Below are 56,060 nucleotides of genomic sequence, written 5' to 3' on the forward strand. Positions count from 1 at the left end.
AATTTTGCCTAAAATAACAGTTGCTTGGAGACTTGACATGCTCAGGGCATCTGAGTGCTAAAGCACATTTGACAAAAGCCGCAAGACACCTTGTTTAGAACCTGTTCACTGATAGGCAACTCGAATAAAGAGAACTGGGTTCAAGACTCGTGTTGGGACAGTTGCAAGCCCAGTAACTTCAGAGTTAGGAGGGCTCTCCGTGTCTGTTCTAGAACCACTCATCTTTCTCAAAATGTGGTTTCCATTAGGCTACTCTCATCCTCAAGCGTTCCCTAAGGCATAATGATAAAGCCCAGCCCCTGCACGGTCCCATCTTAACAGCCAGACCTCCTGCTACTCCCTGAGAGAACCTGTCTGCTCTGGCTACCATTCTCTCACTGGAATGCTACCATTTTCATTCCCACCCCTTCGGTCATCGCAGGAGTGATTAGCTTCCTCTTTCTTCCTCTCCCAGAGCACTCATCACCCTCCTCCCTAGTTGTCTCAGATTACACAGCCTTCAAAATCCACTTGCACTTGCCCCCCCCCCTTCAAGAGCACCCATCATTCCACTGCCTAGAGCTCACTGCTTCCTTGGTTCCCCTCTGGAATTCTACTGTCTGCCCACTGACTCAGTACTGGACCACTGCTGCCTTTGATATGTCTTTATATTAATATTCTAACCTGGAGTGATGTATCTTACCTCCTCAACCAGGTCAAAATCTCTTTCAAAAGAAGGACCTGTCATGGCACTACACACACATCACTGGCCTCCAGTAAATATTTCAGGAATAAACAATTATTGGAGTATCTGCTTTTGGCTCCTGAACTCTGAATATGGAAGCTGGTAACAAAGAGAGTATCACCCCAGTCACAGAAGAGGCAAATTCCTGCACAAATTAACCAAGTACCTTTCTATGAATAATATCCTTCACGTCATATGCGCTATGTGTCTTATATGTTACACACATATATATGGTTAAATTCCATGAGAAAGGTGAAGATGATTCAAATGGGGAAAATGTTTCACCCTAAGATTCAAAAACAAATTTAAGAACTTCAGAAGGCAGTCAGTTTTTTTCAATCACCTATTAAAAGGAAAATGGTGATTTTTTTGAAAAAGGATCTTAGTACCCAAAATAAGTCACAGACAATAAACCCTAGTAACCTAATATTTTAGGGAGCTATATTCACAAGGGGGAAAAAACATGCCCTGTGGCATGCCCCCATGGCCCCACCTAAGGCCCCTGCAAGTCTTTTACCTACTTCTAAAATCACCCCCATCCACTCCAGTCATGGTCTTTAACAGCCTCAGGCAGGGCCATTATCATGGTATTGGTGCTTATTTCCGAAAGCAGGTTTCCCTTCTGCAGGTTGTTCAGATGCCAACCTCAGAGTTTCTTATACATGAAGAAATGAGGAAGCAGTGTAGCGGTGTACTTGCCTCCAGTTTTGTTTTGGTTTTGGTTTTTCATTTTGACTCTAATCCAGACACCCTCATCCGTGCAGAAATGCAGCCTAGTCATAGCCTGGCACGATGAGTAGACACAGGTGTGTGGGGACTGCCTGTGTGCGTGGGACAGGAATCCAGGGAGAGGAAGAAAACAGTGGGCAGCAGTGGCACTGGCTGATCCTGATGTGAGGCAGGAAGTGAACCTTCCTCTTCCCATTAGCACCTGGATCCCCTTTTCTTCTGTTGAATCTTCACACTCACACTGCCTGGAGCCAGCTGGCAGATGTCCCTTTACCCAGGATTCTGCAGCAGGAGCGGGGGGGGGGGGGGGGGGGGGGGGCTTCAGGGTAACAAACGTGATCCAGTAACACAAGGTCCAAACTCTGCCACTCTTTCTGCCTCCCTCCTACCTTTCACAGAGAGTGAAAAGGGACAGAAAAAAAAAACTGAATAATTAATTCGAAGAAATAAAAATCTTGGGGTACCTGGGTGGCTCAGTTGGTTAAGTGTCCGACTCCAGCTCAGGTCATGATCTTACAGTTTGTGGATTCGAGCCCCGCATCGGGCTCTGTGCTGACAGCTCAGAGCCTGAAGCCTGCTTGGGATTCTGTGTCTCCCTCACTCTCTCTCTCTGTCCCTCTCCCATTCACGTTCTCTCTCTCTCTCTCTCTCTCTCTCTCTCTCTCTCTCTCAAAATAAATAAACATTGAAAATTTTTAATTAAAAAAATTTAAAAATCTTGCCATCTCCTTCATCTTACCTTTAAGCTCTTAAAGTGCTTAGAATCAATGCAATTTACTGCTAAATTATTTTCTGCTTGGGTGTTTTACTATTGTCTGTTCGTTAATTTTGCCTCTCCAACTCAAGTGTAACTTTCTTGAGGGCAGAGAATGACACATTTTAGTACTAAATGGTACCCCCCCCCGCATGTCTGTTAAAGTTTCACATAAATTAAGTGCATTAATTGATTAAAATGAGCTAGGAGTAACTGCATATATTATGACAGCCTATCCCAAATATGTAATATTTATCAATGAGGACAGTCCTAAAAGAGCTTCTTGGCATGGATAGGCTTCCTTTGACAGACAGGAAAACCCAGCCTCAAGCAGAAGTTGCGACCATAGTATTTAGGCTGAGAAGGTGTCCTAAGTTGAACCCTGGCCTTTAGGGCCAACTCAAGAGAGGTCATTAGAATTGGGTGGAGTTCAGGGTACATTGCCCAGAATAGGATGCGTGATAATCCCTGGGGCCAGAAAGAGGGGAGTCTGTGTTTCTGAGGGGAAATCCAGACTACAGTTCTATCAGGTGAGGACTTCTCCGGGTGCCTGCCTCCCAGACGGACATTCTCCTCAAGAAATAATGGGATGTGTGGACTCTGGGGCAAGATGGCCAGCAACAGCAGAGCAGCAACAAGTCAGGGCGTGTGTGTGGAGTAGCCCTATTTGTCCTTTTTGGTAGAAGTCACACTCTAGGATACCTGATGGCATCAGTGTCACATGGGTCACAGCAGCAGTGGCTGAGACTGGCAGAAGCCAGGAACTCTGCAGGACCAGAGAGGTGCCAGAGAATCTGACAACGTTCTTTTTTGTCCAGTTTAGTAGTAACTAACACTTTCCCAAAATTGACACCAACAAGAGTAAACAGCAACCTTCTCTAGGAGGAATTGTCACAATTTGCTGATTTCTAAATCGATGCCATCACCTCTCTCTTAGCCTATTCCTCTCCCTACGTCCCTCCCTCTATCCCCCTAATCAAGTCAGAGTGAATCTGCATTTGCTTTGGAAGCTCGGATCACACTTGAGTTCAGGGGCATTTCTCCAGGCATCCTGCTTCTCTATTCCGTGTCTGTTCAAGAAGGTAGAGCAGGGGCTGGAAGAGGTGACGGTGAGCCAGCAGCCACTTGGGCCCGCAAAGTCCCTTTTCTTGCGTTCCCAGCAAACAGTGGGAATGTCAGCTGCACGAAAATTTTGCTTCTCCTGAGCCCTGTCTTCAAAGTTTTCCTTTGAAGAACATTCTCCATGAGAGAAGGAAAGAGGGACACCATACAGACTTACTCCAGGGCGCCACTGTTGCTTGAGTTGGGACTAGAATTTAATATCCCCTCCCACTTGAAAGAACCCGAAATGTGTATGTGCGAACCAGGTGTCACCCGGGATTTTCCTGTCCCTTACCATTTAGTTAAGGAGTGAGTCATTGGTGTTGCCCAGCTCCACAGGGGTGTGTTGGGGGAGGGCGTCGGACTTCTGCCATTTTGGAAAGAAAATAAGAAAGGAAGGGCGGTGGGGAGGAAGGCAGGCGGCAAGGAAGGGACTTGCGCGTGTAGCACTGGCGGAAGGGGGAGACGTCTGTGCCAGTCAGGGGGTGGGGGTGTTTGTCCGGCCTCAGCCCGCAGCTTCAGTTCTGCCCACGGGGCACAGCCAAGTCCCGGACTCTCCCGGCTGCGCGGCTTCCTCCCATCTCTCCTCTCCACGTCCTGCCTCCACATTGTTTCAGAACTCCAACTTCTCACCCGGATCCCCGAAGTCATTCAGCCACGCCTCACAGCTCTCTCGGTTATTCCCAAATTCACCCTGACAGCCACCTTCGCCTGTGCAAATCCGTTCTCCGGTAACAAGTCGACTCGTATGGCCAGACCTTCGAGAGCAGTTGCCGCCAGGAACTGCAATTCCCCCGTCTGCTTACACACTTTGGCCAATTCCTTTGTTGGGAAGCAAATTTTGAAAGCACAGCGGGTGAGGGTTTCCACCCCAGCTTGCACGAGGCCTCGTGAGCGTCCGGAGCTCGCTCGGCGGCGGGCCGCGTTGGGCCGACGGCGCTGCCCTTCAGGGCCCCGCGCCCCGGGCCAGGGTCCGCACCGCGCCCGGCTCCCGAGGTAGAGGGCCCGTCGTGGTTTTCCGCGCCGGGGCCCGCGCCTGCGGCTTTCCCGCCTCCCGGGGCGTCCCGAGGCTGGCGCGTGGGCGGGGCGGGCGGCATTTAAGGCGGGCACCGCCTCCCGGCGGCAGCGGCCGGCGCTCGGCCGCGGGAGGTGCGCCTCGGGACCGCGCCGCTGCCGCCAGAGCCCGACGGGACCCCCCCCGCCCTGCGCGCGCCGCCGCCGCTGCCGGAGCCCAGACCCCGCGCCCGCCCGCAGGCGGCCCCACTAGCGGCGCCATGGTCAAGGTGCGTGCGGCCCCCGGCGTCCGCCCGAGAGCAGTGCGGACCGGTGGAAGGCGAGGAGAAAGAGGGAGGGCGGGTCGTCTTTGTTCTGCCTTCCTTCTGGCCTCTGCGCGGCCCCTCTCCCCTCCTGCGGCTAGCTGGGGTGAAGACCCAAACCTCGGGGGAAGGGGCCCCAGGGGGCCCAGGCCGGCTCCGATTCGGAAGGTGGAGCGGGGCCGGGGGTTAAGACGGCCCTGCCCGCGACTGAGGTTCATGAGCTCGGTGGGCACGCCGCACCCGAGAAGCGGGACTGACGGCCGGTGTGTCCCGTGGGGAGCGAGACACTAGGGCGCCCCTGGGGCTTCTTGGAGGGGTCGTGTCTCCAGTGGGGGAAGTAACTTCCCACCTTCCCCACCCCCAAGAGGGGTACCCTGAGGAGATGCTGGCAGGGCTGTGTGGCCTAGCCTTCCCTCGACACTGGAGGAGAGGAAAAGAAAGGGGTCCAGGAGTTGCTATTTGAAGGCGGGGGAGAGAGAGCCTCTCCACAGTCTCGCCGGAGGAGAGAATGGAAGGTGCGAGGGAGGCTCCCTTCCCTGCCGGTCCCTGACCCACAGGGAGAAGAGCTTGGCGCCTCTTCAGAAAACCCATCTTGGACCAATATTGCACCTCTGCTTTCCTTTCAGAAAACACTAGAAGTTTACTCTGTGGAGCTCAGTGGAACGAAAGACATTGACCAAACGGACAAGGGGGACGGCAAGGAGAAGTACAGAGGCCTGAAGAACTGCTTTGAACCCAAAAAGAATCACCAGAAAGAGGAGCTTAAGAAAGAACTGGATCTGGTCAGTTGATTTGGTCCTTAAGCCCAATGGGTCCACCGAGTACTGCCCTTCCCCCTGAGAACTTGCCCCTCTAACCTGCCTCTTACAAAAGAAAGATCAGTCTCGACGATTCGAACATCTCCCTCCCCGCTCCGCCAGGAGATTTGTTTCCTTGTTTAAAATAAATGGCGTGATAATATCTACCCAGGGGTAGGTCCTGTGCAGGATTCCTGTATTCTGGTTGTAGGCACTCTGAGGGAAGAGCCTCTGATTCCAGTCCCCACAGGCACAGCCCAGACCTCTTTCCTTCCTGGCTGTTTCATTGAGACATAGGTGACCGACTGCCAGTTTTCGGCTGGTAAGGTAAAACTGTTGGAGCTGGAGCCATGCAGGAGAAAAACCAAAACCACGAAACCTTGCTAGGCTTCTGGCTATATATGCCCCACGAGAAAGAGTAATTTCACTGGTAAGAATATGGGGCTTGGATTCAGAGAACCTTAGGCTCAATTAAGTTCCACTTCACTGATTGACAACTGGGAGCAAACCACCTAGCTTCAGTGAAGCTCCATTTTCTTTGTGGAAAGTGGGAAATAAGCAATTTGCAGGGGTGAGGGGGGAAAGTGAGAAAAAAGTAAGAATATTGTGTAACTGATGCAATTTGTAGTTTAAAGTGTCATTTATAATTAGTCATTTTGTGATTTATGGAAGCCTGGTATTCCTGTTAAGGAGGGACTTTGGAATTATTAAAGCTGGCCACCATGGGAAAGACCTGCCTCAAAACTGAAATGTGACAGCTTACATCTTAGGAACGTCAAGGCGGAAACTTCCACACCGAGCCCGAAATTTGCTAGATTGCCCCTGCAGTTCACTGCAGACTTTAAAATTCTGTTATTGTTGGAGCAATAGTAGTGGTGCAAGTTCATGTGGGCTAGCGAACCACTTGTTAAATATTCAGGAATTTGGCAAGTTGGTTGACATTGGGTTAGCAGCTTGAAATTTGGCTATGGTGAGAAATCAGTGAATGCTATAAATCAGAGCTTTTAGTTTATTTTCCCTGGCAGGCTCGTTAAACATTCAGCAGCACACCACTAGGTATTTGTCCATGTATGTTCTGACAGTTAAGAACACAGCCCTGAAACTGGACTGACCCAAATTCAGATCCCAGTTTGATGGACATTCATTTCCTATTTTGAAAAACAGGAATTAAAAATGGTGCCTACCTGTTGAAGTCATTAAGAGGGTTAAATGAAGTAAAGGAGGAGAAGGGCTTAGCACAGCACCAGACGATAGATAGCCATTCTTATTTCCTATGTATCTCTAGCATTTAGGATTGAAGGCAAATCTAGTCTTCCTTGAAATTGCTACTTACGACATGAACGTATATCCATTATGCCTGTTTACTATGAAGATAATCTCCCTGTTTTGAGCATTTTGTGAAGATGTATAATATAGGAAAATAATTTTTATGGTGTTAGCCGGTGTTCCCCTGCTTCCCTGCTGAGAGAGGAACATCTTTCTTTCCCAACATTCTCACAAGAATCCTATAATTTCATTTGTGACAGCATACTTGGATGCCCTCTGGCACATTGGAACTTTGACAAGAACTAAAGTATCCCTGGCTTCTGAATAAACAGGCTGATTAATGACCCAAGCCTGAGCCACAGGATGATGCCCTGAGCTATTCTAGTTCCGGCCAGCAGGGTGCGCCAGAGGCACCCACCCCTTCTCCTCCTCCTCCCCCATGCTCTCATCCACAAAGTCAGGGGTAAAGGAAGAGGAAAGGTATTCTGCCTCACACTGTATATAGGCTCCTTAAAGTCTGAGTTCCACCCATGTGAACAATGGCTGTAATCACCTGTTACCTCTGTCTGCCCAGAACTTAGCACACTGTGCACAGAACTGTGTCTTAATCCTTTGAATCCCCAGCAATATCTTTCAATTATTAATATTAGTACAACGACTGAATGAGTAAAGCAGAATCTGGCTGAGGAAAGGGCAAAAAAATGTTGTAATTGGAAAATCTAATCTCTTACACAACATGTCACTTTTTTGCATGTACTTAAGAAAAGAGATGGTTCTTTTACCCATCACAGTATAAATCTTTGTTTCAGATGATCAGAGCTTAAAGAATCCTGAGTGCTGTTGCTAGGAATTTACCCAAGGGATACAGGAGTGCTGATGCATAGGGGCACATGTACTCCAATGTTTATAGCAGCACTTTCATCAATAGCCAAATTCTGGAAAGAGCCTAAATGTCCATCAACTGATGAATGGATAAAGAAGTTGTGGCTTATACATACAATGGAATATTACTTGGCAATGAGAAAGAATGAAATCTGGGCTTTTGTAGCAGCGTAGATGGAACTGGACACTGTTATGCTAAGTGAAATAAGTCAGTCAGAGAAAGAAAGATACCATATGTTTTCACTCATATGCGGATCCTGAGAAACTCAACAGAAGACCAGGTGGGGGGAGAAGGGGGAAAGAAAAGTTACAGAGAGGGAAGGAGGCAAACTATAAGAGACTCTTAAATACTGAGAATGAAGTGGATAATGGGCATTGACGAGGGCACCTGTTGGGATGAGCACTGGGTGTTGTATGGAAACCAATTTGACGATAAATTTCATATTAAAAAAAAAGAATCCTGAGTGCTAGATTTTCTAGGTAGGGTGCAGGAGAGTTACTTAACCCTGGGTTTTCCAAGACAGGAAGAGGCTTCTAATCCTGTAGCCCAGTGGGTCTCAAGGGAAGGGAGAGGAGGAATTTGCTCCCCAGGGGACATTTAGCAAGGTCTGGAGACATTTTTGGTAATCACAACTCCACGGAGGTTGCTAATAGGTGGCATAGTGGCATAGTGTGGCATAGTTCCATAGCAGGTGGAAGCCTCCCCCACCCCCCCGCAACAAAGAGTTATTGGCCCAAATGTCCGTAACGCCAAGGTTGAGAAACTCTGCTTTAGTCTGATGATTCTATAACAAAATTAGCAAGTGTGGACCATACTGGTATTTATTTGGCAGATCGTAAGTCTCAGGACTTCTCTAACAAGTGAACTCCCTGAGTCTCAAGTATTTGATTAAGGAAAGTCTTGCCTCTTCCTACCAGAGACTACCTGCCCAAAGAGGGCTGCACGGGTAATAAGTTGTGAGAATATATCAGATGGGTCTGGTTAGGTATAGCTCATCACCCTCAACTAATCCCAGAACTCAGGTCTGAACTACGTATCCAGATCACTAGTATCTGGACAACAGACAGGTGTGCTAGAATTTGCATGTGCTGGAGAACAGATTGAGGTGAAATGCATTGCTTTGTTCATAAAAACTAAAGACAATTATTATGTGGTAAATGGCAAATTAAGCCTGAACTCGAGGGATGGCCAGAAAACCCCCTGGCCGGTGAATCAGAAGAGCAAGCCTTTCTTGCAGCGAGACTCTCTCTTCCCTCACTGTAATAACCACCTGGCACAGAGGGTTTTTTCCTTTTCTCCCTCACTCCTGCCCCTCCCCCCCTTCTATCCTCAGTGCTACTCTCAGTTTTCAGGGGCTGGTCTAAACTTAGTTTAGCATTTGTGTCTTTTGGAATTATCTAATGCACTCTCTTCTTCTTTTCACGGACTTCAGGATGACCACAAACTCAGCATTAAGGAGTTGGAAAAGAAATATGGCACAGACATCATTACAGTAAGTCATCAGGGGACTGGGGATCAGGAAGACTGGGACGGAACTATACAAAGGACTGTACAAAGCTGTGTGCTTAGGGTGTGTGGAAAAGTGGATGGCATCTTTAGGATGAAGCAGCAACTTTGAGAATGCCATTCACCTACATACCCAGCATGTGAGAGGGGGCTGGTTAACCTGAAGAGCTGGCGGGGCTGAACCACGCCCCAAGTCAAGCCCCTCAGCTGAGCTGGATGCCTGGCTGTAAACAATCTTTTTTTTTTTTTTTTAATTTTTTTTTTTCAACGTTTATTTATTTCGGGACAGAGAGAGACAGAGCATGAATGGGGGAGGGGCAGAGAGAGAGGGAGACACAGAATCGGAAACAGGCTCCGGGCTCCGAGCCATCAGCCCAGAGCCCGACGTGGGGCTCAAACTCACGGACCGCGAGATCGTGACCTGGCTGAAGTCGGACGCTTAACCGACTGCGCCACCCAGGCGCCCCAACAATCTTTTGATTATAACTGCAGGAAAGCTGTGGTATCCCCACGAAGACTCAGACACGTCTTTATGGTCGTGGTCAGAGGCAGAGATTACTTTTAACCTCCGTGTCCAGGAAGTATAATGTTCTTATCAAAGAGTGGGGAAAACCAGTATTAAAAAGCAAGCATCCAGAGTGACAGTCTTAGAGCCCTGCTTGTCTGCCTCTTCCTCTGAGAAGAGCACACACTGGTGTGCTCCAAGGCATCTAGCAAATTCCCCCATCACAGAAGGACTGCTTCAAAGTCAAGTTAAATTTCAAAGGTTTTGGTGTCTTGACATCAGGAGATTTGGAAACATCTGTTGAAGGCAACAGAAAGAGCTATGTGCACCGCACAGGACGAGCAGTGAGAGGGGCAGAGGGACAGGTGATCCCTGGTCTCAAGGAGTTAGCAGTCCAGCAAGGGATGCAGATATATAGGGCAGTATCATAACATCCAGTCTGTTCCACTTAGATGGCAAAGATAGGTTTAAACAGTGTGCTGAGTGACCCATTCTGACCAGAGGAACCAGGCTCCCTGGATGGAGCAGCGCGTAAATCAGGATATAGGAGGATTCAGGTTTAAGTTAGCAGAGTACCCAGGAGGCTGGAGAAGACAGGGTATGTTCAGAAATCAGTCTGGGGTTTCTGGGAGCTAATGTGTGTGGAAAGGGGAGAAGAGGGATAAAAAATAAGGCTGGGGAGTGGTAATTTGGGTGAAACTATCAAACACTTCCATATTAAACTAAGGAATAAGGACTATATTAGTTGTACTTACACACAATTTCTAAACAGGGAAGTGATTTGAATAAGATTGGTTTTCAAAAAGCAATTCTGGTAGAAGATAGTAAGTAGAAGATATATATAGATATACATAGGTAGATTCTGGTAGAAGAGAGAGAGAAACAGACAAGCAATTCTGGTGGGAGATATATATAGGTATCGGTAGGTAGGTAGATAGATATTTTTTTTTAAGTGGGAGATGGAAGGACCTAGTAGAATGAGACAATCACTCAGGAATACAAAATGAGGAACCAAAACAGGGCGGTAGCAGTAAGATGGGAAAGGAAGGGGGCAGATTCAAGAGACATTTCAAAGAAATAACTGGTAGAACTTTGCTTTGCTGGAGTTTTTGAACAGATCCCTGATCCCAGTTACCAAGGTAGAGAAGCGGGAGGAGGAGGAGATTTGGTCAAGTGGTGGACAGGGCCATGACACGGAGCTGGGGGCCGAGAGATTAGAGAAAGCCATAAGAAGGAGAAGGTGGTAAATTTTATTTGAATTATACTACAAGTTGGTAGCTCCAAATCTAGTTATTCAGCAAATACATGAGCCTCTATTACAGAAGAAGCAGTACACCCTAAAAAAGACACAAAAATGAATAAGGATAGTCTTTAAACTATCTTTTAGGTAGCTTACAACGTATTAGAGAGAAAAAGTAATGACAAGACTTTCTCCACAAAGGATAGTTTGTGGGGGTGGGGGGGAAGCCTTATGAATCACAATACACGATTTCAAGGTGGTGGAGGGGCCTGTGTACACCTGTGGATGGCACGCTTACCAGGAAAGGCTTCTGGCAAGAAGTGACTGCTGCTGTGGGCCTCAGGGGTTGGTAGGATTTATAACACTTAAGATGAGCAAGAACTTAGAACTTGGGGTGGATATATAGAAAAGCAGAAAGACACCAGACTTAAGGATGAAAAACTAGCCCAATAGAGAATATTTTCTGGATAATTACTACATTGCCCTTAACCCTGGTGATTAGCTTTTATATTTCAAATCCTCCTTAGCCAAGTTGCTCCTATCTAGAGTGTAGTATAATGGCTCTGAAGCCAGGTTGCCTGGTTCAATCTGGTAGTACCATGTACTAGCTGGATGATTTAACCTCCATATGCCTCAAATTCTACATCTGTAAAATGAGGATAATAATGGTACCTTCTTCAGAGGGTTATTTGGAAGAGTATATGAGCAAATATATGGAGTACATCGCCTGGCTGATAGCACTAATATTAAATATTCTTTTTAAAAAGGTGAGGGTTGGGGGGGGGGGAGGCATCATCTATTTTTCCCGGGTCCTCCTTGCGCATGGTTAACTCCTACCCACAACCTGCAGAAAAAATGATGTCCAACCTCAGAGAAGAGAAATGTCTAATTCCTATTTGTTTTTGCTTGGCTTTCTCAGGGTCTTTCTAGCACCCAAGCTGCTGAGCTCCTGGCTCAGAATGGTCCCAATGCCCTCACTCCTCCCAAGGAAACACCGGAGATCATCAAGTTTCTCAAGCAGATGGTGGGAGGGTTCTCCATCCTTCTGTGGATAGGAGCCATCCTGTGCTGGATTGCATATGGGATCCAGTACTCCATGAATAAGTCCTCATCCCTAGACAACGTAAGGGGGCCTCTTTCTAGGGTTTGCCAAACTAGTAATGGGAAAACAATCATAAAGTAAGGCCTTTGGTGGGCAGAGCTGGAATCAGGAGTCTACACTGATCACTCACTGTGCGGGTTTGGGAAAATCAGGAATTTTACCAGCTATAAAACAGAAATTGTAGCTAACTTTCTGATGTCTCAGGGGCAGCATGAGGCGTGAATTTTAAAGAGAGAAAGAGGGACACTCTAAGTTCCTAAGGGAAAAAATATCTGTATCCATATGAAATATTTTGGGGTTCTCTCACCTCAGATCTAATTGTCTCCCTTTAACATGGGGACCATCTATGCCTGCTGATAACTGAGTACCAAAACCAAAAAACTGAATTGGCCAACATGATGCTAAGAGAAAGAAGCCGGATGCAAAAGGCCACACACTGTATGATTCTGTTGATATGAAATGTCTAGAATGGGTGCATCCTAGAGACAGAAAGCAGATCAGTGGTTGCCAGGGTCGGGGGGTGGGAGTGGGAAATGACTGCAACTGGGTAGTAGGGATCTTATTGGGGTGATGAAAATGTTCTAAAACTGTATTGTGGTGATTGTTGCAAAACTGTAAATTCATTAACAATCGCTGAATTATGCACATTAAATGGATAAATTTTGTGGCCTATAAATGACACCAGAATACCACTGCCATGTCTCTTGCCTTCCCATGGAGAGCTCTATCCCTAGGACCTGACTCACTCCTGATTCCTGTTCTTCTGATCGATGCTTCTCCTCCTTACCCAGGCGTACTTGGGCTGCGTGCTTGCCTTGGTTGTTATTTTAACGGGGATCTTCGCTTACTACCAAGAAGCAAAAAGCACCAACATCATGGCCACCTTCAATAAGATGATCCCACAGGTGGGTAGCAGCCATCCCTCTCTGGTCTCCACATGACTTCAGATGAGGAAGCACCAGATGAGGAGGAGAGTGGGGCCTCTGAGGCAGAGAGTCTGTGCTCCACCGTTTGCTGTCTAAGTCTTAGGCAGTCCCTCTGAAGCCCCACTTCTGCACAGAGTTTTGAGATGATCAGGGAAGTAGGACACAGGAAAATGCTTAGTCGAGAACAAACACAGAAGCATCAATCATCACACAACATCTTCTATTACTGCTCATGAGCTTTGGTGGACTGTTCAAACAAAAGTAATTCAGGGACTTCCAAGAGTGAGCTGTAGACGTTCAGGAGTATTCCCTGGTAGCCAAGGAGGCCAACCTGCAATTCTTCATCTGTGACCATTTTTGCACCCATTTTGGAGCCTCTCTGCACATTGTCCCAAACTGCTCTTGGTGAGGGAGGCCTGCTGCTGCTGTCTTCCCACAGGGTCCCGTGTTAGGTGTCCTCTAGGGAGACCACACACCACTGGCAGCACAGTAGGAAAACCATGCTGCCCCTGGCCCACGGAGCTGCCAGCTGGAGAGGGTTCTGGATGGGATCGTCTGTGCTAAGAAGTGGGAGATCTGCCTCCCACTCCATTAAAGTTTTCCTGATCTGGGCAAGATTACTAAACCCTTTGGCTCAGGCTTCAGGGCTCTCCCTGCACATCCCATCCAAGATCACTCAACATTAATTGTCCCTCTTACTGTCATGCCCAGGGCTGTCAGTTTGTTATATCTGCCCACAACAGCATGTTCTGGTTCCAAGAACTCTCTAAGAGTTCCTCCTCAGGAAACAAGAGATCTTAGTATGTTCAGTCCCTAGGTACAAGTCTTTGGCTTCCGAGAGCTGTGGCTTCCATGGCCTGCATTCCCGAGACGTGGGAAGGTGCGGATGGAGGAGCGCTGGCATCATTCCAGGATGAGTTGTCTGCCACTGTTTTCCTTTGCAGCAAGCTCTTGTCATTCGAGATTCCGAGAAGAAGACCATCCCTGCAGAGCAACTAGTGGTGGGAGACATAGTGGAGATTAAAGGAGGAGACCGGATCCCTGCAGACATCAGGTTGTTGTCTGTTCAGGGCTGTAAGGTAAGCATCACAGGGCACCCCAAAGATCACGCTCGTAGCTAGTTGCCGTTATGTTGTCTTTCCAGGTCTCAGTGTAACTGTGACAGGAACAAGATGCCTAGCCTTCAACTTTTTTCAAAATTTCTTCTAGGTAGATAATTCATCTCTCACTGGGGAATCGGAGCCCCAAGCCCGCTCCTCTGAGTTTACCCATGACAATGCCCTGGAAACAAAGAACATCGGCTTCTATTCTACAACTTGTCTGGAAGGTAAGTCCAGCTGTCTCTCAGGACCACATGCCCCACCCATCCCCTTCTCCCCCTTAGGTTTTATGTTCTTATCTCTTTACCACCTCTTGCTACAAAGCCTTTCCAAGAGAAAACATGGAACTGAAAAGCCCAGAGAACTTTGTAATGTCATGTGCTAATTGATCGTGTAAGCCAGCAAAGAGAGGACTGTAAACGGGCTGTGCTCCCCTTGTAGCTGAGGACTCCTGGAATAAAATGTCTATTTCACCTGTAGGCACAGCGACTGGCATGGTCATCAACACAGGCGACCGCACCATCATTGGTCAGATTGCCTCTCTGGCTTCAGGAGTTGGAAATGAGAAGACGCCCATTGCCATTGAGATTGAGCACTTTGTTCATATTGTGGGAGGAGTGGCCATCTCCATCGGCATCCTTTTCTTCATCATCGCAGTGTCCCTGAAGTATCATGTCCTGGACTCCATCATCTTCCTCATTGGCATCATTGTGGCCAATGTGCCTGAGGGTCTCCTGGCCACTGTCACTGTGAGTCCATGCTGCTAGGTGGCCTATACCCTGACCCTGGTAACCCTGAGCATTCTGCTGTGCTGGGTGAGCGCCCACCGTACACTGTGAGGCTCCTCCATCTTCAGAGCCACACTCCCTCCCTGTCAGGGATACCATGGGACATTCTGAATAGACTGTTTCTTAGACCAAAGGAATTGTGACACTGTTAATATTCAAACGCACTGTCCTAGAAAACGTTATGCTTTCATTTTCAGGAGATCTATCTGCAAATTGCATATATTATCTTTCTCCTTAAGATCTAGATAAGACAAACTCAAACTACCACCTACAGATTTTCAGGAAGCCTGATGCCTTCTCTACGTTTTCACATTTCTTAAAAAGAAAAAAAAATATCCTTGGCAATTTCTACAACTGAGGAATTTAGGCATATTATTTACCTCCTAAGTTTAGTAAAAGGATTGTGGCATATAGGTCTTTATGTGGTTTATGAGGCACTGGGTCAGCTTTGCTGCATCTGTAACTATACCTCTGTTCTGCAATCAGTTCAGCTCCAGCTGCTTCTATGTTCTGGAGCCCAAGTTCAAAATGATGATTTTTCTCAAAGCTTCTCTCTCTCTTTCTCTCTGTCTCTCTCTATCGGTCTCTCTCCCTCTGTCTCTCTCTCTCTCCCCGGTCTAGGTGACTCTGTCGCTGACAGCTAAACGGATGGCCAAGAAGAACTGCCTGGTGAAGAACCTGGAGGCAGTGGAGACCCTTGGCTCCACCTCCATCATTTGCTCAGACAAGACTGGGACTCTGACCCAGAACAGGATGACCGTGGCCCATCTGTGGTTCGACAATCAGATCTTCATAGCTGACACCAGTGAAGACCATTCAAGTAAGTCTTCTGGAACATTCAGTGGGGCCTGAAGTTGTGGACTTGAGCCGAGGAGGCCGAGCGGAATGTGGTTGCAGTCTCAGAGAATTGTTTGAATAGTATGGGTATTAGGCCTCCCACCCCCAGGATCCACTGTTCTGTTTTCCAGACCAAGTCTTTGATCAAAGCTCTGGAACTTGGGCCTCCTTATCAAAGATAATAACATTGTGCAACAGAGCTGAGTTCAGACCGGGACAGGAAAGTGTCCCCATCATGAAGGTAAAGTTTCAGCCAGTTTGAAGTCACTTTCTCCATTCTGATTTGGTGCTTGATTTAAATCTCTCCAACTATGTAAAGTTTGTACCAATAAGAACAAGTCTGACTCACAAGACCTGCAGAAAATTTTCTTCACTCTAAGTAGCTTTCGGAAATCACAGAGATGTCTAAAAGTCCTCAGAACATTGATTTGGTCTTTTGAAAATTCTGTCTCATTCCTGAAAATGGATGTGCCTTTAAGGTACTTTCCTTAAAGTAGATATAATTAAAGTTTCTTTATTACATAAATGCCATTCACTTTATTGCTTAAATCCATTCGCTGAGGTTTAAAATATAATTGGATGGGGGCGCCTGGGTGGCTCAGTCGGTTGAGCAGCCGACTTCAGCTCGGGTCATGATCTTGCGGTCCGTGAGTTCGAGCCCAACGTCGGGCTCTGTGCTGACGGCTCAGAGCCTGGAGCCTGTTTCGGATTCTGTGTCTCCCTCTCTCTGACCCTCCCCTGTTCATGCTCTGTCTCTCCCTGTCTCAAAAATAAATTAAAAAAAAAAACGTTAAAAAAAAATTTAAAAAAAATATATATAATTGGATGGAAATAGAAGGATTGACCTTAGAACGTATTCCTCTTGGCAGAAGATGGGTTCTAAGGGATCCTGGAATGTTGGAATATACAAAAACAAACTTCTCCCTCCCCCCCCTCCTTCCCTGCCTCCTCTCTCCTCCCCCCTTCTGCTTCTCCCTCTCAGTGAGTTCTCCTGGCTTTTCTGTTTCCTTCATTGACTCTTGCTCTTTCTTATACTTTTTATTTGATTGGTTTCTTTCTCTCTCAGACAGCTCATCAATTCTTTTCTGGGCCAATCACTTCTCTGCCCGTATCTTTCAAATCCTCATCTTCAATTCTGATTTCTCACCCAAACTCCATGGATCTTCAGTTAGTTATGTGTTTCCACTCAGAAGTTTTGCCATGTCAGACTCTCAACAAATTGTACTTGTCACCTTCCACATGTGCCCAACCTGGCTCTAAATCACTCTCTTGTCCAAAATTTCCTATTTTTTCTATGACATAACCATTTTATTTGTCATTCAAGCCAAACCTTTTGGGAAGTGGTCTTTAATTTTCTTCATTCCTAATATCTAGTGAATCACCAAGTCCTATTATTCTGGCTTCAAAAATATCTATAATTTTATATTTATATTATCACTAGTACCTTATATCTAATTAATTATACCAACCTCTTAATTAGCTTCCATGATTCCAGTTTGTCCCTTCCCCAAGTCTTTCTTCCGTGCCACTAATTTTCCTTAAAGACTTCATTAGATGAACTGCTTCACCTAGCTTCGCTCAAAAACTTTCTGTGCATTTCTGTTTTTGGCTTCTCAAGTTTTAGACCTTGCCTGCCATATCCACCTGTATGTCCAGAATATATACCGAACTCTTCCATTTCATGCCTTCTTTCATGACATTCTGGTTTCCAGAAGGCTTTCTTTTGCACCTTTATCTCTTGGTAATCCATCCGTCTTTCAAAACTAGTTCATATCTGCTTTTTTCATGAGACCCTCCAGATCTCTCAGAGCTCTGTTTTGAACTTCCCTAATGCCAGTAGGCAGCACCATTTAGTTTAACACTTTTACCATGCTTCAGTCAGTGGCTAATTGTGGTGTAATCATTTGTTAGATGGTAAGCTTAACTAGGCTCTATGCTGGCTCATTAAATATGATCACAAAAGAACCAGATTGTGTGCTGCAAATATTTGTTATCTCTTGATTCTCAGAGAGTTGTCGTTGGAGATGCCTCAGAAACTGCTCTTTTGAAGTTCTCAGAGGTCATTTTGGGTGATGTGATGGAAATTAGAAAAAGAAACCACAAAGTAGCTGAAATCCCTTTTAATTCAACCAATAAATTTCAGGTGAGTTTTTCCTCACAACCGAATCTTTGCCATCACTAGACGGCATTTCTAGCTGTAAGTATCCTTTGGTTAGTGTATATTTTGAATGATATTTGACTTCAGAAATAGTCCTCAGGGATGCAGGGCCTGGGCATCTAATAAGCCCAGAACAGGTTTCCCTTGCTGGCCTCTTTCCTTTGCTGGAAGTAGATAGAGAAGAAAGAAAAGTAGAGATCTTGTCAGGTGCCGGCTGTTCCTGTGAATAATCTATGTTATACACACACACACACACACACACACACACACACACACACACACAACCACTTCACTCCCACCCCTACCCCCACCCCCTCCGGGTAACATTTGCACAAGTGAGGGGCAAAAGCCTTATCCCAAAGGATAAATGAAAGGTGAGGGAGTGGGGAGAAGTAAAATTTACTGTGCCCTTCATTTATGTCCAGCACTTTACATACATTCTCTCAGTTAATCCTCACAATAAACCTGAGGTAGGGCTAATTAATCTCAACTTCTAGGTGAGGAAACAGACCCTTAGAAAATATTGATGAAAGAAAAGAGAGAAAGAAAGAAAGAAAGAAAGAAAGAAAGAAAGAAAGAAAGAAAGAAAGAAGAAAAGAAAAGAAAGAAATGGAAAAAGGAAAGAAAAGAAAAAAGAAAAAAAAATGTCAATCCTAGCAGAGTTACCCAAGCATTTGAGTGGCACAACCACTTTTCACACATCTCTTCAACTCCCAAGGCTATGTTTTTTCTACCACAACACAAAGGCAGAACAGTTTAGTTCAGGCCACGTGAATAAGCCTTGCCTTTTGTGAAAACCAATGAACAGTCTTCTCAGATGACTATTACCAGCCACGTTGCTTTCTAGTTCTGCCCCATATGCAGTAGACAGGGATCTCCTTTCTCCCCATTGCTCAGGAAGAAAATGGCCATCCTTTGCTAGCTGTCTTCCCTCATTCCAGGCTGGCTAAGAACCCACAAGCTCTATCCTTCTCATGGGGGGACAAATGGCAATTTGTAACCCAGTTACTGCTGCAAGTAGGACTTCCCATAGACTCCAAAGCTGAGAGTAGGGCGTCATGACTTGGTCTTTGCATAACAGGAAAGTATATAAATAAGATAACCATGTCTGTGTAAACGTTTCTGGTATTTACCCACACATTTTGTTTGGATGGCATTTAGGATTGGGAAATAACTGTGTTGCAAACGTCTTTGTGAATAACAAGCCAATGAAGAATTGTAGTTAGCCAAATAGACAACTAAAAAATGTATGAAGTAAAATACTAAAGCCAGGAAGTTAGATCTCTTATTCAAAACATAAGTGAAAATAGAATCAGTAACAATCCTAAAATAACAATAGTAAGGATAGGTATTATATGCTAATTTCTACATACATTGAATCACACACTCTATAAGGTAGGGAATGAGGAAACTGAGGTACAGAGCATTATCACACAGCTAGTAAGGGCCCGAGCCAGGATTGAAACAGACCCAGGGAGTTCATGCTCTTAAGGAGTAGATTGAATACCTTCTAATCAGGAACAAGACTCAGAATCTGACTGGGGTTCCATCTACTCCAGTAAAGCCTTTCCTAATGATGTGAGAAATGAGAAAAGGTAGGTTCTGTGAGGCCTCATGTACTAAATGTTGAGGGAGAAAGTGGGCTACCCAGAGTTGGAAGTAGAAAGGAGGTCCTATGTGGGCTCCTGCAGAAGAGGTCAAAGAACCTCTTTGGGTGCTGTTAGTGCTATGTTATATCTACACATGAGCAACACTCAACCCTAATCAAAGAGTCTTAGATGTCATGACCTTGGTCTCTGGCGTATCATTCAACCAAAGGAAATAAAGTGGAAGGTCTATGTCTTATTGATTTAAAAAAGCAATTACCCAAAATGAGACTGGTCCATAAAAATATTTCCAATGGTTTGTGGCAAACTGGTGAAAATGAGGACAATATTTTGTAAAGGTTTATATAAAGATGAATGTATTTAATTTAAAAGATTATCCTTTATATGCTGCCTGATTAAGGCAGGGACTCTAGTAGCCTGAATTCAAATCCCAGCTCAGCCACCTATTAGGGTATGACCTTGCACATGCCAGTTAATCTCTCCACACCTCAGTTTCCTCCCTTGTAAAAGGTGGTAATTATAGTACCCACAGCCTTAGGGTGGTTTTGAGAATTAAATGAGTCAATCTGTGAAGCACTTAGAACAGTACACACTACAAAATTGTTTATTATTCCTACTTCTTTTTTCCAAAGTTTATTGATTTTGAGAGAGAGAGAGCATGTGTGAGTGGGGGTGGGGGAGGGAAAGAGAGAGAGAGAGAGAGAGAGAATGAGAATCCCAAGCAGGTTCCACGCTGTCAGCACAGAGCCTACTCAGGGCTTCATCTCACAAACCATGAGATCATGACCTGAGCTGAAATCAAGAGTCAGTGCTTAACCAGATGAGCCACTCTTGCACCCCTATTATTCCTACTTTTTAAATGTTAAAATACCATGTCTTTGAGAAAATGATAGTAGTAATAGATGTGAGGTTTTAGTTTGGCTTTGTTTGGTTTTGGTTAGTTGCTTTTTTTAATATGTTTACTTGCCCATTTAAAAAAATACCATATTTGCCCTCTACTTTTTTTTTTTTTTATTGTGCTCTGATATGCAGAAGGCTAAGAACTACTGGTTTAGAATTAATGGATAGACCCAAAATGACAGATTTTTTTTTTTTTTTTTTAGTAACTTACTCATTCTCTAGCAAACACTCCAGCTTCCGGGATTTCCTTTCAGAGGCTTAAAAGAGTACCTGCTTTACAATAACAGCTTATATAAGACTTCACCATTTTATGATCATTTATAAGTTTTTTCAGATTTTTCCTGATTATCTTATTAGGATGAATCTGGAAGTAGAATTAGTAGGTGAGAGGATGTTGATGTTAAAATTGTGGAACCTACTTAACTCTTCTCCTGAAAGCCTGTGAGAATGCCCACTTCTTCTACCCCTACCATTCTCCTTCATGTCCAGGCAGTGAAACTAGATTGATTTGGAGATGAAGAGGCACAGGAATTCCTGCTGCTCTCACCCCTGCCTGAGCTCAGAATAGCGTTGGTCTGAAAGGCTGCTGCTCACAATAGGGAGGTAGCAACAGGAGGTGAGATAAGGTGGCCAAGGTCCTCTGACCCCCACAGGCTTCCCAGGAGATCTGGTTCAAGACAGAGACTTCATGGGCTACCAGCCACATCTGGTCTCCCTAAAGCAACCAGTTTCTTTTTGAAAGACCAGCTCCACTTAGTGTGGATTCAAACTCAGCGTACCCCTCTGAGTTGGGACCAAGTCTAGATCTCTGTGTATTTATTATTTGACCACAAAATTAAAAAAGGATAGAACATGCCTATAGAGAACACCCTTTTTCACGTCAAAGATGAGTAGCCCAGTGAGAGAGAGGATATCTTTAATCTTCTTGTCATGTTGCTAATTAAGAGATCTGTCCAGTTCAGGCCGTTATTAGTAAAGATAGTGTCATTATTCAATGGCAGACTGTACCTAACCTGCTGAGTTCCTTCCCTCCCAGCTCTCCATACACAAGACGGATGACCCCAATGACAAGCGCTTCCTCCTGGTGATGAAAGGAGCCCCTGAGCGGATCTTAGAGAAGTGCAGCACCATCATGGTCAATGGCCAGGAGCAGCCTCTGGACAAGAGCACAGCTGAGGCCTTCCACACCGCGTACATGGAGCTGGGAGGCCTGGGGGAGCGTGTACTGGGTGAGCTCTTTGTAGCAGTACCCTTATCCATCACCTGTTGGGTGTGAGGCTCTATGCCAGGTCAGGGCACAAGAGGAGACAGGCTTATTATCTAGCAGAGTAGCTGTGGCACCCACATGAATCACAGAAAGCATGGCAAACAAACATGTGTGAGAATACTGTATGATAGTACTGAGGAGGGTGGGGTTGCTTCCAGATGAGGAAAATCTGGGAAGATTTTATGGAAGGAGTTACATTTTAAACTCAGCCTTGCATGACAATATTTGAAGGGAGGTGGAAAAAAAGTATTCACAGTAGAAGGAACAACGTAAGCCAAAGCACAGAGTTAAAAATGGATGGGGTCTGTGCACACATTGTGAGTGAGCCAGTCTATGTTTAGCGTTGCAGGCGAATGAGACGACATAGTCCTAGGAAATGAGCTGGAAAGATAGACTGCAGGGCATGATATGGAGTGCCTTATGTGGGTGAGGAACTGGGCTTTCATTCCACAGTCAGGAGAGCCACTAAACGCTTTGCAGCAAGTGGACTGATCAGAATGACAGTGTTTTCTAAAGGCTAGTTCTTGGCAGCAGCAGGGAGAGGAGAGGCATGGCTCTCAGGAGGAGGTTGCTCCCTCATTCAGGTGAAAGAGGGTGGGAATTTGATCCAAGGCAATCGGAATGTGAAAGAGGGGTCAGACACAAGAGACTTCATGGAGGCAGAACTGGTAAGTCTGAGCAACTAGTTAGAGGAGAAAATTAAGTTTAAAATAATGTTGAAGTTGCTCACTTGCTTATTAGGGAGAAAATAGTGCCAGTTGCAGAGACCAGGGATGTTAGAGGTGGAAGGAACCATGGAAATCCAGCCACTGTGGCAGAAGCCTAACTGTGGTAACTTAAGTGATATCAAAGGGTATGTTCTTAATGAGAATCCTGGGTTGACAGAATGGAACCTGTAAACTACCGAATATGAATTTAAGGTAACAGAAGTTCACGGTTGATGATAAGGCTCATTAAACATCGTAAAAGTTCTTGCCAGTCGAGATGGAATCTGTGGAATGTGTGTTTCTAAAAGATATTTGAGCTTGTTAAGCAAATGAAATAATTAAATGAGATAATAATGCTTTAAGCATGCCTTAAATAACCCACAGCACCAGGTTATGTTTTCAGTGCAGGTTTCCTACCTATCTGACCAGAACCACTCTAGGAACCTTGTGTTTGACCTCTCAAACTCTGTGCTTTACTAAAACGTGTAAAGCAGTGGGGCATGCTGAAAATAAATTTGATGTGAAAGCTGATGAGAAAGTCATACGACCTTGGAAGTCCCACCAGACACGGGAATCTTTTCTGCTTCAACCCACGAGAGGCAGATGCCTTCTGAGTAATGAAAGGTGCTCCATTCCTAATGGCCTTTCTCTCACACTCACCTTGATTAAGGATGGAGCTTCATACCATTCTCCTGACGCCTCAGATTCTTTCCCCAGTTTGTGCACTGGCACGTTCCGTTTTCTCTGCCTAAAATGGCCTTCTCATCCCACATCTCCCTTCTCTCCCTGGAAAATGTCTAACTCCTCTTTCAAGAATCATCTCACTTGTGACCTCCTTGGGGAAGTCTTTCCTGATTCCCCGGGTGACTCTACTCTGTAACACTCACTGGACTTTTTTATGCTTTATCTCTTATGTCTCTGTCTCCACACTAGACTGAGATATCTCCAGAAGCAAAGGCTGACCCCTCTTGGTTTCTGTATCCTTAGAACATAACAGAGAATCCAGTGGGCACCCAGTAAATTACTTTGGAATGAAATACGTCCTTCCTAATTACAGCATGCATTATAGAATTGAAATAATGAAACAATTCTGGTATCCACTCAAGTATTAGTAAAATAGTAAAAGTGTATGAAAATGTTCCTCCTTTTCTTTTGTTATTTCTTACCCTAATTTCATTGACTCCCAAATTCATGCACATTCCAGGTTTCTGTCATCTCTACCTGCCAGCAGACGAGTTTCCAGAATCTTATTCATTTGATGTAGACACCATGAACTTTCCCACGTCTAACCTGTGTTTTGTGGGGCTCTTATCAATGATTGATCCCCCCGGTCCACTGTACCTGATGCGGTCACCAAATGCCGGAGTGCAGGGATCAAGGTGGGAGTTATTGTCCTGACTTAAGAAGTGCTCCATTTATGTTGTACACTTCTCTAAGAATGGTTGTCATAGGAGGTAGTCAGTGTTCAAGTCTCAGGTAAATATCATAATCCCCCACCCCCTTTTTATCTCTACTTTCACTATACTAAGATTCTAGTAACCATCCAATAAAGGCAAAATGATTGTGTCTGTGTGGAACAAACCACAATAGTAACTGCAGTGAGAATGCCATGAATTGACTCTATCTTTCTTGCCCTAAACTATGATAGACAATAAAAGGTTTTATTGCTTAATCTTGAGGTTCAGCCTCAAAATCCATTTGCCTTCATGATATCAGAACCAAAACATTAATTCCATTACCATGTTAATAACAAGACTGTTGAAGCAACATGAGGCTCTCTCAGGTAGATATCCACCAGCCCTTTCACAAATAAAGTAACATGCAAGGGAAAGGTCTTCCTCTAATGTCAGAGGAGCAAATGTAAGAAGCTTGGAAGCAAGGATAGATCCAAGGAGATCAGTGTGTCCTTCAGAGACAGTTTTGTCTTTGATCTAAAGATCAAAACCTAGCCATAAGGACAAACCACAATAATCACTCATCACATTCTGGGCTGATATTAAACTATCCCTACTCTGGCCATCTGAGATTCTCATTGTTCACATGCCTCTCTCATTGTGTTCTAGGTTATTATGGTTACAGGTGATCATCCAATCACAGCCAAAGCTATTGCCAAAAGTGTGGGTATTATTTCAGCCAACAGTGAGACAGTGGAAGACATTGCAAAACGCCTCCACATTGCTGTGGAGCAAGTTAACAAACGGTAAGCACAGAACCAATGTAGCAGAAACATTCTTATCCAGGTTCGTATCCTTGTTGGCTCTAAAGAGCTGTGCTATTTGGAGCAAATCCCTTTTTTTGCCAGACATTATCTCAGGGTAATGCTAGGCTGTATTGGTACCATGAAAATTACCCATTATGTACTCCTTGTATGAAATTTAAAAAACCCAGTGGAGTAGACCGGAAAACTTCAGTGCCAAATTTAGAGTGAGAAAAACTGAAACAAAATTTATATGAAATTACTTGCTGTCGATCCAGTTGTATAATCGGAATATTAAGAACCCTCTGTGTTTGGTGCACTCCCCTAGGGCTCATTTTGAGTATTTATTCAGTTGCTTCCTGAGGAAAGATTTGGTTTTCCATAGTGTCTCCTAATTCTTGTAATCATGTCTATCCTTTAGTCCACTCATCCATCCATTCAGTCATGTATTAACTTTCAACAGTTAATTGTTGAGTGCCAACAAGGTACCCGGCACGGTGCTAGACACTGGAACTATAGCAGCAAAGAGACCAGACACTATCCCTGCCCTTGGAAAGCTTTCCATCTAGGTTGAGGGACAGAAAAATAAAAACTATTTGTGATGTCATAAGTACAGTGAAGGAGACACACAGGGGACAAGGGTTCTAGCAGTGGGAGGAGAGTCACCTTGACTGTTGATAATTCAGATGACCAAAGACTCCAAAGTCTTAGTGTAAAAATAAATATTGGCTTTATTATAACTTCACACATGTTGGGGGGAAAGGGAGAGACCAATGAACCCCCTGTAGTTAACCCAAGTATTTATGCCTTTTAGAATACCAAGCTGTCAGGTAATAAATTATTACCTGAGCAACAAATTACCACTTAAGACAACCCAACAGAATTATAGCCTCTGGGCACAGCAACAAAATCTGAAGCCCGAGTATTCCAATGCTTCTTTGTATAAACAACATTCATCTACAAAAGCTTTTTGGAGCTTTTGTTTATTTGCTTTGTTTTTAAAAATAATAGGATTACGCATTTTCATGCAACTCACCACACTGAATAGGGGTTGGGATGGATACTTTGGTGAATGTTTTCAGTTATTCACTGTGTCAACTGTAGCTTCATGATCGTGTAATACTTGTACTTTTGCAGCTGTGGGGAGAAAGGACACACCCTTTTCTTATCTTACTTTCATATATATATATATATATTTTTTTTTTTTGTATTTTTTTTTTTTACCAGAACATAGAAACACCTGTATTTTGAGTCAAGTGCTAGAATTCTAGAATTTAGCACCAGCAGGAAAACACAGACCTAAAAATGCTGAAAACAAACAAGTGTAAAGAAAAAGGCATGCAGTGTTTTGTACATAGAGTGTAGAAGCTGAGATTTGAAGGCTAAAATGTGGAGTGTTAGTCAAGGGAAGAGGAGGTGAGAGAAGCCCATTCCTGGCAAAGGCAGAAAGACCTGTGAAGGCCTGAGGGCAGTGGAGGGTATGGAGGTATGGAGGGCTCAGAGCTGGGAGGTCCAGTGGGCTGCAGGAGACAGCCAGCCAAAGGGGAAGTGACGCTCAACAGCACAGGCTGCACCCGGCCTTGCAGACCAGGTTAGGGACTCAGGGGTCTGCTCTAAGTGCAGTGGAAAGCCTCTGAAATATTTTAGCATGGAACAATACAATCAGATCTGTGTAATTAATTACACTTTCTAGAACCTTACTTTTATCGGCAGCAGATAATAGTTTTCCTCAAAGAAGACCTCAATAAATTGTTCTCCCTACACAGCTCATTACACAGTAGACACTATAAGTCTGAAATAAACAACAAAGAATTGTTACCTGCGTGTTTTGGCAAAAACTGAATTCTAGGACCCAAAACATATGAACAGGAAGTTACATTGCCCCAGGAATGTTCCCACCCGTTCCTACAAAGCAAAAGATTTATTCCTATTGTTGTACGATACCAGGAAATGGCCTTATTTTTTTAACCTGTCTTGAAATGGAGACCAGCGTGTCCCCAGAACTCATAACCCCTATCATCCCACTAGATAGAGTATTAGGGTCAAGGACATTGGATTGCAGGTAAAATTCAAAGAGACTTCGGCCCATTTCCTGCCCAGAACAGCATTTTAGTATAAGATCCAACCTTTGGCCTCACTCAGTTCCTTCTGGCCCTTCTAGGGATGCTAAAGCTGCGGTGGTGACTGGCACAGAGCTGAAGGACATGAGCCCAGAACAGCTGGATGAGCTCTTAACCAACTACTCAGAGATTGTCTTTGCTCGAACATCCCCCCAGCAGAAGCTGATCATTGTGGAGGGCTGTCAAAGGCAGGTGGGTGGACAGCAGTTCCCAAAGAACCTTCCAGGTCTGTCACTGTCCTGTGGGGAAATTTGGGGCTGAGATCTGGATCCCAGATCAGGGCTATGGCACTTTTTAAACCCCTCAAGAAACAATTCTTTGCCCGTTTTCATCACCTTACATTTCTACCCTCTCAGGGGGTGACCCTCCACCCTTCTTTGAGACCCTCCTGCATGCACAGCTTTCTGACAGTGAAGCATTTGGTGCTGTGGTAGGTGTGATTAGAGAGAGATTTTAAAGTGTAAGATGTACACATGCACCCCAATGTTTCTAGCAGCACTATCAACAACAGCCAAAGTATGGAAAGAGCCCAAATGTCCATCGCTGGATGAATGGATAAAGAAGATGTGGTATTTATATACAATGGAGTATTACTCAGCAATCAAAAAGAATGGAATCTTGCCATTTGCAGCTACGTGGATGGAACTACAGGGTATTATGCTAAGTGAAATTAGTCAGAGAAAGACAAATATCATAGACTTCACTCATATGAGGACTTTAAGACACAGAACAGATGAACACAAGGGAAGGGAAGCAAAAATAATGTAAAAACCGGGAGGGGGACAAAACATAAGAGACTCTTAAATATGGAGAACAAACAGAAGGTTACTGGAGGGTTTGTGGGAGGGGGATGGGCTGAATGGGTGAGGGGCATTAAGGAATCTACTCCTGAAATCATTGTTGCACTATATGCTAACTAAGTTGGATGTAAATTTAAAAAATAAAATTAAAATTAAAAAAAATAAAAGTGTAAGATATAGAGCAAAAACTGTAAAGACACAAGATATGAAATATCCACTTTAGCCGGCCACACACATGGTTTTAATTATCGAGCATGTTGTTCTTGCTCCAGGATTTCCCGGCTTTATCTTTTCCCAAAAACAAGCCCTTCATTTCAGCTCCGGTCATCCTTACATCCTCCAGAGGAAGGGGAGACTGTGTTGATCTTGTCCTACCCGTGACCCCTTAGGCCTGCTGTCTCCTGTATTCTCATGTGTCCCCACAGAATGCGGTTGTTGCTGTGACAGGGGATGGAGTTAATGACTCTCCGGCTCTAAAGAAGGCAGATATTGGGATTGCCATGGGGATAGCAGGTTCCGATGCGGCCAAAAATGCAGCTGACATGGTCTTGTTGGATGACAACTTTGCATCCATAGTCACAGGAGTGGAGGAAGGTGAGTGAGGTCTCAGGTGATCTTACTGAGACAGGGGTCACTTGGGGGTCCAAGAGCAAATCCTATAGAAGAACATCTTTGCCTAGGTCGCCTGATCTTCGACAACCTAAAGAAGACTATCGCCTATACCCTGACCAAGAACATTGCTGAGCTGTGCCCCTTTCTGATCTACATCATTGTTGGGCTCCCTCTGCCCATTGGCACCATTACGATCTTGTTCATCGACTTGGGCACAGACATAGTAAGTAGGACTAAAGGGAACAGGATCTGATAACTAATGTAAACTTCAGGGTCATTACCTTCAAGGGCAAGGAGACGGACGAAACCAGTTCTCCTCGAACTTTGATGTAACAGGGCCTGAATTTCTGCATTTCTAGTATTTCTTAAATGATACCGATTCTGCTGGTCCACCAGCCACATCTTAAAGCAAAGTACTAGAGGGGCACCTGGGTGGCTCAGTCCGTTAAGCGTCTGACTTCAGTTCAGGTCACAATCTCGCAGTCCATGAGTTCGAGCCCCACGTCGGGCTCTGGGCTGATGGCTCAGAGCCTAGAGCCTACTTCCGATTCTGTGTGCCTCTCTCTCTGCCCCTCCCCCGTTCATGCTCTGTCTCTCTCTGTCTCAAAAATAAATAAACGTTAAAAAAAAAATTTTTTTAAAAAGCAAAGTACTAGAGAGATCTGTCAAAGGTTTGGAAGTTAAAACCACTTCACCTCGTGTAAGAGCTTTTCAAGACATGAGTTCTTCACCCTCCCCCCAAGATATGCGATTCATTGGTTTCAGCTCATGTGCCTCCCTCCCCTTTGGAGAAGAAAGCACTATCACTAAATAGCCCCTGTAACACTGCGGGCCCAATGGCCACCGTGATAACCCACACCTGCCCCTTGTTAAGTAAAAGAATCTGGTCTGGAAGCCCCTCACCTAAACACAGTAAGAACTAGCAGTTATTAACACTTTATCAGGCCTCATACTGACCTACAATAACATCACCTAAACCCTCCCTTCTTCTAGTATGTATCCATTTAAGAAAGCATCATGACAGTTATCCACATGGCTCCAGCTTACACAGGCAAAGGGAGGAAAAGGCAATAGGGAGCGAACAGAATTTGCAGTGAGAATGGCCCTGCACATGGCCGGCTTCTACCCTCTTGTTTTATGTAATACCCAGGCAATCTCCACATTGCAGAGACACTAAAGCCATCTTTACCTTAGAGGGGAATTGGGGCCCTTCATGGTTTACAGTCAGATCACTTTGCAGGCTCTTTCAGTTTGCTTCGTTTTCTCCACTGCAGTGCTCCTTGCAGTGTGGTCAGGGCATCACCTGGGAACTTGTTAGAAATGCAGATTCTCTGGCCTTGGGAAAGTCTGGGGGTGGGGGGTGGGGCCCAGCGATCTGTCCTTAAAAGTCCTTCCAGGTGGGAGGGCCTGTGAGAGAACCAGTGTGACCTAGTGGCATGCCGAAGGGGGAGAGGATGGCAGGAAAAATCTGCCCCAGAGGGGAAAAGTGTTTTATAATTAGCATCTTTAGAACTGCCAGCACATGTTGATAATAAAAAGTAGATTGATTTTTAAAGCCAACTATTTTTTTTTAATGTTTATTTATTTTTGAGAGAGAGTGAGAGAGCCAAAGTGTGAGCTGGGGAGGGGCAGAGAAAGAGGGAGACACAGAATCCAAAGCAGGCTCCAGGCTCCGAGCTGTCAGCACAGAGCCCAACATGGGGCTCAAACCCACAAACAGTGAGATCATGACTTGAGTTGAAGTCAGAAGCTTAACTGACTGAGCCACCCAGGCACCCCCCCTTACTCTTTTCAATTTCTTCTTCTTTTTCTTTTAATGTTTATTTCTGAGAGAGAGGGACAGAGCGCGAGCAGGGGAGGGGCAGAGAGAGAAGGAGACACAGAATCCAAAGCAGGCCCCAGGCTCCAAGCTGTCAGCACAGAGCCCGACGCGGGGCTTGAACTCATGAACCACGAGATCATGACCTGAGCCAAAGTTGGACACTTAACCGACTGAGACACTTAGGTGCCCCTAAAGCCAACTGTTTTTAAATTCTCTAGAGACAATCCACCCCATTGTCTACACCCTGGATAGACCAGTTCCATAACCCTGTAACCCCACCACCATTATCATCCACCACCCCACCACCTACCCTGAGGCCCCTGGCTATGCCACTGCCACTATCACTCTGTTGGTACCGCACAGTGTTTCAGGGCTAGGCCTCACAGACTCTCTCCCCATCTAGATTCCCTCTATTGCCTTGGCTTATGAGAAAGCTGAAAGTGACATTATGAACAGGAAGCCTCGCCATAAGAAGAAGGACAGACTGGTGAACCAGCAACTTGCCATATACTCTTACCTGCACATTGGTACGATGAGAGCACCTCTCACCTGTCATACGAGGGACCTCCCAGAGAATGCATTCCAGTCACAGGCAGAAACTTTTTCCTTCTGGGGTGGGGTTGGGATGAGAGGAGAAACCTAGAGGAGAATGAGTGCACACGCAATTCTGAAGTCATTCTAGAACCTCTACCCTTAACCTCTTTTGTGCTTTTAGGCCTCATGCAAGCTGTGGGAGCTTTTGTTGTGTATTTCACCGTGTATGCGCAGGAGGGCTTTAAACCCAGCATTCTTGCTGACCTCCGGGTAGAATGGGAAAACGGCAATGTGAATGACTTGGAAGACAGCTACGGACAGCAATGGGTAAGGGAAGGAGACTCTCCCTTCAACGTCCTCCTGTTTCTCCCCTCCTCCCACGGCCTTGTCCAGACTCATGCAGAACTTTCAATTCCCTGGACAGCCTTAATGAGACAGAGAAAGTAAAAGTTTTCTCAGTTAATAGGGCTTGTGGGCCCCTTGGTTACATTGGTTTGGCCTTTGCCAGGACTCAGCCTTCTCTCTTGAATCACATGCCTTGAGGTCACTTTTCTTACTTTGGCTTTGCAATTGTTTTGGAGGAGTAACCAGTCCAACAACACCCACAGTTGGGCCATATCAATTAAGTTAGCGTCTTTCCCTACTCAACTGGTTAAAGAAAATAAAGTTTCTTTCCAAGCACAAGGAGATGATCCTTTGTCAATCGTGGTGAGGTGGGGAGAAAGTAAAGCTTTATGGAACTGCATGGAAATCTCCTTCAAGTTTTCCATCTGGGGTCTCACGGTCTCCTCTTTGTCCATTGACAGACATGGTACCAGAGGAAATACTTAGAATGGACAGGCTACACAGCTTTCTTTGTTGGCATCATGGTCCAGCAGATAGCGGATGTGCTCATCAGGAAAACCAGAAGGAACTCCATCTTCCAGCAGGGCCTCTTTAGGTACTGCCCACATCCAGCCTCATAGTTCAGCCCTGGGCCTTCGACACAGGAATGATGAGGGTCATGCCTGTGACTCCACCGGTGTGTGGCCCTGTGGCCACGTGAATTCAGAATCTGTTTGCTTTTATGTTTCTTGTAGAAATAAAGTCATCTGGCTGGGGATTGCCTCACAGATTATCATTGCTTTAATCCTCTCCTATGGGCTTGGAAGTGTCACAGCCCTGAATTTCACGATGCTCCGGTGAGTTCCTCTTCAACAGTGGGCAGGAAAGAGCCAGCCCTGTTATTATTTTTTTTAATGTTTATGTATTTTTGAAAGAGAGAAAGAGTGAGTGTGGAGGGGCAGAGAAAGAGGGAGAAGGGGATCTGAAGTGGGCTCCTGCTGATGGCAGAAAGCCCAATGTGGGGCTTGAACTCACAAACTGTGAGATCATGATCTGAGCCGAAATCGGACGCTTAACTGACTGAGCCAGCCAGGCGCTCCAGAGATAGCCATATTCTGAGCTGCCACAGCCTAAGTGAACATTAGGATTCCAGGGAACTCTTTCCTCTCCAGGCTTTCAAAAGAGACAAGACTGAATCTGTGCTATATTAGAGACTTATTCCTGCTAGTTTTCCCAGAAGAGGAAATGGGTTTCACCATCCCAGCTCTACCCTCATCTAATAGGACACTTCATAGGCAGATGTTGCTTCTACCAGTCACAGTCTGGTAAAATAAGAAGCTTCCCAGTTTTACACTATATGACCCAATATTGTTCCGTCCAGTAAGGCAGAGAAAATGAACAAGAAGCCCTCTGCCCATGGGCAGGAAGCTGGGCCTTTTCTTTGGATGCACTCAGACTGACTTTCCTCCCTCCTGCTTCCAGGCCTCAGTACTGGTTTGTGGCTGTGCCATATGCCATTCTGATTTGGGTGTATGATGAGGTCCGAAAACTTTTCATCAGACTCTACCCTGGAAGTAAGTAGTAACGTAATTTTTGAGACTCTGTTTATCCACTTCAACAGACTCCCCATTTCTCATTAACTTTTTCTACCTCCACAGGCTGGTGGGACAAGAACATGTATTACTAAGACCACCTCACTTCCCAAGACTCCCAGTTGCACATTGAGCCTGTTCTTTATCTTCTGGCTGCTGTCTGGGAGACCACTGCAATAAGGACTTATCCAAATGCAGAAAGAGAAGGCAGAAAGCAGTGTGAAAGATACTCACTGAGGTTTTGTACTTTCAAGCAGAAATTCAACTGTTTATATATGATTTGCATCTCTATTTCCGTCTCCTTGTTTAGAAATATGTGAATTTCAAGGGAATGGAGTAGGGAAGAATGACATGTAAGTGTATATAAAGTCCACTCATGTTAAATTGCCTTAGGTGATGCAGCCAGCTGCTCAGATTTCCCTGCTAGATAGGATTGGTTAAACCTCCATTCCATACCCTATTAAAAGCCCAGTGACCTTCCTAGATTTCTCTGAATTCCCAGAGAGCTTATAATTTCATGGTCACCCTGCTCAAAAGTTAATTCAGCTGAAGAGTTGCAAAAGGTGGAAGTAATGGCAGGTTTACATCACAGTAACATGGACAACCTCAGTTTTGACCCTGAGACATCTTTCTTAACAGTCCACCACCCATCTGCAGCCCTCATCATCTGGCCAGTCCTGTCGGTGCCCTTCCTCCCTCGCTCCCTCGTTGCCTTCCACTCCCGAGACTGACCCACCAACTCCTCCCAAACTGAGCTCCGTGTCCGTTTTGCATATCCCAGTCCAAATGCTCTCTCGACTCAAAGGAGTTTTCAGTTATCAGGATTCAACCTCAGTAGAGAAGAACTGGGGTTTAAAACAGTAATATTTATTTCTCATAAAATGGTTGCAAAGCACTCTCTGGCATTAATTTTATGTCATGATTTAACTTCGCTTTATTCGTGTGTAACACATACATCCATGTTGACAGCCCCTAAGAGGCTTCATTTTAAGTAAAAGATGTTTTATAAAACCCGGTCTCATTGTGGTATTTTAATTAATTTGGGTTTTTCTAGAATGCAGAGCATAGGGCACCAAAAAATGAGATGTGAGGGGCATCTGGGTGGCTCAGTCGGTGGAGTGTCCGACTTCAGCTCAGGTCATGATCTCGTGGTCTGTGACTTCGAGCCCCACATCAGGCTCTGTGCTGACAGCTCGGAGCCTGGAGCCTGCTTCGGATTCTGTGTCTCCCTCTCTCTCTGCCCCTCCCCTGCTCATGCTCTGTCTCTCTCTTTCTGTCATAAATAAATAAAAACATTTAAAAAAATGAGATGTAATTTCAATTTTTTCTTCTTCTTTCAGTCATTTTACTTTTCTATGGCAGGTCTAAAATATAGGGTTTACCTTCTGAATTCCCCTCTCCAATATCCCCGTTCTATATCCCAAGTCAGGATTTCTGGGGGAGGATACACCTTTCATCACTGGCCCTAGGGAAAGCAATTTTCGTAGCACTGACTTGACAGAACCTGAAAATTGCATGTGGTTAAACTTTCCCATTCCCAGCCTACCCCATCACCTCTCCTCCATTGCTCATTTAAACAAGGATATTCTGCTGCTGATGGCTCTAGGCTGGTGTCTCTGGAACAGGAAGAAGGGGACACAGAGCCATAGTACTCTGTCATTTTCTCAGGGGTCACATTGAGAAGCATAAAAGAGGTCAGGGGCCATCATTGTAGCTTTATGTAAATAGCTTATAATATACAATGTATATTATGTGTGTATATGTAAGTGAAAATCGTATTGCTGTCCTCAAGGTCTTTCATCTGTATTTTTAGCCCCAATTATCACTGGGTTAATCTCACATCAGTAGTAGCAGTGAACTGGAAACCCTTCCAGGCAGCGACATCATGACCTTCTCATTCCAGTCTTGACAAGGCAGCTAATGCTTTCTAAACTTCAACTAAGAATAATTTGTCCTCACTCTGTTTCCTGCCAGGCTGTCTGAGTGCTCCTGGATGTGACGGTTGGTAGCTCTTGGTCCCGCCAGAGCCAGCGAGGGAAGCTATAAATACAACACAACGCTCTTAGGGGTTTCACTTGACTTTGAAGTAAGTTTGAAAGGAGTAACATATGAAGTAGATGTCTCTTCACAGCAGGAGTCCTATCTAGAATTACTTTCATATTGTACATACACTACTCTTGCAAAAAGTTGACACTCAAATATTTGTAAAATGAACACATAACTAAGGAATTCCAGAAATGAGAGTCATATATCAAGTAGCTTTCTTAAGTGGTAGACAGAATAAGGCAATAAAATCCCGTATCAGAGGTTATTTTTGTTTGTTTGTTGGAGGGACTATTTCATTGACCCACTAAGGTAGGCCTAGATACGTTTTAGAAAAAATAGCAGAATTAACTTTAATTGGTGTGGCACATTCACAGCAACTCAGACAGATAAAAATGAGGCCAGATTTATTGAGTCTTTATTTTTTTAATCTATGTTTTATTCAGATTAGAAAATTGCAGCTCATTTTAGAAAACTCTAATATCCAAGAGTAAAAAGAAAATTAAAATCATCCTGAATCTAACTACCTAGTAACATATAACATAGTAGTTATTTCCTTGGGGTTTTTCTATACATATATATTTTCAGGCAAAATTGAAATACAAAGTTCTCCATTCTGCCTTTTTACTCACCATTGAAGATGTGGGGGTTTTTTGGTCTTTTTTTTATGTTTACTTTTGAGGGAAAGAGAGACAGAGAGAGAGGAAGGGCCGAGAGAGGGGGCGGACAGAGGATCTGAAGTGGGCTTTGTACTTACAGCAGACAGCCTGATGTGGGGCAAGAACTCATGAACCACAAGATCATGATCTGAGCTGAAGTTGGACACTTAACCAACTGAGTCACCCAGGCGCCCCTGAAGACATGTTTTTTAATAATGTGCAATATTCTGGGGCGCCTGGGTGGCGCAGTCAGTTGAGCATCCGACTTCAGCCAGGTCACGATCTCGCGGTCCGGGAGTTCGAGCCCCGCGTCAGGCTCTGGGCTGATGGCTCGGAGCCTGGAGCCTGCTTCCGATTCTGTGTCTCCCTCTCTCTCTGACCCTCCCCCGTTCATGCTCTGTCTCTCTCTGTCTCAAAAATAAATAAAAAACGTTAAAAAAAATTAAAAAAAAAATAATAATGTGCAATATTCCATACTGAGAGTACTTTAATCACATCCCCATTGTTGGTTGATTTATTTCAAACTATTCATCTTTAACAACAACAAAAAAAAAGGCTGTATCTTGTCATTAAATCTTGTACTACATCTCTGATTATTTTATATTTTTAATTTTTTTTAATGATTATTTATTTTTGAAAAAGAGAGACACAGAGCACAAGCAGGGGTGGGGCAGGGAGAGAGGGAGACACAGAATCTGAAGCAGGCTCCAGGCTCTGAGCTGTCCGCACAGAGCCCGACGCAGGGCTTGAACCCACGAGCCATGAGATCATGACCTGAACCAAAGTCAGACACTTAACTGACTGAGCCATCTAGGCGCCCTTCTCTGATTATTTTATAATTGATTTCTATGGAATGGAGTGGAAACAAAATGGAGCATTTTAAAGGCCCTTGATACACATTACCAAGTTTCTTCTCACATAAGCTGTCTCAATTTACATTCCTGCCAGCAATAATAAAGTGAATATTTATTTCGCCTGTCATTAGACATGAAAGATTTATCAACTCTAAGAGATTTTTATTCATTCACCAAAGATGTAGATTGCCCACTGTGCAGTCTGAGCATACAGCAGGGAACAAGACAGAATCATGGAGCTGGGACTCCAATGGAGTGGCAGAAAAAATATAATTGCAAAAGGGTTTGAAAAGACATAATGAGGCTTAGAGAGTAAACTATAGGATGTGGAGGTAGGGAAAGCCTACTTTAAATGGGGTGGTCAGGAAAGTCTTTTTTCTTTTAATTTTTTTAAATGTTTTATTTATTTTTGAGAGAGAGACAGAGTGCAAGCTGGGGACGGGCAGAGAGAGAGGAGGACACAGAATCCGAAGCAGGCTCCAGGCTCCGAGCCGTCAGCACAGAGCCCGACGCGGGGCTCAAACCCACAAACCATGAGATTATGACCTGAGCTAAAGTCGGACACTCAACCGACTGAGCCACCCAGGCGCCCCAGGAAAGTCCTTTTTGAGGAGGTAAGTGACAAGGAGCAGCCACTGTCAAGAACAGAGAGAAGAGAATTCCAGAAGAGGGATACAGTGAGGTGTGGACAGCAGGTGGCAGGAATATGGACAGCAACAGGAATTAACAGAATTAACAGCCTGGTTAATCAGGCAGTTGGAGAAATAGGCAAGAATCTGTTCACATAGTCCCTATGAAGGAGGTTGGATTTCATTACAAATACAATGTCACACTATTAAAGTTTATTAATAAAGGCAGTGATTTGCTCCAGTTTACATGTTACAATCACATGGGCTTCTACATAGAGGACAGGAGGGGGGCCAGGAAAGAATGGATGTAAGGAGGTGAGTTAGGCAAGTAAAGCTATGATTTAGACTATGCAGGTGGTAACAGGTATGAGAACAGTGTGTGAAGTGCACTTGGCTCTTGTGTGTGTGTGTGTGCCTTTAACTATATAAACACTTCCATGGAAGAATTTTATAAGGGAAGTTACCTGTAGATGATCCAAATCAGGCCACTAGAAAGGTCACCAACTTCCCTGACTCCATGATCATCAAGATGAGAGAAAGAAAAAATATGGAGGCAAGGATCTTCCTCCTAGAACTAGATATACATCTAAATGTACATATGCTAGTTGCTCCTGACTCTACATTTATAAAGAGCAGAAGGTCTCCACATTCATTCATTCTGTCATCATCATTCCAGCTGTGGAGTTTAATGTCTCCCAAACAGAACAGTAAAAATAGCTAATATTTATTAAATACCCTACTACATCCTGGGCACTGTGACACCTTCCTAAAAGCGTTGTCTCATGAATGCTTACAACAACTGGACCAGTTAGTAGTGTCAACCTTGCATTACAAATAAGGAAACGGAGACTCAGGTGAAGTAACTTGCCCAGTGCTGTGGATTTCTTCTGCTCCACTAAGCGCTCAATTTTAGAATCTGTGAAATGATGTAGGGAGAATTTGTGCTTCCATGGAAAACTACCTGCTTGTCTAGATCACACCCTTCAGGTGTTATTTAAAGTTATCAAGAACTGACAGCAATTCAAAATATTCCTTGTCTATAGATATGCAAAAGACTCCCATCTCCTGAGGGACAATCCTCCTTCTTCTGGAAAGGCCAGGTTCATTCCATTTGCACAATCTTCTGACATTCCTTGACTACAAAGAAATACATGCTTTCTGTCCTTTCAGCCGGTTCTAACAACTGGTTCCTACATCTAAATAATAAGCCAATAAAATCTTTAAGACTTGTTCATTCCATTGCTTCTAGAGCCATGATTTTATCTTTTCTTTGAAAAATATCCTTTCACAATGAAAAAGAGAGGAAGAAAACTGCCATTCACTCCTTTCAGGGGCTCCTAGCTTTGGTGCAGTTGGATATCTACCAACTCCAGGGGGGCTAATCTTCCCCAGCCAGCTGCCCAAACAAGCCCCAGGGCCTGCCTTCCATTTTCCACTTCTGCTTCATTGATGCTGTTTTTTCCACCTCAGACCAGCTCTCTGGCCAGGCTCCTTCCTCCCCAGACCCCATTCTTTGTTCTCGACCCTCTCCTCTTACATACCAGAACACAACTCACCAGATTTTATCTTCTCGGTCCAGAGGCTCTAAGATAAAATGTAATGGAAATTTAAGACAAAAACCTGATTTACTTTAAAGAGACAGAAGCTCCCCTCTACAGAGTTATTGTAAAGATAAACAGATGTTGTGGAGAAAAGCACTCGGTAAGCCTGAAAGTACAAGAATTTATTAGTTTCTTTTTCTTTTTGCATTTTATAGTCATAACATGGAATTTCTCCCTCTTGCTTTCATTTTTCAACAAAATCAAGCACGTGCTAGGTATACATCACCAGGCTAAAAGATGTGAGGAAACTAGGATTGATTAGTGTGGTGCTAGCCTCGTAGGAGCAAATGATACAACAGGAAAGGCACGTTTGTAAATGGGCTGTGGATCAAGGTCAGGGTTTGACACAGGCAGCAGAGGCAGTGTTGTAGGTATTCAGACCACCCTCCGCAGGTCTACTCAGCCGTTAGGAGGTGGGATTTCAATGGCGGAGATGAGGCAGAGCATCACAGCTAGGGAAAGGAGCAGGCAGGGGCCAGAGGTGTGTTCCAGTAGGTCACAGTGTGTCCCAGGGCCAGTCCCCTTCAAGGTAGGTTTCAAGATACCCGGGTGAAGTAACTGGAGGGCAGACAGACACATCTTCTGAACCCTGTGTGCCTGGGTCCAGTATTCTTCCTGGTTGCCCCTGGGGGGCTGCAGTATCCGTGACCAAATCCCCAAGAGACAGAAATAAAGTTGCCTGTGGGAGTAAAAATCAAACGAACTCATCCAGGGCCAAAGCAGAGATGGCAGAGTTATCTTAAATAAGACCCATGCTAAAGACTGTCAGTCAGAAAGCAGCTGTTCACAACAGAGACAAAGAAAAGGAACGCTGAGGCCTGGTTGATAAACCCACTCATGCCTGTCAAAAGGAAGGAGCCTGGTCTCACCGACCCATGTGATGGCTCCCCTGGTAGGTCTAGACCTAAGGTGAGGACAGGTATTGGCAGGCCCACATCAGGTCACAAACCACATCTGCTTTCCCTAATTCCAAATTCATGTATCGACTTTCTGACTTCTGATGCAACCAGGGGAGGAAAGCCTGGCTGGGGAACGTAAAGACCTCATGCCCATGGCAGTTATTTCATAATGTTAATTTATTACACCAGCATCTCGTTGACATACTTGAGCCTCTATGACATCAGTCATGGTGGAATAATTTGACCCTCTGAAGCCATAAATTCCCTGGAGAAGACTAAAGGGCCACTGCCCCTGACAGGTCTGTGATCGTTCCTTTTAATGTCTAGGGTGGGAAACCATGGGCTGGTCCTAGGGGACAATGGGAGGTAAGCCAGGATAGCAGACAGTGGAGCCCTTGAGTGACTGGCTCAGGAGTCAGGACTTTGTTCAACAGGCAAACAAGCCCATAGGTGTAAAGCACCTAGAAGAGTTCCTAGCACCTAGTAGCAGCTCAAAAGGTGTTTGCTATCCTTATTAGAACTTCACAAGTCCTTATTGGCCTGCAAGGCCCTGTGCAATGTGCCTTTGACCTCTATTCTGTGATCTGTTCACACAGGCCTTGACCTGGCTCCTTCAGGATACCAAGTGGTCACCCAGCTTGGGACCTTTGTGCTGGCTGCTCACTCTACTAGAAATGCTTTCTCCCAAATACCCCCAGGCTTCTTTCCATCCCACCCTTCCCAGATCTGTCTGATGACTACCAACACCCCAACACTACCTTCCCCTTTCCATGCTTCATTTTTCTCCTTAGCAATTCTCAGTACCTGACATGCTCCGTGTTTTACATGATGATCTGTTTGGTTGCCTGTCTCCCCATGGACAAGCCCTGAGATGTAGGCTCCCAGAGGCCAAGAACTTTGGTCTCGTTGGTTCATTGATAAGGCCTAGAAAAGTACCTGGCACATAGTACATGCTCAATAATTATATGATGAATGGATGATTGGAGGAGCTTGGAACAGACTGTCAACAAGGGAATGAGTTAAGAAAACAGACCTAGAAACAGAAGCATGAAAAGACCTATATTCAGAAGACAGAAGGAAAGGAGAGGGATTCAGAAGTGAAGGAGAAAAGGATTATTCATAGTGGAAAAGCATCTGGGCCTTGGAGTCAGATAGATAGAGCTAGGTTAAATACTGCTTGCCATTTATTACATTACTATGGCATTCTCTCAGTATTCATCTGTCGTCTCTAGAATAGGGATAATGATATCTGCCTCACGGGGCAGCTGAGGGCATGAACTTATGAGGCCCTCATGTCTTTCAGTTGCTGCTCCTTTTTTCACTTTATAGTCACCAAATGTAGATCTATTTTTTCATTAACACTGACATACATATGTAATTTTAATTAATGGGGTCCTAACGTTTATTTATTTTTGAGACAGAGAAAGACAGAGCATGAACAGGGGAGGGGCAGAGAGAGAGGGAGACACAGAATCGGAAACAGGCTCCAGGCTCTGAGCCATCAGCCCAGAGCCTGACGCGGGGCTCGAACTCCCGGACCGCGAGATCGTGACCTGGCTGAAGTCGGACGCTTAACCGACTGCGCCACCCAGGCGCCCCTTTTTAATTTTTTTTTAACGTTTATTCATCTTTGAGGGGCAGAGAGAGACAGAGCATGAGCAGGGTAGGGGCAGAGAGAGGGAGACACAGAATCCAAAGCAGGCTCCAGGCTCCAAGCTGTCAGCACAGAGCCCAACGCGGGGCTTTCAATTCACAGACAGAGAGATCATGACCTGAGTCGAAGTTGGATGCTCAACCGACCGAGCCACCCAGGCGCCCCTACTTTAAAAAATTTTTTTAATGTTCATTTATTTTGACAGAGAGAAGGGGAGGGCATGCACAGGGGGAGGGACAGAGAGAGAGGGAGAGAGAGAATTCCAAGCAGACTCTGCTCTGTCAGCATATAGCCTGACTTGGGGCTCAATCTCACAAACCACGAGATGGTGACCTGAGCTGAAATCAAGAGTCAGATGCTCAACCAACTAAGCCACCCATACACCCATATATTATACTTTTTATATGCAATCTTTTTTCTTTTTTTTATCTTAACCATTTTTTTTTTTTAAGTACAGCTGTCACATGGTGTTGCATTAGTTTCAGGTATATGACTCAGTGATCTGACAAGTTCACACATTATGCTATGTTCACAAGTATAGCTACCGTCTGCCCCCATTATATGATTATTACAATATCATTGATTGTATTCCTTATGCTCAGCTTTTTATTCCTGTGACTTACTTATTCCATAAGTATTCCAGTTAATCCATAACTGAAGGGCTGTATCTTCCTCTTCCCTTCACTCATTTTGCCCTACCGCCCCCCCGATCCCAGCAATCATCAGTCTGTTCTCTGTATTTATAGGCCTGATTCTGCTTTTGGTTTGTTTATTCATTTTTTTTTTTTTAGATTCCACTTATGAGTGGATACATTTGGTATTTGTCTTTCTCAGTCTGACTTATTTCACTTAGCATAATACCCTCTAGGTCCATCCATGTTGTTGCAAATGGCAAGATCTCATACTTTTTAAGCCTGTGTAATAATATTCCATTTTGTATATACTACATTTTCCTTATCCATTTGTCTATTGATAGGCACTTACGTTGCTTCTATGTCTTGGCTATTGTAAATAATGCTGCAATAAACATAGGAGTGCATTTATCTTTCTCAATTAGTGTTTTCATTTTCCCTTGTTACCCAGTAGTAGAATACCCCATAGTAGAATTATTGGATCATTATTTTAATGTTTTCAGTACCTCCACACTGTTTTCCAGAATGTCTGTGCCAATTCCTATTCCCACCAAGAGTGCATAAAGGTTTGTTTTTCTCTACATCCTTGCCAACACTTGTGTCATGTTTTTTATTTCAGCCATTCTAACAAGCATGAGGTGATATCTCATTGTGATTTTTGATTTGCATTTCTCTGATAATTAATGATGTTAAACACCCTTTCATGTGTCTATTGGCCAACTGTATGTCTTCTTTGGAAAAACATCTACTTGTATCCTCTGCCCATTTTTTAATCAGACTGTTTGGCTTTTTTGTTGAGTTGTATCCGTTCTTTACATATTTTAGATATTAACCCCTTATCAGATATATCATTTGTAAATATATTCTCGCATTCAGTAGATTTTCTTTTTGTTTTGTTGATAACTCTAAACAACATATCCTTTATTGCGTAAGAGTCTTTTATTTTGATGTCATTGAAGTTTATTTTTGCTTTATTTCCCTTGCCTTAGGAGACATGACTAGCAAAATGTTGGTACAGCTCATAGAGAAATTACTGCTTGTGCTCTCTTTTAGGATTTTTATGGCTTTGGGTTTCACATTTAGATCTTTAATCCATTTTGAGTCTATTTTTGTATATGGTGTGCAAGATTTTTCTTTTTTGTTTGCTTCTCCCTGCCACCCACTCCAGGGAATCTGTGTTACCAAGTTGGTATGCAATCTTCCTCATTTTTCTCCATGCTCATATAACCGTAAAGAAATAAAAGGTAGTAATAATACAGCATTAACTTGAAATCACTAAGAATGGAGTAAAAGTTAACTTTGCAAATATGTAGAAAGTAGCAAATATGTATGCTAAGCAAAATAAGTCATTCAGAGAAAGGCAAATATCATATGATTTCACTCCTATGTGGAATTTAAAAAACAAAGCAGATGAAGATAGGAGAGGGGGAGGAAAAATAAAATAAAACAAAAACAGAGAGGGAGGCAAGCCACAGGAGACTCTTAAATATAGAGACTAACTGAGGGTTGCTGGAAGGGAGGTGGGTGGGGGGGATGGGCTAAATGGGTGATGGGCATTAAGGAGGGCACTTATTGGGATAAGCACTGAGTGTTATATGTAAGTGATGAATCACTAATTTCTACTCCTGAAATCAATACTATGCTATATTAACATATAGTGAACTATATGTTAAATTCAGTTCACTAAATTTAAATTTAGAACTAACTTAAATTTTATTTTTTTATCTTTGTTTTTTTAATATGAAATTTATTGTCAAATTGGTTTCCATACAACACCCAGTGCTCATCCCAACAGGTGCCCTCCTCAATACCCATCTCCCACCCTCCCCTCCCTCCTACGCCCCATCAACCCTCGGATTGTTCTCAGTTTGTAAGAGTCTCTTATGGTTTGGCTCCCTCCCTCTCTAACTTTTTTTTTCCTTCCCCTTCCCCATGGTCTTCTGTTAAGTTTCTCAGGATCCACGTAAGAGTGAAAACATATGGTATCTGTCTTTCTCTGTATGACTTTTTTCACTTAGCATAACACTCTCCAGTTCCATACACGTTGCTACAAAAGGCCATATTTCATTCTTTCTAATTGCCAAGCAGTATTCCATTGTGTAATAAACCTAACTTCTTTATCCATTCATCTGATGATGGACATTCAGGCTCTTTTAAGAATTTGGCTATTGTTGAAAGTGCTGCCATAAACATTGGGGTACAAGTGCCCCTATGCATCAGCACTCCTGTATCCCTAGGGAAAATTCCTAGCAGTGCTATTGCTGGGTCATATGGTAAATCTATTTTTAATTTTTTGAGGAACCTCCACACTGTTTTCCAGAGCGGCTGCACCAGTTTGCATTCCCACCAACAGTGCAAGAGGGTTCCCTTTTCTCCACATCCTCGCCAGCATCTGTAGTCTCCTGATTTGTTCATTTTAGCCACTCTGACTGGCGTGAGGTGGTATCTCAGTGTGGTTTTGATTTGTATTTCCCTGATGAGGAGCGACGTTGAGCATCTTTTCATGTGCCTGTTGGCCATCTGGATGTCTTCTTTAGAGAAGTGGCTATTCATGTTTTCTGCCCATTTCTTCACTGGGTTATTTGTTTTTCAGGTGTGGAGTTTGGTGAGCTCTTCATAGATTTTGGATACTAGCCCTTTGTCCGATATGTCATTTGCAAATGTATTTTCCCATTCTGTTGGTTGCCTTTTAGTTTTGTTGATTGTTTCCTTTGCAGTGCAGAAGCTTTTTATCTTTGTGAGGTCCCAATAGTTCATTTTTGCTTTTAATTCCCTTGCCTTTGGAGATGTGTCAAGTAAGAAATTGCTGCGGCTACAGTCAGAGAGGTTTGTTCCTGCTTTCTCCTCTAGGGTTTTGGTGGTTTCCTGTCTCACATTCAGGTCCCTTTATGCATTTTGAGTTTATTTTTGTGAATGGTGTAAGAAAGTGGTCTAGTTTCATTCTTCTGCATGTTGCTGTCCAGTTCTCCCAGCACCATTTGTTAAAAAGACTGTCTTTTTTCCATCGGATATTCTTTCCTGCTTTGTCAAAGATAACTTGGCCACGCTTTTGTAGGGCCAATTCTGGAGTCTCTATTCTATCCCATTGGTCTATGTGTCTGTTTTTGTGCCAATATGATGCTGTCTTGATGATTACAACTTTGTAGTAGAGACTACAGTCTGGGATTGTGATGCCTCCCGCTTTGGTCTTCTTCCTCAATATTACTTTGGCTATTCGGGGTCTTTTGTGGTTCCATACAAATGTTAGGATTGCTTGTTCTAGCTTTGAGAAGAATGCTGGTGCAATTTTGATTGGGATTTCATTGAATGTGTAGATAGCTTCGGGTAGTATTGACATTTTAACAATATTTATTCTTCCAATCCGTGAACACAGAATGCTTTTCCATTTCTTTATACCTTCTTCAATTTCCTTCATAAACTTTCTATAGTTTTCAGCATACAGATCTTTCACATCTTTGGTTAGGTTTATTCCTGGGTATTTTATGCTTCTTGGCGCAATTGTGAATGGGATCAGCTTCTTTATTTGTCTTTCTGTTGCTTCATTATTAGTGTATAAGAATGCAACTGATTTCTGTACCTTGATTTTGTATCCTGCGACTTTGCTGAATTCATGTATCCGTTCTAGCAGACTTTGGGTGGAGTCTATCGGGTTTTCCATGTTTAATATCATGTCATCTGCAAAAAGTGAAAGTTCGACTTCATCTTTGCCAATTTTGATGCCTTTCATTTCCTTTTGTGTTCTGATTGCTGATGCTAGGACTTCCAACACTATGTTAAACAACAGTGGTGAGAGTAGATATCCCTGTCGTCTTCTTGATCTCAGGAGGAAACCTCTCAGTTTTTCCCCATTGAGGATGATATTAGCTGTGGGCTTTTCATAAATGGCTTTTATGGTGTTGACGTATGTTCCTTCTATCCCGACTTTCTCAAGGGGTTTTATTAAGAAAGGAATCTGAATTTTGTCAGATGCTTTTTCTGCATCGATTGGCAGGATCATATGATTCTTTTCTTTTCTTTTCTTTTCTTTTATTAATGTGATGTATCACATTGATTGATTTGCAAATGTTGAACCAGCCCAGCAGCCCACGAATGAGTCCCACTTGATCATGGTGAATAATTCTTTTTATATGCTGTTGAATTCGAGTTGCTAGTATCTTGTTGAGAATTTTTGCATCCATATTCATCAGGGATATTGGCCTGTAGTTCTCTTTTTTTGCTGGGTCTCTGTCTGGTTTAGGAATCAAAGTAATGCTGGCTTCATAGAAGGAGTCTGGAAGTTTTCCTTCCCTGTCTATTTTTTGGAACAGTTTGAGAAGGATAGGTATTATTTCTGCTTTAAATGTCTGGTAGAATGCCCCAGGGAAGCCATCTGGTCCTGGACTCTTATTTGTTGGCAGGTTTTTGATAACTGATTCAATTTCTTCACTGGTTATGGGTCTGTTCAAGTTTTCTGTTTCTTCCTGTTTGAGTTTTGGAAGTGGGTGGGTGCTTAGGAATTTGTCCACTTCTTCCAGGTTGTCCAGTTTGTTGGCATGTAGTTTTTCATAGTGTTCCCTGATAATTGCTTGTATCTCTGAGGGATTGGTTGTAATAATTCCCTTTTCATTCATGATTTTATCTATTTGGGTCATCTCCCTTTTCTTTTTGAGAAGCCTGGCTAGAGGTCTATCAATGTTGTTTATTGTTTCAAAAACCCAACTCTTGGTTTCATTGATCTGCTCTATAGTTTTGTTTATTTCTGCTCTGATCTTTATTATTGCTCTTATTCTGCTGGATTTGGGGTGTCTTTGCTGTTCTGCTTCTAGTTCCTTTAGGTGTGCTGTTCGATTTTGTATTTGGGATTTTGCTTGTTTCTTGAGATAGGCCTGGATTGCAATGTATTTTCCTCTCAGGACTGCCTTTGCTGCATCCCAAAGCGTATGGATTGTTGTATTTTCATTTTCATTTGTTTCCATATATTTTTAAATTTCTTCTCTGATTGCCTGGTTGACCCATTCATTCTTTAGTAGGATGTTCTTTAACCTCCCTGCTTTTGGAGGTTTTCCAGACTTTTTCCTGTAATTGATTTCAAGTGTCATAGCATTGTGGTCTGAAAGTGTTCCTGGTGTGATCTCAATTCTTTTATACTTATGAAGGGCTGTTTTGTGACCCAGTATGTGATCTATCTTGGAGACTGTTCCATGTGCACTCGAGAAGAAAGTATATTCTGTTGCTTTGGGATGCAGAGTTCTAAATCTATCTGTCAAGTCCATCTGATCCAATGTATCATTCAGGGCCCTTGTTTCTTTATTGATCCTGTGTCTAGATGATCTACCCATTGTTGTAAGTGGGATGTTAAAGTCCCCTGCAATGACCACATTCTTATCCAATAAGGTTGCTTATGTTTGTGAGTAGTTGTTTTATATATTTGGGGGCTTCCGTATTCGGCACATAGACATTTATAATTGTTAGCTCTTCCTGATGGATACTCCCTGTAATTATTTTATAGTGCCCTTCTTCATCTCTTGTTACAGCCTTTAATTTAAAGTCTAGTTTGTCTGATACAAGTATGGCTACTCCAGCCATACCACTCTTTTGACCTCCAGTAGCATGACAGATGGTTCTCCATCCCCTCACTTTCAATCTGAAGGCGTCCTCAGATCTAAATTGAGTCTCTTGTAGACAGCAAATAGATGGGTCTTGTTTTTTAATCCATTCTGATACCCTATGTCTTTTGGTTGGAGCATTTAGTCCATTTACATTCAGTGTTATTAGTCAAAGATGTGGGTTCAGAGTCGTTGTGATGTCTGTAGGTTTCACGCTTGTAGTGATGTCTCTGGCACTTTGTAGTCCTTGCAACATTTCACTCACAGAATCCCCCTTAGGATCTCTTGTAGGACTGGTTTAGTGGTGATGAATTCCTTCAGCTTTTGTTTGTTTGGGAAGACCTTTATCTCTCCTTCTATTCTGAATGACAGACTTGCTGGAGAAAGGATTCTCGGCTGCATATTTTCTCTGTTCATCACATGGAAGATTTCCTGCCATTCCTTTCTGGCCTGCCAAGTTTCAGTAGATAGGGCTGCTACTATTCTTATGAGTCTACCTTTGTAACTTAGAGCCTGTGTATCCCTAGCTGCTTTCTGAATTTTCCCTTTATCCTTGTATTTCGCCAGTTTCACTATGGTGTGTTGTAGAGAAGACCGATTCAAGTGTACGTCTGAAGGGGGTTCTCTGTGCCTCTTGGATTTCAATGCCTTTTTCCTTTCTCAGATCAGGGAAGTCCTCAGCTATGATTTGTTCAAGTACACCTTCAACCCCTTTCTCTTTCTCTTCCTCTTCTGGAATTCCTATGATACGGATATTGTTCTGTTTGATTGCATCACTTAGTTCTCTAAATCTCCCCTCATACTCCTGGATTTTTTTTATCTCTCTTTTTCTCAGCTTTCTGCTTTCCCATAATTTTATCTTCTAATTCACCTATTCCCTCCTCTGCCTCCTCAATCCGTGCTACGGCTGCCTCCATTTTATTTTGCACCTCATTTATAGCGTTTTTTAGCTCCTCATGACTATTTCTCAGTCCCTTGATCTCTGTAGCAATAGATTCTCTGCTGTCCTCTATGCTTTTTTCAAGTCCAGCAATTAATTTTATGATTATTATTCTAAATTCTTGTTCCGTTATACTGCTTGAGTCGGTTTTGGTCAATTTGTTAGCTGTTGCTACTTCCTGGAGTTTCTTTCGAGGAGAATTCTTCCGTTTCATCATTTTGCATGGTCCCTGGGGTAGCTCCAAACTGCAGGGCACTTCCCCTGCAGGTGTCCAGGGTAACTTGTGTTGGTGGATGGGCCACAGTCAGACCCAATGTCTGCCCCCAGCCCACCGCTGGGGCCACAGTCAGACTGGTGTGTACCTTATCTTCCCCTGTCCCAGGGGCAGGACTCACTGTGGAGTGGTGTGGCCCCTGTCTCGGCTACTTGCACACTGCCAGGCTTGTGGTCCTGCTTTGATGGGATCGGGCATATTAGTGGGGGTGGAACCACAAGGTGCACAGGGGCGGGAGGGGCAGGCTTAGCTCGCTTTGCTGACAGTGGTCCCCTGAGGGAGGGGCCCTGCAGCACCAGAAGGGAGGCAGACCCATCGGAGGGATGGATCCATAGAAGCATAGCATTGGGCATTTCCACAGTGCAAGCAAGTTCGGTGATGGGAACTGGTTCCCTTTGGAATTTCGGTTGGGGGATTGGAGAGGGAGATGGCGATTGCAAGCACCTTTGTTCCCCCTACCCCGAGCTGAGCTCTGTCTTCCAGGGCTCAACAACTCTCTCTCCTAGTGTTCCCCCCCCCCCCCCCCACGCTCCAAGAGCAGAGCTGTTCACTTTTACCATTCCAGATGTTAATTCCCGCTGGCTGTCAGAACTCACGGAGTCCAGCCCCTCCGCTTTTGCAAGCCAGATTTCGGGGGCTCTGCCTTGCCTGGCGGGCTGCCCCTATACCGCACCGGCTCCCTCCTGCCAGTCCGTGTAGCACGCACCACTTCTCCACCCTTCCTACCCTCTTCCATTGGGCCTCTCGTCTATGTTTGGCTCCAGAGAGTCCGTTCTGTTAGTCTTCTGGCATTTTCTGGGTTATTTAGGCAGACGTGGTGGAATCTAAGTGATCAGCAGGATGCGGTGAGCCCAGAGTCCTCCTACGCCACCATCTTCCTTCCTCCCAAATTTAAATTAAAAAAAATTTATTTTTAAACTTTTTTTTTTTAACTTTTATTTATTTTTGGGACAGAGAGAGACAGAGCATGAACGGGGGAGGGGCAGAGAGAGAGGGAGACACAGAATCGGAAACAGGCTCCAGGCTCTGAGCCATCAGCCCAGAGCCTGACGCGGGGCTCGAACTCACGGACCGCAAGATCGCGACCTGGCTGAAGTCGGACGCTTAACCGACCCTACCACCCAGGCGCCCCCCAAAAAATTTATTTTTAATGTTTATTTATGTTTGACAGAGAGAGACAGGGCATTAGTGGGGGAGGGGCAGAGAGAGAGAGAGACACAGAATCCGAAGCAGGCTCCAGGCTCTGAGCTGTCAGCACAGAGTCCAACACGGGGCTCGAACTCACAGACCCTTGAGATCATGATCTGAGCCAAAGTTGGATGCTCAACCAACTGAGCCACCCAGGGACCCAGTTCCAAATTTAAATTTAAAAAAAAGGTACAGGTAATGCCCTAATTTCTGCATTTACTCAACTTCTTGGCCTTCAAGAAAATCCTCCTATAGACTATCGCAGGGGTGGCATTCTGCCCATGCCTTCCTTTAAGAGAATAGAAAACAGATTTATTCAACTACTCAACCGGTAGTGATAATGTCCTCTGGTTCTTGGGGAAGGGTAGTATTTTAATTCCAGGGCAATTAACATACAGTGCTGTATCAGTTTCAGGTGTATTGTCCTCTAGTTCTTTTATATTCTTCATGGAGCTTAGTATACTTTTAGGCAAATAACAGGCTCTCAATACTCACAAAATAGTGAACAAATCAGACTAAGCACAGGGTAGGGGTGTGCTAACTGATAGAGTAGCAAGTAGTCATTAATGGCCACTATAATTTATAATTTGAGCACACAGAGAAATAATTGCTCTCCTCTTCATTCTCACACTTCACATAAAAAGTAGTCTCTCTTAGAAGGACGTAGACTCCAAAATTTTCCTTCCAGTTAAGACCGCTTTTTTTCTCTTTAAAGAAAATGTTCATAATGTGTCCTTTCATTTATAATTTTATGAAGGTTTCCATTGAACATGTAAAGAAAGTACAAACATTCTAAGTTACTATGAATGTTTGGTATTTTTCCCACTCTGCTAAAATCCACTTTCTCTTCCAATGAAATGGTTTCAGAGATTCCAATAAAAGAGAGAGGAGGCAGTCTGGGATCCATCTTCATGGAATACCTATGCATTTTAATTATTTCCATATGATCTGCTTAGATTTTCACTCTGTTTCAGTGGGTTCCCTTGCATTTGTTAAAAGTGGGCTCCTTTGCATTTCATTATGCTTCTACTACTGGAAAATGGGCATTTGCATGTTTTATCTTGTTTTGCCAATGGATCTATAAAGTGTAGCAGAAAATAGCATCTCTTGTTTAGGTTGTTTGATCTGTATATTGTGTTTATTTATTTACATATTTAGGTTTTCTAAAAAGAGGGAAATAAGAATAAAAGAAATCAACAGTGATTTTTTAAAAAAAAATCCCTTACTGTTTCTGCTTCCCCTGCCCTAATTTCCTTGAAGTCTGACTTTTTTCTCCACTGGGGCAGCTCTCACCAAGTCTGGTGAGCCCCTTCTCAGTCCTCACTATGCTGAGCCTCCTGCAGCATCATATCATATTCTAGAAATTCCTTTTTCTAAAATTTCCCTAGCTCTGTGCCCACCCTGAGCGGGGCAGAAAGCTGACATGTGATGATATCACTGGAAAACAGTGACATATGATTAGGAGTCAGAAAAGCATAAAGAAAGGCAGTCTGTAATAATGCTAATAGATATGGGCCCTGGAATCAGCCTACTTGGGCATCGTCAAAGCCCAGCAACCGAAGAGCACCAGAAACACACCTGCAGTCAAACAAAGTGAGGTTGAGTTCACTTGCTGCTTCAAAGGAAAGAGGACACCAAGAAAATCATGGGGCTCTCAGTGCAGTAGAACTTGAAGTGCCTTGCTATAGGACCTGGTTTGTCCTGGGAGAGTCTAAGGAAGGTCTAGGGGAGCAAGAGTTAGTTTTGATTGCATGCCATCAAGAAACCAGGGCAAATTGGTGGTTGGGTATCTTGGTAATTTTTATCCAGGAGGTGGGGGGATTAAAGGGGGTGAAAGCTGTCATGGATAAAGAAACTCACATTAGCTGGAAAAGACCAATATTTATTTCTAATCTCTTTCTAGGTTCAGACATGAACCAAGTAGTTGTATTTCCACCCCCATTCCACCTTGGCCACAGAGTGGATGTATCTGAGTCATGTTGAGAGTCTTTGAAAATTGTTCATGCTCAGTTGGGAATACTGTGACCTGTCAGCTTCCAGGGCTGTTTCCTTACCTACACAATTTGAATTTATTTAGCTGGTAAAGCCTTGTACAAATAACTTTCTCTCTCTGTACTTCAGTTTGCTCATTTGTAAGATAGTGATAGTAATATTATCTCACCTAATATAACTGTTGTAAAGACCAGAAGACTTAATACACATAAAATGGTAAGTATTGTGTGTCACACATAGTAAGCACTCAATAATTGGTAGCTCCTATTATCAATGTCATTCTCATGATGATCATTATCACAGCTTTCCATTAGCTTAGAGATGACTTCTCTGAAGTAAAATGCTTCCAAGCTGGCATGATCACTTATGTACACACACACACACACACACACACACACACATTTCCAGAGGCAGGATTTTTCCAATTCTGTTCTCTCAAGAAGCTGTTAAAAAGGCAGTGTTGGGGGCGCCTGGGTGGCTCAGTCGGTTAAGCAGCCGACTTCAGCTCAGGTCATGATCTCGCAGTCCGTGAGTTCGAGCCCCGCGTCGGGCTCTGTGCTGACAGCTCAGAGCCTGGAGCCTGTTTCGGATTCTGTGTCTCCCTCTCTCTGACCCTCCCCTGTTCATGCTCTGTCTCTCTCTGTCTCAAAAAAAAAAAAAAAAAAAAAAAAAAAAACGTTAAAAAAAAAAGGCAGTATTGGTTTAGATATGCTAAATAAGAAAGTCCTTCAACAACCGTGATGAGAGTTACATTATACTCAAAGTGCAACTGAAACAAGGGGAAGAAGGCCAGAGAGGCCTTTCTTGGCTATGAAATCCTCCAACGATCTTTGCAAAGTACCAGTTTCCCCAAATTAATATGATCTGAGTCCAGTAAGAATAATAATAAGCACAAATACAAATCACTGCAGACTGTTAGTCACCTAAAAATACCCTAGGATCTTCTGTACTAGGAGGGCAACCATATAATTTATCACTCAAACTAGGACACTTATGAAAATAAAATGAGGCCCTATTAATAATTGTGTTAAGAGGCCCAAACAAGGGTGTCCTTGGCTAACCAGGATGCATGGTCACCCTGTGCATTTGGTGAGACCTGGCAGAAAAAGCAGAGGGCTGGGGGCCAGGACTCTCCATCCAAACATATTCACGGACCACTCATTTAGCCACTCAACACTGTGATCCCCTTAAATGTAAGAGGGGCGCCTGGGTGGCGCAGTCGGTTAAGCGTCCGACTTCAGCCAGGTCACGATCTCACGGTCCGTGAGTTCGAGCCCCGCATCAGGCTCTGGGCTGATGGCTCATGATGGCTCAGAGCCTGGAGCCTGTTTCCGATTCTGTGTCTCCCTCTCTCTCTCTCTGACCCTCCCCCGTTCATTCTCTGTCTCTCTCTGTCCCAAAAATAAATAAACGTTGAAAAAAAAAATTAAAAAAAAATGTAAGAGAACAATAATGATGGCCTCTATCCATCTCAGGAGGAAGACGTGAGGAAAGAGATGTTAGTACTTGTTTAAACCACATTTCATCAAGTGTGTGGCAACATATTCCTAATGTTATTCAACATTTTCCATAGGGGATCTGAGAATCTGGACTCTTAATAAATTACTGAAATAAGGACTTATGCTCGAAACCAGCAACCTTGCCCTACTTAGCAGTTGGGGTCAAATAACAACAGAATGTAGGGCTTTCTCAGAGAAAGATACCTCCTTTAACCACCAACTGTTCAAGCAGCTTCCATGGAGGCCATTCCAGAAAGAGGGTCCAATCTTCAGAGACTAAAACCAAATACTTAGACTATCTCCAAAATGGTTAGCTCCTCAATATGTGTCCTGTTTGTATCCAAAATGCAGTAGTTGTTTACCACCTAAAAGTGACAGACTAGGGACAACATGGAAAATCTGTACTGTCTTGGCCTTCTGATTCATCTGAATTCTCCAGAAAGTAGCAGCCATTTTGTTTATATATTATTCAGCTAGCTCTTTCATAAACAGTAATTAGCCATTTCACATAGTGTGTTATTGGAGAGAAGGTGTTGTAGCCACTCTGATTAAACAGAATGGACCCCACCCAAAATTTGGTGATGTCAAAACCATACACCAAGAGGGTATGGAAAGATTTATTACTCACATAATGAACTTTCTGCTTCCAAGTAGGTCCAAAAATGGCTTGTGAGAACAGAAAAAGGAAAGTAGGGGTGCGGATGAGTTGAGGGTTCCAAAAGAGAAAATACCCAGGCTTTTATTATCTTTTCCAGATGTGGGACAGAAAGAAAAGATGAGTTTAAAAGCTGTCAGCAAACATCAAAAAGAAGGAGTCTGACTCCTTAATACAGGGGGTATGTCTGAGTCAAGTTAGCTCAGTGGGACAAGGACGGCAAGCATAAAGAAAAAACAGGGACACATCTGATCAAGGACTCTTATCCACATAAAGAAAGAACTCTTAAAACACAGCAAGTAAGAAACAAGCCAATTAAAAAATGGGCCAAAGACCTTAACAGACACCTCACCAAAGAAGATACACAGATAGCAAGTAAACACATGAAAAGATGCTCCATATAACATGTCATCAGGGAAATGCAAATTAGAACAACGAGAAGGTACCACTACACACTATTAGAATGGCTAAAATCCAAAACACTGACAACACCAATTGCTGGTGAGGATATGAGCAACAGTAACTCGTCCGCTGCTGATGGGAATGCAAAATGGCAGAGCCACTTTGGAGGACAGTCTGGCAGTTTCTCAAAAATTAAACATACCCTTACTATATGACTCAGCGATCATGCTCTTTGGTATTCACCCAAAGGAGTTGAAAACTTAAGTCCACACAAAACCTGCACATAGCTGTTTATAGGAGCTTTATCCATAATTGCCAAAACTCGGAAGCAACCAAGATGTTCTTCAGTGGATGAATGAATAAATAAACTGTGGTACCTCCAGACAATTGAATATTATTCAGTGCTAACAAGAAATGAGCTATCAAGCCATGAAAAGATGTAGAAGAAACTTAACTGTATATTACTAAGTGAAAGAAGCTAATCTGAGATTACATACCATAAGATTCCAACTATATGACATTCTGGAAGAGGCAAAACTATAGACAGAGCAAAAAGATCAATGGTTGCTAGTGGTTGGGGAGGGGGAAGAGATGAATAGGCAAAGGATTTTTCAGGACATTGAAAATATTTTATGATATAATGATTTGTCTAAATCCATTGAATATATAACACCAAGAGCGAACTCTATGTTTAACTATGACTTTGGGAGATTGTAATGTGTCAGTGTAGGTCTGTTTGTGATTACAAATGTACCATTCTGGTGAATGATGTTGATAATGGAGGAAGCTATGGGTGTGGGGGACGAGGTGGTAATGGGGAATCTTTCTATATTTCTCTTAATTTTATTACAAACCTAAAACTACTTTCAAAAAGAAAAGAAACAACATCGCAAACAACACAGTTCTAGAAGCCCTACATGGTGCTAAAAACTGTGTCAGGCACTGACTACAGACAGGGTTTTATTTAGTGCTTATCATTTGCCAGACACTGTTCTAAGCACTTTTATATATGTTAACTCAGTTAATCCTCCCAACAACCTTGAGAGGCAGGTATATTGTTATCCCATTTTGCAAATGGGAAAACTGGGGCACAGAGAGAGTGAGTACATTGTCCAGGTACACATGATTAGCTTTAAGTAGCAGAGTCAGGAATCAGACCTAACCAGTCTGACTCCACAGTCTGTGCTCTTAGCCACTGGGTGATACTGCTCTCATAAAAGAGGGATCAGTCAATGCCTGTGAAACCCAAAGTTATTTCAGTTTCTTCTACTTGAAGAGAATGCACTCTCCAAGAATACTTTCCATAGTGATTTTTATATATTAACATAAAAAAGAAAACCTCAAAAATATGTGAATAGTCTTACACAATTTTTAAAATTCCATTTAGTTTTGTAGTATTGTGGGAATCAAAAGCCGGAGGTAGGTTTACTACTATTTATATTTTATAGGAAGAAAAACCACGGCTCTAAGAATTTAGGTTTGGACTACAGACCAAAGGACTGAGGACTACAGACCACTGTAGCCAGACCTCTTCAGGACCCCTCATGCTTCACCTGGGCCAACCTCTGAAAGGTAATTTCAGGTTCATCCAAAGAGTAGACCTGGAAAACCTGCCGATGGAGAGCTCACTTGCCATGTCTCGTGTCTCACTCATGCGATATGAATGCTAATGCAGTCTGGCCACCGGATTTTAGGGCACAAAGTGTAATGAGAAGGCTGCTGTAGTTTCCACCACACATTCATCTTTTTCAAGTGTATGCTGCCCCTGGCCACAGCCCCAAATTCTTTCCACTCATTAACATCTCCAGGAACATGGGAGGGCAAGTGTTATTTAAGAACAGCATTAATACCTGACACTTGTTAACAGTGGACTGTTTCAAAGCCATTTCACACTTAATTCTCATAATAAATCTGAGGAATGATCTGGGTATTTTACAGGTAAGAAGAATGAATCTCAAAGAGATTCACTTGCCTAATGTCACACAGATAATCAATGACAAAACTGAATTTATCTGTCTCCTGGTATGGAGTATTTTTCATGGCCCCAGTGAATTCCTCATTCAAAATTCTTGAAAGATAGAAGGGACTAACCAGAAACCCTGAGCAGGTTGGGAGTCAACAAGAGTCCATTTTAGTTCATGCGCTCACTGTGTGTCAGACATTGTGGGAGCCCTCTGCAAGCATTATCTCAGTGAACCCTGTAAGCAGCTCTACAAGGCAGTGACTATTATCATGCCCATTTTGCAGATGAGGGCTGAGGTCCATAAGTAATAAGTGTTCTTAGAGACCTTTGGCCAACCTAAGCCTTCCTACTATACTGCTCTGCTTCGGTGGTGTACA

General features: G+C 43.8%; 1 protein-coding gene across 1 annotated transcript; it reads left to right on the plus strand.

Annotated features, from left to right (window-relative positions):
- Positions 1-4,501: 4,501 nt before the first annotated feature.
- On the plus strand, positions 4,502-33,225 carry ATP12A (ATPase H+/K+ transporting non-gastric alpha2 subunit). The gene is given in 24 exon segments (XM_045452450.1): positions 4,502-4,591; positions 5,251-5,406; positions 9,003-9,062; positions 11,741-11,944; positions 12,715-12,828; positions 13,794-13,928; positions 14,059-14,176; positions 14,430-14,698; positions 15,359-15,557; positions 15,706-15,815; positions 17,583-17,717; positions 21,276-21,468; positions 23,418-23,540; positions 23,543-23,592; positions 24,277-24,413; positions 26,572-26,722; positions 27,756-27,924; positions 28,011-28,165; positions 30,168-30,291; positions 30,480-30,625; positions 31,105-31,238; positions 31,378-31,479; positions 32,105-32,196; positions 32,281-33,225. Coding segments are annotated over 24 exon segments (3,114 nt in total). The 5' UTR covers positions 4,502-4,582; the 3' UTR covers positions 32,310-33,225.
- Positions 33,226-56,060: the final 22,835 nt, after the last annotated feature.

The sequence above is a fragment of the Leopardus geoffroyi genome, chromosome A1 (genome assembly GCF_018350155.1).
Source record: "Leopardus geoffroyi isolate Oge1 chromosome A1, O.geoffroyi_Oge1_pat1.0, whole genome shotgun sequence".
Taxonomy (NCBI): domain Eukaryota; kingdom Metazoa; phylum Chordata; class Mammalia; order Carnivora; family Felidae; genus Leopardus; species Leopardus geoffroyi.